At 36.6% G+C, this 72,089-nt stretch overlaps 1 protein-coding gene across 1 annotated transcript; it reads left to right on the top strand.

The window, feature by feature from the left end:
- The first annotated feature begins 43,992 nt into the window (after window positions 1–43,992).
- Window positions 43,993–62,120, top strand: LOC148939123 (uncharacterized). The gene is made up of 2 exons (XM_089106970.1): window positions 43,993–44,113; window positions 61,582–62,120. Exons 1-2 carry the CDS (start codon window positions 44,105–44,107, stop codon window positions 62,026–62,028), a joined length of 456 nt encoding a protein of 151 aa, XP_088963096.1. The 5' UTR covers window positions 43,993–44,104; the 3' UTR covers window positions 62,029–62,120.
- The last annotated feature ends 9,969 nt before the right edge of the window (window positions 62,121–72,089 follow it).

Genomic DNA, 72,089 nt, shown 5'->3' with positions numbered 1-72,089 from the left:
CTAGAGTGCTTCAAATATGCATACCTCATTGCAGCTCATAAGCCAGTATGAGACAATGTCAGTAAGACACTATTAGATGATTTGGAAGCTAATGGAGCTGGAGAGGGGGCAGAATTTCCTGAAGTAGATTTTAAATGTTTAAAGGGCAATATCCTGTGACACTTAAGAGGATAAAAATTTTTGAGAGGGCTAATAATATTTAAAGATTAGTGTTTCAGTTTTACAGTTCGATATAGAATTTGAAGAGGGGTAACGTATAGATAAAAAGGGTGTAACATACTCAGTGAGGGCTTCGTCCACTGAAGCAGTGAGGCACTGCGTATGGCTTCTATGCGAGCCTGCTGGTGAAGCTAATTCAATCGGACATTTCTTACTAACTACACATATTAGTCGGGTTGAAAGTCAAGGAAAAGGCTAAACTTCACATCATTATTGTCCAGTGTGTTTATCAGGTTTTCATACCGAATTGCAATTGAATCACCACTTGAAAATGGGTACCAGTCCGTCGAAACAGTTTCGGGTGACAGTGCCATCTTGTATAAAATTTTCGGGTGACAACACTATCTTAAGTTTTAAGAATTTTCAGAATTTGCTCTTGCAGAGTGACAAGATAGCCATGGACACAAAAGATAAACCCACGGATATGTATGATCCATTGAACTTGAATCTTGCTAAGGAACATGAAGCCCTTGCAATCTCTTTCGTCTATGCACAAAGAAATGCCGGTAACACCATGGTAGAAGTATTTGCGACATTGGCTGTGGAAAATTGTGAGGACGAGCTGGCTATTAAAAGTAAGGAAATGTGTTGAATTTACAAGGGGAAATTTGTTTAGGGTAGCGGGGAAACGCAAATCCGTGACCATGATTATTTAAGTAATCCAATTTTATGGGGGGGGTAACTTTCGTGAACTGGCACATAAATCTTGTAACTTAAATGTTAAGCAACAGTAATTTCTACTTGTTTACATGCACAATTCCAACTACGATTTAAATATATATTATCATTTTTGGCACGTATGCAAAAGGTTGAAGTTGTAGATGGCGCTAGTGTGGACTGCTATTTTTCTTATAAAATCATAATCAAATCATCTGAAAAGTGGTTGATCTTGGAATTCAAAAAGAAAACAATTGATAGTGGTAATGCGGGCTTGAATAAGATCCGTTTCTTAGGTTCTTAAATTTTTTCCCCAAATCAATTCAAGTTCAGAAATGTGACGATTTAAATAGTTTTTCCCTCTTTAAACAGCGCTTTCCAGAAGATGAAATATGTGATTTATTAAAGTTTAAGGGCATATACCCATATGAGTGGTACAGTTCTATCTTGAGGCTACATGAGGAATAATTGCCATCGAAGCGTCTTATGATTCACTTTACGACCGTCAATACAGCCCTGCGGACTATGAATTTGCTAAACGGTTGGGGCCAAGGGCGGGTGTAAAAATGGGGAGGATTATTGTAAAATGTACCTGGCAAGTGATCTATTGATGGTGTTAGAAATTGTATGTAAGAACACGAATCAAATATATGAGGAATTTGGGTTGGATTTTGGGTATCATTTTTCAACTACTCATTTGGTGATGGATTTAATTCTTAAAATAAGTAAAAAGAAAATAGCTCTGATTACCGATTTGGATCAGCACGTATTTGTAGAAAGATTCATGCTGGGAGGGTATGTTTTCCATGGAGATCGTATCCTGAAAACCAACCCGACTGGACAGCGCACAGTTGAAAAATTGGATGCGGTTTTTTTTATATGAACTTAATTTATCCATTAGCAATATCTCGCTATTCTTTGATGTGTGGGAATTATAAACTACAAGACAACCCTTGTGATCCAAGTTTTCCCGAAATTACCACTGTTGAGGAGAATGGACCGCGAGGATGGTCTTTTGAAATTGATGGTGAAATATCAGTTAAACTTCATGACTCGTTAAAGGACTTGGTTTTCCTAGGCATAAGCAGGCCGGTGTCTAGGGACTCAATGAGTCCACATAATATTTCTTTGGTGGAGGATGGGGGTATACATTGGACTCCTTCAAAACAAAAGCTTATTGCTTACCTTCATCCGAAACAGAATTTGTTTTACATCACTTTTTTTCTTGGCGGATTCTAACCTTCAATTTCAGGGTCATAAAGATTCATAGAGCCCTCCAATTTAACCAAACGCCTTACGTGAAAACTTTTATTGACACATTCGTCAGTAAATACTCTGAGGCGAAAAAGAAGGTTGAAAATGAGATCTTTAAGCTTATTTTTAATTCAGTAAGAAGTGGAAAAGTGTGTGCCATAGGGGTTACTGTGACGTTGTAACCAAATGGGTCGCTGTGACGTTGTGACGCTGTGACATTGGGACCCAAAGGAACATAATCGAATCATTGCCTATCCGAACCTTACGTCGTTCCCCATATGGACCTTTGGCATAGGAAAAAAGGCAACGTTGTTTTAAATAAAATATCGCCACTGGTAGTGCAATTTTAGAAATTTCCAAAAATTTAACGTTGGAATTTTATTACAAAATGAGCAAGCTCCAATGGCTGGGGATGGTTAAGTTCAAGTATATTATAGAGAAACTAATTCATGCCTGTTAAAAGTTAAAACAGAAAATCTGTTGGACGATTTGGAAAATGGTGAGCACATTAGCTCTCGAATGGACTATACCAACTGGGACGAGCCCATTTATCTGGAACTAGTGAAGCGCCAGGCCCAAAATAAGTTATCATTTTTAAAATCCAAGACGGGGAGTGACTTGATTTCTTATGGTGTGCTTGCAGGTCCGAAGGTGTACTGTGTGCATATGCACAATGAGGAAACCAAAAGTCTGCAGGAGGGTGCCTACACACTGTATGGAGAAAATCTTGACATGAGTGTTTACAGTAACTGTGTAGAAAATAATTTAATTCCAAGAGCGAAGGTCATGGCGGTTCGCTCTTTAAAATACAAAAATAAACAATTAGAGTCGAGAAAAATACCATGTCAGCCATATCAAACAAGATGTATGCCATATCAGACAGGTCAGCCATATCACTATCGCACGGTCAATATCTCACTTCAGACCGAGATGTATTTGTGCAATACAGACACCATCTTGGTCTGAAGAAATTCAATAGTTGGCGAGAGGAGGGTCCGTTTTTTCTCAGTCTTTAGCTCAGCAGTGTGTTTTGTAGTGGTATTTGTATGTTTTTGCTTAAGGTGGAATAGTTATTGTTTTAAAAAGTGTTTAATATTATATTATTATTTTTCACTATCACCGCCGGCTCAGCCTGTCTCTTGGCCACTGCGCCCTTCTGGTCGCACCCACTCGGCCGCCCGCAGCAACCGCCACGCTAGTGTTCAAGTGTTTTGAATATTCAAGTGACTATTGCATATTGATGATTATTGCTTATTTTAATATGTTGTCATAAAAAATTGTAGTGCATTTATTTACATTAAAGTAAACATGCATTTTATATTTGTGTTTTTGAACATAGGTATTTATTCAACAGATTGAGGTGAGGATGAGTTAGTTGCAATTTGACATCGAGAAGAGTAACATCTATCAATTTAAAAGTCCTTTCAGATCATTTCTTTACGGGCCAGCAATAGCTGGGAAAACGACAGTTAACAAAAATAATTCAAAATTGTGATAAAATGTATTTAGAAAAGCCGAAATTTATTTACTTTTGCTAAAAAGTATGGCAAGAGTCCTATGATAAAGTAAATACTTTTGCACCAGACATAAAATTTATACGGGCACTTGACTTGTTTAATAGTATTGAACCAAACTCTTGGTTGATTATTGATGGTTTTGCTGAATCCATTGATTAATTGTCGAAGGAGATGTTACAATTATTCACTTCACTATTAAAAAGTACCAAGTTAAGGCGTCTTAATATTAGTGCATCAACTGTTAGTATGCAAAAGGGTAGTGGACACTTCGCAATATATTTGCATTCAAAATGATTCAAATTTTGAAATGTGCTTCTAAGAATATTGGTGAAGCGGGAAGTTTAAAAACCCCACCACAATTGCTCGAGTCAGTGGACTTCAAAACAAGCTAGTGACAGAGCATATTCAGAGTGAGCAAAGTTACACTCTTCATCGAAATCATATAGCTCGTGGTTGTCATTTTCGAAAAACTAACGCCTTTTTTTCATTGCAAATATTTCAAGAAGATCTTTTGACTCTAGACGAGGTTCAAAGGCGTCATAATAGTCCATACAATTATATTTTAATTGCAATCAGTGTTTTTAGTCGCTGTGTATATTGCGTTCAATTGTGGTCAAAGAAAGGTGATGAGGTTGCCAAGGCCTTTGAATCCACTTTTGAACCAGATTCTTATAAGAAAATTCAAACAGATCGAGATAGTGAATTTGTTAATCCACATGTAAAAAAAAGTTTGATTGAAATACAATACAATGCTCTATCATAGTCATGGTCCAATAAAGGTGGCATTTTCTGAACGATAGATATAACTATTTGAATTTTAATCTCGAGATATTGTACATTGAAAAATACTGCCACTTTTATTTATGATTGAGATAAAATCATGTTGAATTATAGTCAATACCCTCATCGATCCCTGTCCAATTTTAGTCCCTGGAAGTTTATTACGACGGTACCATTGACATTTTTCTTAAACAATATTCCAAGGAAAGACAAGTGAAAAAGAAGAAATTCAATTTGTTGACACATTTCGAATCAATCGAACTAGAAATATCTTAGAAAAAGAGAATTACTTATGGTCCACTGAAATTCTTGAGGTGGCAAAGGTCTTAGACGCTAAACCTCTAACGTATCGTCTGCGTAATACGAAAGATTAAGAGATTCTTGGTGGTTTTTATGAGTAAGAATTACAAAAAGTTAAAAATAATGGAATGTATCAGATTGAAAAAGATGTTAAAGAGACAAACTTGCAAGGGGAAGAGACAGTATGCTTTGGCTAGGATACAACTCTGATTTTGATTCTCGGATTGTCACTGAAGACATTCACGAAGTCAAATGATTTCTCTGTGGCATTCATGTCTAATGTATTCGACCCCCTCTATGATAATTTGAACAAAACAAGCTATTTTTGGACAAAACTCTTCCCCACCATCAATTTCGATGAAAAGTACGAAATTGCTCTTGTTGATTGTATTTTCAGTACATATGATATCCTGAGAAAAGATCGTAAATATGACATAAAAATTAGACCAAACTATTGGCCAGTTTATGTTGAGGAAGAGAAATGGATAAAATTAATTAACTCTGATATATACCCTTATTTCACCTTAAAATAGAAAGAATTTGGTAGAATGAACGATTTGTGTCGTACAATCAATATAAAAATGTCTACTCGTATGAATGGTGCATTCAACTTTAATTTTTAAATGGAACATGGTAGGGTTTACATAAGCTCTCTCATCGAGAATGTAATTTTTCATCTCAACGATAATCGGAAAGATGTTCTTGATTTTAAACGGAATATAATCAATGGTAAAAGTGCTGGTACCATATGTGGGATGGAACGTGTTATTTTAGCACACTATCCACCCGGCTTCTCATCGGACAATTGTAAATTTCTTTATGTATCGTTTGTTGAGATATCAAGAGTCATTAATAGTACTGTCCCCCTCTTACGTGCTTTTGAACGAAAAATCACTCACGAACACATTCACCACTACAATATAAAGCACCTTTAATATATTCCTGTAAACACTCCATATTTGAAACGCTGTCAGTTAATTTTAAGAAGTGCATTAGGCGATCATTTAGCAATAACAAAAGGTTTGGCTGTGATTACATGTAATTTTCAATCCATTCAGTGAAATGGCTATTAGAAAAGTACTTTTGTTTGTCCTGATATTGATTTTAACTCTTAGACCACGACAATTAGGTAATGGAATGTACTCTTTAAAAGGTTGTTCGTCAATGTCGGATTATGGTCTTGGCAATTAGTTTGATAAGTTGTTTCACTCTGCACTACCCCTGGCTAAAAAAATATATTACCCCGGTCGCCACAGATTTTGCTTCCTCTACACTACACGATTGAGGCTATGGCAAGAATTTTAAAGAAAGTGTTTCACAAAATCGCAAGTCCAGCGCACGTTCCCTTGGTGAGTGGTTGGAATCACGACAAAGCAGAACATGTTTAAAAAGGACGATAAAAACATAATCACTCATCAGTCTCTACTCAGGTCAGAAGCAAAAGACATCAGTCTTGTCGAAGAAAAAAAAGAAACCAAGAGTAAAAAATTATTAGATCGAAAAAGGATTTCATTTCCTAGAAATGGTATATTTACTACAAAAAAAGTGTCTCATCCCTAAGTCACCTTATCATTGAATCTTTTCAATGCAGAAAATGTTGATGTGAAAGTAAAACATGGTTAGTATTAATTTTATCCGCAACAGCCACCCTCTGAAAACGTTCATTTTCAAATTTGTCCTAATGAAAACTATTTCATAGATTTGACTTCCAAATTAATAGGTCTGCATGTCATTGTCAAAAAATCTAAACATGAAAAGCCAAGCGCTGCCGAGAGTTTATTCTATGAAAATTGTGTACTACACAGTTTGTTAAGACAAATAAGTGTCTACATAAACAGAATGTTGGTGAGCACTCGCAACAATCTCCCAAACTATGCAAGTTACATAAAATTCATCTTAATGACTTCAGAGTCCTATAAGAAATTTAGGGGCTTTGCCATTAAATATGATGCTACCATTAAAAACGAAAACTGATGCTACCAATATACCTAGAGAGGCGACAACTAGTGATTTACACTTTGCTGGGAAAATAAATCATGAAATATTTAATATACCTGAATGGATGCCTCCCACTGTTAAGATTGATATATAGTTACAACTTGTCCCGTCCAATTTTATTTTGCGAAAGGAATATGCTACTGCAACTGATTCAACAGTCTCTCTCAGTTCGGCAATCATGTACGAAAACAAGATTGATATAAAGCTACAATTTTATTGATATAAAGCTAGGATTTATATAAAACTACAACTTACTCCGTCCAATTTTGCAAAAGGTACATGCTATTGCACCTGATTCAACAATCTCTCTCACTTCGTCAATACTTCATGGACAAAAACAACAACTTATGAGCTCTATTGCTTTGGCAATTCAAAAATCAAGAGCTAGGGCAATTAATTTCAAACTGCTCGCTCGTCATACAATCACAAATCTACGACATATTGCCACAGGTTCACGTACCTACGTTGATTCTTATTTTCTTAATGGTGAAATTCCTTCAAAACTCGCTTTTGCTTTTGTAAAAAGTGCTAGTGCAACTGGGTCATGGACAAATTCCCCATACACATATGAAATGTTTGGACTATCATCTCTTGTATGGAAAGTAAATGGAATTCCACTCTTCAATTTATACTTTGATAAATCATACAGGACCCTATATAAATTGACAATGTAATCCCTAGATCGAGACACAACTATTTGAAAATGGTATAACCGATACAATGTTTGCAAAAAGCCATGGTATCACTGTATTGTATTTGTCTGGTACTCTAGATATGAGTATTGTCCGAATAGGCACTGCATGTCGATTTTGTACCTTTGCCGAGGCACTGACGGAGAGTATAGTATTAATGCTGCTAAATCAATTTGAATCCTATTGGGAAAATACCCCCGCCGGCAGTGTTTTATTAGACTTGATACCATGAATACATGTCAAATAATCAATGTATTCAATTTGGCTCCATACAGGTCCAAATACAAAGCCAATTGTATACACTAGGATTTCCTCTAACTTATTCATAATGCTAGCGGCATCATTATCATTGTTAATAACAATCCGTCAACTGTAAAGACGTTTGATTGGCTATGCATCTTTCAAACAACAACAAATATTGAGTTTTTCGATCCTCTTGGCCTACTGTATGAATTCTATCCACCCCAAATCAAGAATTTCTTGAGCAAAATGGAAAATCTATTATCCAAAATTGGGTGCGAGCTACAAGATTAATCGACCAAAAGCTCAGGTTTTCATGCATTTATATAATTAATTTTTTGATGTCCTAGCTATACTTACAGTGAATTTATCTTTTTTTATGTATACAATCCCCGATTGAACGACTTTCTAGTTGAAAATAACTTTTCCTACCTTTATAATAAAGATTTCAGTCCTCTAAGAATAAAGTGCTTTAGAAATGTTTGTGAATTTGTTTGTAATTCAAAAATGTGTTTACAATATAAGTCTTAATTCCTTATATTTCCTCTTCCAAGCATAGGTAACCATCGGCAACGATAAGTGGTGGCAGCTCGTCAGGATTCAACTTATACTCATCTTGACATACAAAGTCGGGGTCACATTTTCTACAATACAATGTAACTTCACTTTTATTATTTCTCTTCGCAAAGTCGATAATACTATTCTGATTCCTGTTAAACATTTCAATTATTTCAATTTGCTTATTTGAAGCAATGTCATACATAATATTCTCATATTAATAATCACTTTCTGTAACAGCCAAATAAAAATCGATAGGCTTATAATCATAGTAGCCATTGTTTTCACAGCGACGGTGAAAAACCAGACTCTCTTATCATTCCAACAATTGAGGCGTAGACCAGGTTCTTCCTTTCAAAACAGTTTAAAATCACGACGATACCAGTCTCTTAAAAATAAGCAGAAATCATGTTTAAGGTTTTTCCAATCATATCAGGGTATTTTCCTATTGATCACATATATCACAATAACAACTGGAACATAGTAAACCTCTAGTGTGAGAATCACAAACATCTTCAACAAAGGAATTACAATCTTTAATATGCACTGCGTATTTTCTATGCAATTTGCATGAATTGCACATTCTATACTTTTCATCATAGCCATCAACAAAAGCACAATTCTCTCAGGATGACCGGCTGTCCAATGTATACAAACATAGCGGACATGTGTAGGATATTTCTCATTGTTGACTGTCTCTCTTCCAAAAAGAACCTGACTTACAGTCAATAAATTTAATTTTCCTTTTGTTTCTAGTAGGAGTAATCGAGTGACGCCACAAAACCCCTTTGATGAGGATTTTTTAACTTATTTTTTGTTTGGATAGGGTCTTAAAAGAATTTATAGGTAGTGTTCAAAAGCAAATCCACAATATCTTTTTGTTTTGTTGCAATTAGTATGTCAGTAAATTAAGTAAATGCATCTAGACCGTGACAAGAAATCCTCATACAATATTCCAAAGATGGAGAATCATTCTTCATGATATTGTCAATCATTCTTTTAGAGAATGTTTTCCTTTGAACAGATGATTCTTGGAAATGATCATTTAGGATCAAACATTTTTCACATCAAGTCACAAGATTCCATACTTTAATTGTTTCTCAAATCCAACCATTTTTAACCCTGATATTCTCACTGTCAAATATAAACTAACAAAGCCAAAGAATGAAGATTCTTTCTACCATCTCATCACTAGTATAATATCCAACTAGAAAAATATTTAAAAATGGAATGGTAAGAAACTCACTTTTTTTACGTATCGATTCTGATCATTGTCTTCAATATATTTCACTAATGCAATCAATCAATCTTGTAGTCTCTGTATACGCATTACATTCACTTTTTCTGCAAAACATAATTGTTCTTCCAACCTGAATTTAATCAATGATATCGCATATCTTGCAAAAATGTCGTCACATTCAAGGAATAGCTGACAACCCCTTGTAAGTCTACTGCGACATAAGATACTCTAGGTTTCATTTCACCATTGCAGGTACCCTCAACCTCCAATAGAGTAAAAGTTCCCATTAGTAAAGAAAATGCCAAGAACAAAATCAATATTCACAATATTGACACTTTGAAGTCTTTTCCAATAATGAGGTAAGTGGATCGTAAGCTCCAGCAAACAAGTGTCACTGACCTTCAAAACCTATTTTCACTGGATTATAAAGGTCCCCCGGAACCAAAACAAGTCATGCAAAACTACGTCATCTACATAACTAAAAGTTGGTCTATGATCAATTTTTCAAAACCGGAGGTTACCCACTTGACTAGCAGGCCCTGAGGGCTTTTTTATACACCTTTAGTTATTTCTAAGATTTAAATGATAATCCAAGAATTCTTGAAGAAAAAACATTCCCTATTACGTAATAAGTACCGGCGTCTTGAAAAAATTAAAAAAAGCGCCAGCCTCGGGATTCGAAGGGATGGGACCCCATTTAAATCCATAATGCCCCCCTACTGCGACCCGGCTCAATAGTTAGCGAAACTCTAAAAAACAGTATTTTAATACGAATAGGTATATCACAAAAATTGGATTAATATTCTGATTCCAAAAGTATATATTTCATTAGTTTTAGCCTTACCTATCAAAGGCTACGACCCTGAAAAAAGTTGCCTTATTTTTGAAAAAAGGATGAAATACCCCCTCCTTCCAAAAAGGAGTACATGAATCTCATTGAATATTACACCATCAGATCCAGCATATCAGAAAACCATACTGTAGAGTTTTCCAGCTCTTAGCTGGAAAAACGTTTAATTTCGTATTTTTTGGCCAGAATAGCCGTTTTTGTGTATGTTTTCCCAAGGGAAGGTCGTGTCGACCCAGTTGACCTATAACATCGGAAAATGGCTCATTCGAACGAAAATTAAAAGTTCTAGTTTCCTCTGTAGTCATAAAAATATTGAAGGGCAACTAGGCCCCCTTCCACGCCCTCTTTTTATCAAAATTGTCTGATCAAAATCACAAAATAGCCATTTTGTTCAACATTATTGAAAGGCCCAATATAATACTTTTTTTTGGAGGCAATCGACGACCGTGAATCGTGCAAATATGACAACTCCAATTGTGGTATTGCCAAAAGCAGCCACTTGGTACTCTAAATACCAGAAACCTCGTTAAACAAGGAAAAGTAGACTTACTTCTGAAAGATAAGCAGGTACACCTGAGACGTTATTGATTTATCAGGAACCCACTTCCCATTCACTGGTGAAGAGAATCATGGCGACACCGTCGTTATTCTCTCTGGACATAATAATGGGAAAACATTGGCAAGGAGTCGGTTCTCTTTTGTCCAGGAGTGCTTGAAAATCCCTGATTTTTACGACTCCCATATCTGAACCTCTTATTATGATCCGGCTGAAAGGATCACCTGTCAATATCACAGTAATCCAAGTTTATGCCAATAACTTAAGCAGAGACGATGAATAGTCTGAAAATTTTAATATCCAGCTTCAAAGTCTAGTTGATTCCGTTCCGAAGAAGTATGTACTGTTTGTCATTGGCGACTTTAATGCCATTGCTGGCAAGGACCACGCAAGCCATTAAGATGTGATGAGCAAATTTGGCCACGGGAAACTAAACAAAAGAGGGAAAAGCCTAATAAAATTCTGTCGACACAGCGCTTTAGTCATCACGAACACATTCTTCAAGCAAAGACCCGATGTGAAACCGCCTGGAACTCCCCTGATGCAAGACCTCGACATCTCAGTGACTACATCCTTGTGTCTAGACCCATGATTCCCAACGTGGGTGTCACGTCCCACCGGTGGGGCATAGGAATATGTTGGTGATTCATGGTCAAGACATACACCCTTTGGCTGACAAAACTATCAAGCCTTATTTCAAGAAAAAATTTTTTCACGTAAATGACGTCACATTCATATGGATTGAAAGAGCAAAAAAAATACATAATAGTATTCTAGTTACGTCATGCATTGTAAAAAAGATTTTGCATTGTATACAGACAAACATTTTCATTCCCATAAAATACACCTAGACGACAACTAAAAAAAAAATACTAAGTTACTGGCCTTTTAAGCTTCCTTCAGGTGAATTTGACTAAAAATTTTGAGTAACAAAATCTAAATATCACGAGGGGGGTAACAGGATTTTTGTCTAGTGTCTAGGTGTGGTATGGCCCAAAAGTGGTTGGGAACCACTGGTCTAGACGTTGGAAGTCGTTTGTCACTAATACGGTCACGCTAGCTCGTGGTGGTAATTTTGACCGTGACCACACCCTTGTAATGTCTAATTTCAGAATGAGACATAAAACAGCCTCAAAGTTGTCTAGGAAGCTCTCCAAATTTCGAGTAAATCTCCTCAATGACAAAACAGCTCGAGTAGTTTACATACCCACCCTATCTTACAAGCTCTATTCAAAGTAACCACAACCTCTGCATAAGAGTGACATTGACAACCTGGTGACTAGCACCACACAAAAGACCCGTGATGTTGCTCTCTCGACACTAAGTGTCCAGACAGATAACAAGAAGCCCTGGATCACAGATAAGATCATTCACCTCTGTGACGAAAAGCTCAAAGAAAAATTCTAAGGTTCTTTGTTAAAGAAAAATTTGAGCAGCTTGAAACGGCTTTTAAGACTTACACCTCATGTACAGAAGAGTTGGGGAATTGGCTGAAAAGAAGAACCCTAGGACTTGCTCCCTCCTTGACAAACAGGGTGATCGTATATAATCTACAAATGGAATCCAATCTAGATGGAAGGAACACTTTGGGAACAAACTGAATTCAACCATCCTCCCTGACCTAGATGTATTGTCCTATTTCACCATAATTGCTACCGACCCAAGTACACCCCGCCCCTCTCCACTGTAAAATTGAAGCAGCCATCAGAGATCTGAAGACCAGCAAAACTGCTTGTCCTGATAAAATACAGCCTGAACTTCTGGAAGCTAATTGCAAACCCCTTGTTGATCTTATCATACAATCAGCACTTCTGCCTGGGTAGTAGATCACTGCCCCACACAAAAGTTTGAATTCCACGATAGGCTCCATAAGAAAGGCTCAAAAGCAGTCTGTAAAAACTACCGACCCATTAGTCTGACCAACCATGCTGCTAGAATTATAACAAAAGTCATATTACGGTGCATCCAAGCAATGTCCTCAGCAGTTATCCCACAATACCGAGCGGACTTTAAACTAAATAGGTCAACAGTCGATCAGATTTACAGCCCGTTAGATCATAGAAAAATATCTTGAACAAAACTGCAGTATCTTTTAGCTCTTTCAAAGACCTCGTTTAGATAGAAGGCTTATGACACATTCTTCTTCTTCAGTTTGGAATTCCACCTAGTTTAGTCTTCCTCATAAGGGACATGTACCCGAAGTTCAGAAGCCCTGTTATGACTGAAGAAGGCCTTACCAAAAGCTTTGCAACATCAACTGATTTTCTACAAGGTTGCTTACTATCACCAGAGCTCTTCAATTCCTTTTTAACTACAGTCCTTTCAGTAACTGATAGCTCATCCGGTGCCCATATAGGAGGGGCAATGATAGACAAACTTGCTTATGCAGACAATATAGCCCTAATTTCCGAGTCCCTCCGTGATCTTCAATCCTGACTGACGTAATCCACAAGAGAAACAACTTCTTTGGGGTGATCATCAACACCTTTAAAACGATGGCCATGCACTGCTCACATACACCTGATTCTCTGATAAACCCCAGGCTTTAGCTTGAACATAATGATATAGATTGCGTCGATGAATTTACCCACCATGGTAGTTCACTCACCTCCAGCAATAACCACTCCAAACATATCTAGCACATCTGATACTTACGACTCCCAACCTTAAAAGTCTGATGCTCAAATGTAGGAACAAGAATATATCAACAACGATTAAAGTGAAGCTATTTAATTCACTTATCAGCCCTATTGCCATTTATGTCTGTGACTCCTGGACTCTAAGAACAAATGGTAAGTATCGTCTTGCTGCCTTCAAAACAAAATCACTGCAACGCATTACTGGTATAACATATCATGTTAGAATTTTCAACATCAAACTTCTCCGTAATCTCAATGTCAAACTCACCATCCTCGACAGAATAAAACTGCAGCAGCTCGGATGGCTAGGGTATAAAACGTATGGAAAACACATGTTTCCTGAAAATTGCCTTCAAAGGCCAAATACATGGTTCTTGACCTGGAGGGCACCCCCCAAGAGAGGAAAGGACAATTTCTTCTCGCTTAGCCTACTGCACCTTCACCGCCTCGCTGAAGATAGAGGTGGATACAAGAATTACTTCTATAGAATAGTGAAAGAAGAGGCCCCAAAACGACCTCCTAGGACGGATGACACTTCAGTCAAGTAAGTCAATTTGCCCATAGAGCATCATTTGAGCAAGAGCATCAAGAAAATCTGAATAATGCTTGCCAGAATTTCAACAGAAACATTGGATTAACTAAAACTTGCAACGGAGAGCAATTGAAGGGCAAAAATTGACTCACAGAGTTTGAAAAGTACCTTCCCTTTTGTACTATTGTCAAGAAGAAAAAAATCTAGAAAAATTACACAAAATTTTGTTTTCTATGAATCAGGGTGAGCAGGGTAAACATTTCCAAAGGGGGGAAGGGGTACACTGAGTATCGTTTTCATGTGTAAAATTCACTGCAACAAGGAAAGCTTGGTCTCCTAGGACCGTATATTAAATTAGATAACAATAGAAAAAGAGTATAAGTTCATACCACTTATGTGTGCATACACAATTTCCAAATGTGAGAAAAATATACATTATCATGTTGGAATTCCCTTTATCCTGCTTGCAGCACACATTCCGTACAGCATATACAGAGATAAGTGTTAATGAAAAGATAGATTTCCCACAAGTGGCACTAGCGTTGCGTGAAATGCAACTAATTTCACTGATAATTCTTAGTGCATTTATGTTCTTTTCTTGAAGGTGGTTAAAAGAATTATGTAGAAAAGCAAAAATAACAAAAAGCCAGTATGGTATTATAAATAAAGGCAGTTGTACATTTATGGGTTAGTATATTAATCCAAAAAGTAAAGAATAGGAGGTTATCAGCGGTTATTTGGCATTTCAATTACAAATAAGAGAATTTGGGCTTTCGATTAGATATTCAAAGTAAAAATTAGATTGAATTAAATAATTCATGAAGCACATCCCCCTAATCACTACCAACTTCCATGGTTTTACTGCAGCCAATTACAAAAGATTTTTTCCATTCCATTCCAGTCTGGATATGCAACAACATTTTTTTAGCTCAAAGACTGCCAGCACAGGTTCCTGCTGTTCTATAACATAAAACTATTAAAAGAGGTTCCGGGGGTTTTATAAGAATATAATGTGTTTTATTCTGAAAAATGATCACTACCAACTTCCATGATTTTACTGCAACCGATTAAAAAAGATTTTTTCCACAAAACAAGTTTTTAAAAAAGTAAGGAGGTCCATGAAACCCAAAATGAGCAAAAATAAAGCCAAATAATCTTCAAAGCGTGAAACTACCACAAATCATAATCAATAGATAAATGAAACCCAAAGATGAACAGAAATAAAAAAAAAAAATTAGTCAAACTCAAAACTAGCAAAAATTAGCATGACTAGAGCTGGCAACCCCCATGCCTGCTCAAGACCAGAATATAATATGCAATTTACTGAAAAAAAACTTTTTAAATATTTTCACTTGTTTGACTTTAATAAAAAAATATTGAAACTTTAAGTAATAGATATCAGTTGGCTATAGGTATATTAAACTTGCAATCCACGGTCATTTGTTTTTCTGTTTTGTTTTTCATTAATGTGCAAACAATGTTCTGGTCTTAAGAGGAGATGAGGGCTGTCAGCCTTTGAGGGATTAATAACATGTAATTTTAGTAGTATCTCTCGTCTGGATTCTATAGAAGCTATAGCAATTTGAAATATCATATGGAATTTGGGTGAAGCTATAGCAATTTGAAATATCATATGGAATTTGCTTGAAGCTATAGCAATTTGAAATATCATATGGAATTTGGGTGAAGCTATAGCAATTTGAAATATCACATGGAATTTGCCTGAAGCTATAGCAATTTGAAATATCATATGGAATTTGCTTGAAGCTATATACTTTGCGTACGCCCCCGTACCAAACACGTTGGGTATAATCTGTTTTGGTTCAAGTTTTTCTGACACAATTAACTGAATTTCTATTTCATGATATACAAGTTTTTTTTTAGGTTAAATCCGTTTCGGAAAAAACCGGTATGTCTTTTTAAGCTGCCAATATATTCAATTATTTTTTGTATATATTCATGTTTCAAATTAGATTCTTCAACAGTTTTGAATAGTTTATTCAATTTAACACTACTGACATTTTTTGTGAACATTTACATAGAAAATGGATAATTCTAAGCAATTTCTGGTGAGTAAAATTTTCTCATTATTATAATAAAAAGAAATTGTCTTGTCATTAATTTAAGGAAGAAATTCTTTCCTTACACTAGAACTAAGGGTACTTATGCACTTAGAAGCCTATTGTTTAGGAGGTGAAACCCCTACATAGTTCTCTTATAGGCCGAAATTACGGTGCGATTTTTATTAAGATCAGTGGACCTGTTTAGAGATGTTTTTGAAAAAAAAGTGATTAGCTTTCGATCGGTAATTTGGGATTCGAATAAAATGTTGATTCTTTTAATGTATCAATTGTTACAAAAGCTTCCTTTCTATAAATATCAGTGGCTTTTTTTAGGGATGTTTTTGAAAATACTTCCAGGCCAGTCTGCATTTCCGGTGCGATTTTTATCAATATCAGTGGGCCTTTTAGGGATTATTTTGAAAAAGTGCTTAGCTCTAGATCGGTAATTTGGGGTTAGAATAAAATGTTGATTCTTTTAATGTATTAATTGTTACAAAAGCTTCCTTTTTATCAAGATCAGTGGCTTTTTTTTATGTTTTTTTTTGAAAAAAAGTAAAGGCCAGTCTGCAATTCAGGTGAGATTTTTATAAATATCAGTGGGCCTTTTTTAAAATTTGTTACCTTATAACCCTATTTAATAAATAACATTGTTAGCTTAGCTATCCTTTTTATTTGACGGGCCTTATTATCTCATAGGGGATTGACTGAGCCATGTTAATTAACTTTTCAACTTCTTAAATTTATATTTATGTCTACATTTGATTGAAATCTTATAGTTTAAAGAGAAAAAAAAGGCTGTTATACACAAGATTTTAATAATTTCTTACCAAATTCGGGGGGGGGGGGTAGCTTCCCCCCTAGACCTGCAAATTTTAATTAAAAATTAATTAAAAATCAGATTGTTAGAAAACCAGTTTATAAAAGGCCCTCCATCACACTATCAAAACCCCTGATTTTGAAATCAAGATGTTTTTTACACTACTTTAGATGCCTAACATAAACTGAATTATTTTCCAAATCAAATGCATTTTTTTTCATGCTAAATTTTTGCCCTTTTTTTAAAGGAAGAAGATACGTGCTATAATGCTCCTCTGGAAAAGAAAGCGAGATGGAGCGAACCTGCTTTAATGCAAGCCACAAGGCCATCTATTATCGAATACGCTGGTAGAATAACACATGACCTGGACCGGCCAATGGCCGCGAATCTTTTAATGCCAGGGTCCTCTGACCCCAGTGTTAGCTCCACGCATATTGGAAGGAAGTTGAAAAGGGAATGGATTGCTTCATGTAATGCCTCAACCTCATCAGATCAAGATAGGGGGGATACTGCTCTTCAAGCCATACCAAAGACTTCTGATATGCAGCCATAAATTGTAAGCGTATATATTTTTTTCCTTATTTTTTCAAAAAAAAAAATAAGACAAAATTTTCTCAGGCGCATAACTTTTGATGAGTAAAACTTAAAATTTGTTTCTAAGAACTATTTCATTTTCTTTCATTAACCAAATTCGTGGTATATAAAGGAATGCTTATAACACTGAAATAGTTTATCACACATTTCTATAAAAAAAAACCTTACCTTTTAACTTATAACAAAGAAACATTATAATGCAATAATTCCAATATTCCTTTTAAACAAAAACTAACTATTTTAAAAAAGAAAAAAAAACAAAAACGATTTGCTATTTCACAGTTGGCAAGCACTCTTTAAACTGGTATTATTGCGCTAAGCTTTCGCACACACATCCGGGTTCTTATCAAATTACTCCATCGCTATTTAATCCGCTTTGAATTTTAAGTATGGTTGTAACAGGACGTCTTTTTGCGATAAGAAGCTCTTTTTAATAATCTCCAATTATGTCTTTCACAACGATGCGAAGAAACATTATTTTGGGCCAACTCAATTCAGGCAATTATTTTCGTCGAAAGATGCATTCGAGAAAAGAATTTGAGGATGTTCTATTTGGACAGTGTTGTGAATTCCGATACCCCAACTCGAAAGGTTATCGATCCTCCTACCTCGAAGGAAGCCCCCGGTTCCCAAGGGTCCTACCCAAGAGGGGTTAGGGGGGGGGGTAACTTTTTAGTTAAAAAAAAAAAATTGCTTGATAAAAAAAAAGAAAAGTGTGTTATAATTGTGATAAAATTTTCGTAAGAATTTTTTAAGTATAAATTAAAAACATCGCAAAAATTGTTTTCACAGTGCATTTCTATCTGACGTTGTTTTTCACAGCACGCTATAGACTAAGGGGTTAGCAACGCAATTTCAACCTGTAAGAATATTTCAGCGTGTGTGTGTGTGTGTGTGTGTGTTATTAACAAAATTTGTAATTTATTATACATTGTTTGATAAAAGAAAAAAAGAAAAGTGTGTTATAATTGTAATACAACTTTCGTCAAAAAAAAACTTAATCCATTAATTTTCTAGTTTCAGGGGGAAGCTGTGAAAACATCTGCCTTCCCTGGTCCAGGACTTCAAATTATTATGGGTAATTGCCCCCTCTCTCCAGAGGTTAGTGAAGGTACGTTATTTGATATCCCCCTGGATTTTCAATTTACAGCTGAAGAAATGGACAGTCTTATGCAAATTGTTGGGCCTAATTCTTCCGGGGACATTTTTAACGATAACTTTACTATTAGTGAATTGAGTCCTGAACAAACATGGACAGAACAGAAAAATAGTGAAATGTCCCTGGAATTGCCTGATTTTTAGTTGTTAGAATCTGCTCTAAGTCATTTGCAAACATACATGGCAGATTTTGCCCCCCCCGAGGAAAACGCGAGCATTATTCTAAATGGCCCTGTGAAAGTTTTCCATAGCTATATCGACTGAATTCAAGCAAAAATTGAGATTCAGATCCAGAATTAGGAAGGTCGAGAGGGAATTAAAACATCGGTGAATCAAAAAGTTTATTTACGAAAGGGGACATCTGGGGATATTTTTTATTTTCATTTTTCGACAGGCAACCAGACTTTCTACCCAGGTCTAAACGAATTTCAAGACAACTTTATCAACTGGGTGAATAAACTAATTTAAACTTTGGATATATTTAATGAGAGGGGGAGTGGGTCCACCATTTTATACATTGAACGCATGGATCTGAATCTCGGTAGATTTTAAAAAAACTTTATTTTAAGGGGAGCGGGGGCTGCTCGACGAATAAAATGCCACCCAGATTTGTCGGCTACCAAAGAGGTTCAGGGCTTCAGATTTGACACGGGACTGCAATGTTTTAAATATGCATTTTTAGCAGCAGCCCATAAGACATTAAAAAATGATTCATCAATGAAAAATCTTGTCAGACTTGCACGCAACGGTGGGAAAAATTTTCCTAAAGTAAATTTTGATTGTTTAGAGGGAAATTATCCGGTGACATTTAAATAAATAAGCATATACGAGAACCAAAAGTAAAATGTGGGGGGGGGGGGGGTTGTTCTCCAGTACGACACTGAATTTGTAGATGGGAAAAAAACCGGATAAAAAAGGAGTTTTGTATTCAGTGAGGACACCAATGGTGAAAAATGTTAAAAGTTTTTTATGGGTTATTTATGAACCTCCCAAAGATATTAATTCTTATGGTCATTTTTTCCCCGTTACAGCGATAAGTCGACTCTTATCTCAAGGCAAAAAATATGGGGAACGTTTCTATTGCCCCATGTGCCTTTCCTCATTTTAAATTGAAAGAACATTCTCAGACCACGTGGGGCATTGCAAGATTCATGAAAATCAGATAATAAAAATGCCGGCAGATGGCAAAGACACTTTACAATTTGAAATTGTCAAAAATTCCCTTCTACAGTTTGAAAAAATATCTTTGGACTGTGAAACCAGACTGTCTTAGGTATCGAGCTAATCCAGGCCAAATAAAGTCAAGGAACGCAAACTTGATGCGTGTTCCTCCGCGCATACCCGTCGCGACGCCAACAATAAAATGCAATTGGAAGAGTTTTTTTTACTATGGACGAGGATGGCACTATGGAAAAGCTATTGGTTTCTTTAATAAAAACGGCAAACAAGGCAATTTCACGATTACGTCATACCAATTATCCAATGACAATGTTGAATAAAGAGCAACTGGCGCTGGAAAAGGGGACAATTTGTTGGGTATGTAGGGGTGCCCTTGCCCCAAAAGACTCTGTCCAGGACCACAATCACCTTATTGACCCCAATTCAACGGGGAAAAGTAACTTTCGTGGGTGGGCTCACAATTCGTGTAATTTAAAAATTAAACGGCAACTTTTTCTACCGGTTTTTATACATAACTCTAACTATGATCTAAAGTATGTGCTACCTGCATTGGCACATCTTCAAAGAAATGGAACAGTAGATGATGATGATGCATGGGTGATAGACAGCTTTACGTACAAAATACCGTACTCATGCCTAAATCATCGAGAAAGTTGCTTGTTTTGGAATTTATTTAAAGATTTCTTGAAGCCGACGTTGAGCACACGAATAAAAGTTAATTTTTAGAGACATATGATTTTTTTCCTACATTATTTAGTAAATTAATTGAAGTGAAGAAAAACAATGACGGCTGCAATGCTTTCTCCCTTCACACGCATCAATCTTCAAATGAGTTATACTATTTGTTGGAGGTAAAGGGAATATATCCTTTTTATTATTATTGTTACATGTCGAGATTCTCCAAGGAGACTATTCCTTGTATTGAATCGTTTTACGACAGTCTTCACGATCGTAGTTGCACCCCAGAAGAATACAGTTTTGCTAAAAAAGTTTGGGCAGAGGGAGGGTGTAAAAAATGGTTTGAATACTGCAAGCTGTATTTTTGGAGTGACGTATTAACTTTGTTAGACATTATGTGTAAAAATACGGATAAAATCTATGAGGAGTTTAATCTTGATTTGGGTTATTATTTTTCTTCGCCTCATCTAGTGATGGACCTCATCCTGAAAATTAGTGGGGGAAAAATTGGGCTAATCACTGACATTAATCAGCATCTGTTCATCGAGAGGTCAATGAGGGGGGGTTTTGTTTTTCACGGAGACCGTGTCTTAGAAACTGATCCACCAGGGGATAAGACAGGGACAAAATCGAAGGTAGTTGTCCTCGATATGAATTTTCTCTACCCCTCGGCCATGTCCAATTATGTTCTACCTTACGGTGACTATAAATGGTTCAGTGACCCTCAAGCTCCCCATTTCCCCAACATTGGTAACAGTGTTGAGGAGAATAGACCGGTTGGATAGTTTTTTGAAATTGACGGAGAGATACCAGTCGAGCTTCACGATTCAGTAAAGGATTTTGTTTTCCCATGTATCAATAGACCTGTGACTAAGGACTCTTTGAGTCCTCGCAATAGGCGTTTAGTCGAGGTGGACGGATTGCATTCAACGCCTTCAAAACAAAAACTTATTGCTGACCTACTGCCGAAAAAAAACATAGTTGTACACCATGTAGCTTTAAAATAGATGCGTAACAATGGTTTCAACGTCGCAAAAGCTCAAAGAGCCATCGAGTTTACTCAAAAACCCTGTCTGAAAACATTTGTTGACACTTTTGTCGGCAAACGTTCTGCACCACAGACGAAAGCCGAAAAAGAAATTTATAAACTCATTTTGAATTCGGCTTTCGGCAAAATGTGTGAAAGTGTTCGCAATAGAAATCGTTGTGATGTCGTGACCAACCCAGAAGAATGTGCTTGAATTATTGCCGATCCGAATTTCACTTCCTTCACAATCCTTGGCCCGGACATGGTACTTTTGAATAGGAAAAAAAGACACATTGTCTTGAATAAAAATATTGCTGCAGGCAGTGCTATCTTGGAGATCTCAAAAAAGTTCATGTTGGAATTCTACTACAATGTGGCTAGGGTACAGTGGCCGGAAAAGGGGCAAGTAGAGGTCTGCTACGGTGACAATGATTCTCTACTGCTCAAAGTAAAAACACCAAATATAATTAATGATTTGGCGCACGGGGAAATTATCAGTTCACGGTTGGACTACACCAACTGGAGTAGGGGTCTGTATCCTGAGATAGTGAAACGTCGAGCGCCAAATCAGCTTGTATTTTTTAAATCTGAAACAGGAAGCGACTTGATTTCCCGTGATATGTTTGTAAGTCCGAAGGTGTACTTTATACAGACATACGACGAGGAAATCAAGAAACGTTGCAAAGGAGTACCCATGCGCTATGTGGACAAGAGTTTCGACATGAACAATTATAGGAATTGTATTGTTGAAAATACAATTCCACGAACCAAATTATCGGTAATTCGTTCATTGAACTACAGGAGCTATACTGTAAATGTAGAAAAAATATCCTTGAGTAACATTTCCGACAAGGTCTATGTTTGTCAAGATAGTCTGACCACCCTCCCCCTTGGTCACTAGTTAACTTCAGACCGGATCGAATGTATTGCCCACAGGGAAAGTCTCGGTTTAAATAAAGTCCTGTAAATTATTTCCGAAAAACCTTTGGGGGGGGGGCCTCACGGCCCGGGGGGGGGGGGCGGCCGCCGCCAGCGCGTGGGGTGCACCGCCACCAAAGTTATCTTTTTTTTTGGACTTAGAGCAGATTTTTTTTTTCAAGTGCTCTCTCTAATTTAATGGTTTTTTTTCTCTATAAATAAACAAAAAAAAGTGTTTTTTCTCTGTGTGTCCCTATGTAAATGTTGTATTTTTTTATTATAAATAAATTTAAAAAGGTGTATTTTTTTTCAATGTATTGTTACTTTTTATGTGTATATAATAAAAGAAAAATATGATTCTTTACTCGTGTTCGTCTTTTTGAAGAACAGAGTAGTAGTAGGGAAATTATTTAGTCATTAGACAATTAGGTTTTATAGGTAGTTGTCCAGGTGAAATGTTGAAAGGAACATGTATCAATTTGAAACACCATCCAGATCGTTTCTGTGTGGGTCCTCAATGTCGGGCAAAACAACACTCTTAACTAAAATAATTAAAAATTGTGATAAAATGTTTGCGGAAAAGCCGAAAAAAATCTACTATTGCTATAGTATATGGCAGGAGTCATACGCTAAAATAAAAGCAATTGCTGCTGTCATGGGATCGGTGCAGATACAGTACATACAGGAACTTGATGTTTTCAACATTATTGAACCAAACTCTTGGCTGGTCATTGACGATCTGGCTGAATCTATTGAATAATGGTCCCAGCAAATGCTGCAATTGTTCACTGTTCGCTCTCATCATGAACAGATTTCCGTTACTCTGGTTCTACACAATCTCTTTCATCAGAGCAAATGTATGCGAACACTTGCTTTGAACTGCACCTACTATATCGTCTACAGAGTTGTTTGTGATTCTAGCTCGCTAATAACCCTCAATAAACAAATCTATCCAGGTGCCCCCAAATTTCTGCTCTCAGCATACAATCAGGCAACTAATAAACCCCACGGCTATATCCTATTGGATCTTAATTAAAATACATCTGAGGATCTGCGTGTAGTCACAGATATTTTCGACAATGAAATTACAGTATATCTCCCTGTGAACACTAAAAAGACCTATTAGTCGCTATCATGACACTGAAGAAACTACATGAAAATAGACATTTGTTTTCAGTTCTAAGAACTTCAAAACCTCCGCTTTGAAAAGCAATACTCAAACATGGTATTGACAATGATTTCATTAATCTAATATCTGAACTTTGTTTAAATTTGACTAAGGGTAATGTTCAACTGCCAGAAGTAGTTAAGCAACAGGCAAAGCAACATCGTTCCATTTTACGTAAATTGGCCTATAAAAAGAAAGGAAAGATTTTTAAAAAGAAACGACTACTTCAGGCGGGTAGTAGCTTTTTTAAACTTTTACTGCCAATAATTGCAGGACTTGTAAACAGTTTTCTCTAGTGAGAATGGCAAAACCCTATAAATTGACTCCAATAGAACTCGCTCTCTCACTCGTCGAACACTTTGAGGACAATCTGAGTAAATTCCTCGACAGTGAAACTATTGATGATGATAAAAAACTGATTTTACTTCAAAATGCACTTCGCCGAGTGGACAAACACTATCGATCAAAGCCCACTGCTGCTGATCCCAAAAAAGAATAATCTTGTCAAGAGTCTACTGCTGCTGCTGTAAAGAAATTAATGATGTAGTATTTGGATAAATTTGTTTTGAAATTTGTAAATATATTCCCCCAATCATATGTTGAACAACGTAAACGACTCCTAACCTATCTCTTGGAAAGTGATCAAATTCAAGTTGAGAGCAATGGGGAAAGGATTATAATTCAGGGCAAGAGCTATAATCTACTTGATTTAATGTATGACATGGTTACAAATCATAAAGGACTATTATCATTTGACACTCGTCTATACAACTTTCTAAATACATTAAACTTCCCCAAAAGTCTTATTGGCAATAGACAAATTCTAAAAAAAATAAAATGAACGTGCATCATCATCATCATCATCAACATTAAAATATGAACTAGAAGAAGAAGAAGAAGATTTTAAATCAATTTTGGAAAATACTAGCACACCACTGATACCTAGACAAAAGCGAAGACGTATCAAGTCAACGTCCCCACCAGAAGACAGTATACACAAGGGTAGCGGACGTTACACAACGTGTTTACGTTCAAAATGGCTGAAGTTCTGAAAGGTGTTTATGAAAATATTGGCGAGGCAGGGAGTTTAAGTTCCCCCACAACTCTTTCCAAAGTCACGGGTGTTCGCACTAAAAGTGTACAAGACTATCTACAAAGTGAACCAAGTTACACTCTACATAGAAATCATAGACTTCGTGCCAATCCATATCGAAAAACTAAAGCCTTTTACCAATTGCATATAATAAAAGCAGATATATCGGTTCGTGCCTAGCTTGGACAATGCCAAAAGCTACCGTGAAAGTGCGTACTACTTCTAATTAGGGTTTTTAGTTAATAAGATCATGTGATTCCATAGCAATTCGAAAAAGGCGTTTAAGTTGCTCGAATCATTGAAAGTCTTCTCGAAAAGGATTCATATAAAAAAAATTCAAACGGATCATGGAAGTGAATTTGTTAATCCTCATGTTGCAAAAGTACTAGAGAAATATAGTACGCTGCTCTATCATATTCGTAGCCCTATAAAGGCTGCAATGGCCGAACGATTGATAAGAACTATTCGACTTTTAATTTCAAGATAGTGTACATTGAAAATATGCCAGCTTTTATTCATGATCTAGATAAAATCATGTTGATTTATAATCAACGACCTCATTGATCATTATCCAACTCTACACCAACGGAAGTTCATCATTCGGATCATGATACAATTGACACCTTTCTTAAACAATATTCCAATGAATCAAAAGCCAAGAAGAAGAAAAATAAATTTAATGTTGGTGATACTGTTCAAACTCATAGAACAACTAATTTTTTTGAGAAGGTGAATTTACTTGTTGTAAAGTGAAGTTTTTAAAGCTGTAATAATACAGGAAAACAAACTAAAATCTTATCACTTGCGTGATATCAAGGATGAAGATATTCTCGGATGTTTTTATGACTATGAACTGCACAAAATTAAAAATTCTAATGAAATCTATCAAATTGAAAAGATATTAAAGAGACGTACCCACGGGGGCCAGAAACAGTTACTTGTTCGGTGGCTAGGATACAACTCTGATTTTAATTCTTGGATCGGTGTTGAAGATATTGACAATGCCCAATGATTTCTATGTAACTTTCATGTCCAACGTTTCCGATCCTCTCCACAATGACTTGAATACGACAAGTGATTTCTGGACAAAACTCTCACCCGCCATCAAATTTGACGGTGCATATGAAGTGGCTCTTGTCGACTGTATTCTCAAAAATACCTTTGACATCCTGAGAAAGGATCGTAAATAGCAAATGAAAATTAGACCCTATGATTGGCCACCCCCGACATGGGATCAGGAACTAATTAGAATAACCCCTGGTATGGATTATACATATACTGAATTACCGAATTAAGACCTCACTTGCATGATTTATGTCTTTTGCACTATTAAACAAGGGATATACCTTTTAAAGAAATTAGCTTTTTATTTCAACTATTCAAAGAAGGAGGGCAAGATCTACATTAGTTCACCTATTGCCAATGAAAAGATTATTCTCAATGATAACTTAAAGGACGTTCTTGGCTTTAAGCTCAATATAATCAATGGTAGAAGTGCTGGAAACACTAATTTCATTTTTGCTGACTACCCACCTGCCTTCTCCAGAGACACTTGTATATTTCTCTACGCTTCATTTGTGGAAACATCTCGGGTTGGTAATTCAAATGTTCCCCTCCTACGAGTTCTTGAACGAAAAACCAATCAAGAACATGTTCATCATTACAATATAAAGCCTCTTAAGTATATTCCCGTAAGCACTTCCTATTTGGAACTCTGTCAGTTAACACTAAGAACTGAATTAGATGATTCTCTAGCAATTTCAAAAAGCTTAGCAGTGATTACATGTCATTTTCGACCCATTGTCGACGACGACGGTACAATCACCTAAAAAATTAACAATATAAGAATTCCATTTGTCTGTCCCGATATCGATTGTTATCTTGGTGCTTTGAGTCTACGTCAAATAGGCAATGGATTGGACTACTACAAGGGGCGTACTACAATGTCTGGCTTTGGTTTTTGTAGCTTGTTTGCTATTCTATTTCGTTCTGAAATACCCGGTGCCAGAAAATATGTTCCGCCTGCTGCATTAAATTTTGCTGCCTCCACAATACAGGACTGGGGGTCGGGCAAAAATTTGAAGGAGAGTGTTAAGGAAAATATTAGATCTTCAGCAAAAGCTGTTGGCGAGAAGCTGCAATACCAAGATTATGGGGAGTGGTTTAAAATGATATGTTTGTATCACTAAATCATGAGTATTTTCCAATGTAGAAACGAAAGAACAACAACCAGGCCTTTGAAGACTAAAACAGAGAGGGCCACTACGAACAAATGTAAAAAGATTGTCAGATCAAAGAAGGATCTCTTCTCTTAAGATGACTTATCTCCCCCACAAGGAATCATACCCATCAATCAGCTCCACATTAATTTTCTTTCATGCTGAAAATATTGATGTCAGTGTCAAGTATGTCTACTATGAACAATTTCACCCCAAACAGCCCCTCTAGGAATATGTACCCTTTCAGATATTTTCCAATGAAGACTATTTCATTGATTTGTCGTCAACATTTATTGATTTAAATGTTGTTGTGAAGATAAAGTCAGATAATACAACTCCAAATGCTGGTGATGGTCTGTCCTATGAAAGCTGTATTCTACAAAACCTATTCAAAAAAATTAATTTATTCATTAACGGAGCATTGTTGAGCACTAGCAATAATTAATCAAGCTATGCAAGTTACATACAGTTTATGATGATGACGCCAAAGGCTTACAAAGAGTTGAGAAGACAATCATTGGGCTATGAATATTGAACAGGTGTTGATACTGACGATGGGTTGACTACTGCAGTCACCCAGGAGTATCATCTGGTTGGAAAATTAAATCATGAGATATTCAATATATCCCAATGGCTACCCCCAAATGTCAAGATTGACATAAAGTTAAAGATGGCCCCATCGAATTTCATTTTGAGAAAAACACTTCCTGTAGCACCCGATGAAAATGTCATTATCACATCGGCAATTCTCCACGTCTGAATACAACAAGTTATGAGCTCTGTTGCATTGGCAGTTGAGAAGCTAAGAGCCAATTGTAACAACATTAAACTTCTTGTCTCCCATACGATGACCAATCAATGTCACATGGCCTCCGGCTCTCGTAGCTATAGCGATTCATCATTTATCAATGGAGAAATTCCATCAAAATTGGCTTTGGCCTTTGTGAGAGTGGCAGTGCCGTTGGATCCTGGACTGAATCCCCCCATGATTTTAATTTTTTCGATCTATCTAGCCTCGTGTGCAAAGTGAATGGTATTCCACTGTACACTCTATCATTTGACAAAAAATCCTATAGAACTCTGTACGAGTTGACCATGCAATCCCTAGATCATGACTCTCAACTATTTGAAAATGGAAGAACCGATTCAATATTTTCAAAAAATCATGGGGTTATTGTTTTGGATTTGTCAGGCATGCCAGATATGACCATAGTAAGAACAGGGACTGTACGTTTAGAGTGTACATTTGCCAATACTCTGACTGAGAGTATCACGCTAATATCACTGAGTCAATTTGAAAACCTATTGGGAAATCATGCCCGACGGCAGTGTTCTACCAGACCGAGCACCATGAACACAAACCAAATAATCAGCGTATTTAGTATGGATCCATACATGTCCCAGTAAAAGTCCTATTGCATGCCCTCGGACTTCATTGAAAAAATTCTAAATTTTAACAATACCATAATCATTGTTAATAGCAGTCCATCGACTTTGAAGACCGGTCATTGGCTATGCATCTTTCAAACAGCAAAGAATATTGAATTTTTTGATCCTCTTGGCCTATCGTATAAATTCTATGCTCCATACATCAGCAACTTTATTGAAAGCAGGGGGAAAACCATTATTCAAAATCAACGAAGAGTACAGGATTTAACGACTAAGACATGTGGATTTCATTCACTACTCTTTTTCATGTTCAGATGTCGTGGCTACACCTACAAGCAGTTTCTCAACATCTACGTTGACTTACCTCAATTGAACGACTTTCTAGTGGATAATATGCTTACATGTGTATTTAATATTGGTTTTAGTGTCCTGAGAAAAAAATGCCCTAAAGATGTATGTGAAATTGTTTATTAATAAAAAAATTTATATACATTATAAAATGACTTTTCTACTCTTTAGATTTCATCCACTACTAGGTATTTGTCGACAACAACTAGTGCAGGTAGATTATCTGAATTCACAGTGTACTGATCCTGATGTAGTGCAATGTCAGAGTCACATTTTCTACAATAGAGTGTGACTTCACTCTTGTCATATCTCTTTGTATAGTCAATGATACTATTCTCATTAATTTTATAGAATTCACATGTTTCAATTTGCCTATTTGAAGCAATTTCACAAACAGTGTCCTCAAGTGTCGAATCACATTCCGTCACAGCCAAATGAAAATCAGTGGGTTTATAATCATAACACCCAGTGTCTTCAAAACGATGACGTATAAACCATATTCTTTTGTTTTTCCAACAGTTTAATTGTTGACCGGGTTTCTCCACCCAGAACAATCTAAAACCACGACGATACCAATATCGTAGCAATAAACTAAAATCACGGTTAGGATTCTTTCCAATCATACCGGGATATGTAATCTCCCACTGATTATATTTATCATAATGACAATTGGAGCATAGGTGACCTCTAGGATGAGAGTCACACACCTCTTCAAGACAGGAATTACAACCTTTAATTTGTACAGCATATTCTCTATGCAATTTACACGGGTTGCATAATCTACACTTTTCATCATACTCCTCAATCATTGTGCAATTCTCACATGATGACCAGCTGCCCAGTGAGTACATACATAACGGACATGTATAGAACATTTTGTCATGTGTTGACGCTCTCACTGCCACAATGAAACTGAGCTAGCAACAAAAAAAATTGTCTGAGAGAGAGAGAGAGAGAGAGGAGTAAATCATCCTTGAGCACCATCTTTCTCATGAAAAAAAGTCCTAAATTTCTAAACTAATGTTTAAAAGCATATCCACACTATCATTTTGCCGTGTCGTGATCAATATATCAATAAATTGTATAAATTCATTTGGACCACGATGTCGAAGCTTCATACACTAGTCTAATGATGGGGACTCAGTTTTCATTATATCGACAAGCATTCCCCGAGAAAATATCTTCCCTTGAATAGACAACTCTAGAAATTCATCGTCTAGAATTAAACGTTTTTCCATAAGAACTAGATTCCTCATGATTCGATCTTTTTCGAATCTATCCATTTTTTTAGTCCTAACTCGCTCACGATCAACTTCAGACTAAACAGAATTTCTTTTTTCTACTCTAGAAAATATACGCTTGTCTACTATACAAAAAAAAATACCATTGATTTAGAAACAATTTTATTGAACATAATTACAATAATAATATTCACTGACGCATTTTGTTCTCATCAATATATTTCGATAGGACATCTAATGCTGACTGAAGTATATTTATATGGAGAATATTTACTTTTCCAGCAAAACATAGCTGCTCCTCCTGCTTAAATTTGCTTAATGATATCACGTATCTACCATACATAGTGTCCCATTCAAGACATATTCTACAACCAGCTGTTATTTCCACAGCTACATTAGGTACTCATATACCGTTGCTGCTGCTGTTGTCGGTTCTATCATTAATCTCCAATAATATAAATTCACCACTCATTTTTTCTCCACTAATATCTTCTCTAATAAAAAAAACTATTCTATTTGAATCCAGGTCTCTTACTAATATGAATTGTAAAGAAAACTATTCCTTTTATTCAAATCTCCATCACCAATCAAGTTATACTCGTTCCTCTTTGAAAGAGTGTAATGACCTGTAGAATAGGACTACCAGAAAAACCTGTTTGGTACGGGGGCGTACGCAAAGTATATAGCTTCAAGCAAATTCCATATGATATTTCAAATTACTATAGCTTCAAGCAAATTCCATATGATATTTCAAATTGCTATAGCTTCAAGCAAATTCCATATGATATTTCAAATTGCTATAGCTTCTATAGAATCCAGACGAGAGATACTACTAATTTTGTATGTGTATTTAATGAAGAATAAAACTTATCTTATCTTATCTATTAGCTCTACTCATGTTAATCATTGTTAGTTTTGAGGTTGGCTCAGTTATTTTTTGTACTTTCAGTTCGTTTTGGGTTTAATTTGTTTACTGATGGCGATTTGTGGTAGTTTTACGCTTGGAAAATTATTTGACTTTATTTCTGCTCACTATTGGTTTAATGGAGCTCTTCGCTTGTCTTTGAAAAACTTGTTTTGTAGAAGATGTTTTTTAAATTAATTTCTGTTCGTTTCTTATAGACATAACATAAATATTATTTTTTCGTGAAAAAAAATGATATTTTTATATCTTTTTTTCTATAAGGATCTACAGTTTGGCTTGCTATTTGAATGTTGGAGAAACTTATTCAACAATCTTTAATCCTGACACAAATAGTATTATTCAATTTAATTCTAGTTCTCCTCAAGTTGCCCTGAAAATAAACTTAATACCATTTCTAAGAAATTCTGCCTATGCTGTTTGACAGCCTTAATACACTTACACTCTTTAGATTGATTTAATTTGTAACAGCAGAAGTAGTAATAGTAGTTGTCCCGCAATTTTCAACTTAATACACCCAGTCGTACTGGATATTGCTGAGGTGTCTTATTGGCGACCTCAGCAATATTTTTAAGAAATAATAAGCCATTTGTATAATTTTTGGGGGTTGACATATCCGGTATCCCTAGAGACATATTTCCTGCAGCTGCACCATTATACTATACTGATCTAAATGGCTGTAACAAAATTTTGACTGGACGTGTTTGGAAAACGAATAGGCTTGGGAGGGAGCTGCTTGCCTTCCAATCTGTTTTGACTCTTAAAAAGGACACTAGAGCTTTTAATTTCCAACTGAATTAGCTCCTTTAAAAGTTTCAATGATAATTCTAGCTATTTTAGAGCGGCCCTGCCTATGATTTTGCTTATATATCCTTTTTGAAACCTGCATGCACATACACCTGCATGCATATAAACATATGTATATATTTTTTCGTTTAATTGAAACTTCTTCTAAACGTTCCCTAAAATTTGTCTTAATAGCCCTGGCACACTTAGTTACAGTAACTGTAATGGTAGCATTAATAGTATACACATAGTGCCTTCTTTCTAGTTCATTAATTAAAAAAAAAAAGTTTTTTAGAGAAAAGTAAAGGCCATTTTAAACTAAAGCTCAGCAGATGCAAATACCTATTAAAATTCAAACTCAAAATGACCAGAAATTACTATTAAAGAATAAATGAAACCCAAAACGAACAGAAATTAAATAAAAAATCATAGGAAAAAACAGACAACAAGTAATAATAAAAATGAATAAATAGATTTTAAAGCGAGTAACGATTAGATTGAATATGAAAATCAAGCTTAAAAAAAAAAAATATATTTTCCTATTGAAGTATAAATGAAACTTAAAACGAAGAGAAATTAAATAAACAATCAATGCAAACAAACATACAATATATATTACTTTAAATGAATAAATATATCTCAAAACGAGTGAAACTTAAATTGAATATGCATATCAAACTTGAAACGAACAAAAATCACTACAAACAAGAGTTTGGGTATCGCCTCCTTCTATTAATGTAAAAGTCTTTCTATTTTTAATTTTATATGTTGTTTGGCGATTGATTTCTTTTTTATGGTTGTTTGGATATATTGTATTTTCTTTTTTTTCTCATTTCCCCATGTATCCCTGGCCATGGAGCCTTTCGAGGGGGATTAGGAGTGTTGTGGTTGGATTGTATGTATTGATTGGATTATTCAATGTAGGCCTATTTTAATGTTTTTCTTTTGATTTAGTGTTTGATTTAAACGGTATGTATTCCCCCTCTATTGCAGGCCTAGGAGCTTTTGGGGGATTAGCACAATGTATTTTCTTGTATGATTAATTGATTATGAACAAAATAAATCTTATCTATCTTATATCTTATCTTATCTAAAACCTGCAGCGTCATTGGCGCTTTACTGAAAACCAATTTTATTACAAATATTTTCTTTTGTACTTAATATTGAAAATAAACATTACAATTATAGTAAAATTTTGAACTGATGAGCTTTCAACAATTAATATCATTATACATCAAATATTCAGTTTAATTTATTAGTTCTTTCTAAAATTGTTCAAGACGAATATAGTTTCACTACAAACAAGAGTTTGGATACTGCCCCCTTTCTTAACTGTAAATAAAAACTAAAAGCCTACTGCGTCATAGGCGCTTCACTGAAAACAATCTTTTCCAGTTCTTACAGCATTGAAAATAAAAATAAAATTAGAGTGAAATAAATTCTTGAACTGATTGATCTTTCAACAACTAGTATCATTATGTATCAAATGTTCAATTTGATATTGTGTTTACTTTCCACGACTGTTCAAGACGTATATAGTTTTCAGTAAAGTGCCAATGACGCAGTAGGTTTTAGACTTTTACAGTGAGAGAAGGAGGCAATAGCCAAACTCCTGTTTGTAGTGATTTTTGTTCGTTTCAAGATTGATTTGCATATTCAATTTAAGTTTCACTCGTTTTAAGATTTATTTATTCATTTACATTAATATCTATTGTATGTTTGTTTGCATTGATTGCTTATTTCACTTCTGATTGTTTTGAGTTTCATTTGTACTTCAATAGGAAAATATTTTTTTTCGTTTTAAGCTTGATTTTCATGTTTAATCTAAGCACTAGTCGCTTTAAGATCTATTTATTGATTTATATTATTACTTGTTGTATGTTTTTCCCTATGGTTGTTTATTTAATTTCTGTTCGTTTTGGGTTTCATTTATTCTTTAATAGTAATTTCTGGTCGTTTTGAGTTTGAATTTTTACAGGTATTTTTATCTTCTTATCTTAATTTTAAAATGGCCTTTACTTTTCTTTGAAAAATGTATTTTTCGGAAAGTTTTTTTTTAATTAATTATTGTTCATTTTTGATTGCAAAAAGTTTTTAGAAATTCCTTATTTCAAAATCAGTCTTTAGAAAAAAAAATCTTCATCAAAGTATACAAACTGGTATCAAAGTAAGAATATCAAAGTGAAAAAAGTTTGCCCCTTTGATATAAGCCCTATTTGAATTTTATACGATGACTCCTTCTATATGAAGTGCGTCTGGGAAAAAAATAAATGGAGTGTGGGGAGAGGATACCTGCCCTCCGATCACGTTTCACTCTTAAAAAGTGAATTACAACTTTCAGTTTACTCTATTAAGTTTATATGAGCATCCCTTCCATAACAAGCATATATGCCCCTAGGGCATAACTTACAATGCCTACCCTCGGGCCCTGGGAGGCTGTTTCGAGACCGGAGTTTTTTTTTTATCTGAACTTTGAACTGTTTGTAACAAGATGTATATATCAAAATTTTTATCTGATGCATTTAGGGCGGGGGGGGGGGGGTAGTTACCCTCCAATCTCTTTTGACTCTTAAAAAGTGACCGAAAACTTTCAATTTCCAATCCAATGAACCCTCTCCGAAGTTTATACAAGCTTCCTTTCTATAAAACTATATATGTCCCCAGAAAATTACTTGCAACGCCTGCCTATAGGCCATTGGGGGTTGCGTCGACACAGGGCATTTTCTTGTCTGATCTTTGAATTATTTTTAATCAAAAGGCTATTTTAAAATTTTATCGGATAGGCTTGGGGGAAAAAGCGTGTGTGTGCGGGGGGGGGGGGGGGGTTAGTTGCCCTCGGATATCTTTAGACTTTTAAAAAGTGAACTAGAACTTTCAATTTCAAAACAAATGAGCCCTCTCTTAAGTTTATACGAGCATCCCTTTCATAAGAACCATACACGCCCCCGGGACAACACTTACATCGCATACTCCCAGGGCCCTGGGGGGTTGTGTTGACACAGGAGTTTTTGTTATATAGTTTTTAAGCAATTTTTAGAAAACTGGCTATCTCAAAATTTGTAGCGGATGGGTTTGGGAAAAAAAGGGGGTTTGGGGGCTAGTTGCCCTTAAATCTCTTGACTCTAAAAAAGTGAATCAGAACTTTCAATTTCCAATCAAATGAGCCCCCTATTAAGTTTATACGAGCATCCCTTTCATAAGAACAATACATGCCCTAGAGCCATAACTTAGAACACCTTCTTCCGGGCCCTGGGGGGTTGTAGAGACACCGGAGTTTTTTTTTATTAAACCTTTGAACTATTCTTTTTAACAAAATGTCTACCTCAAAATTTTATCCGATGGTTTTAGAAAAAGAAGGTGTGGGGCTAGTTGCCCTCGGATCTCTTTTGACTTTTAAAAAGTAAACTCGAACTTTCAATTTCAAATGAGCCCTCTCTGAAGTTTATACGATTATCTCTTTCATAACAACCATGTATGCCCTGGGGCTGTTGTGTCAACACCCGAATTCTGTTATCTGACTTTTGAACAATTTGTAAATTAATAGCTGTCTCAAAAATTGAATCGGAGGAAGTCGGGAAAAAATGGGCGTGAGGGGGGGGGGCTAGTTGCCCCCAAATCCCTTTTGAATCTCAAAAAATGAACTAGAACTTTGAATTTCCAATCAAATTAGCCGTCTCTGAAGGGTTTACGAGCATCCCTTCCATAAGAACCATATATTCCTCCAGGACATAACTTACAACGCCTGCCTTCGGGCCCTAGAGGGCTGTGTCGACCACGGAGTTTTTGTTACATTGTCTTTGAACTATTAAAAAAAAAAAATGCTATTTCAAAGTTCTTATTAGATGGGTCAGAGAAAAAAAGAGTGTGGAGTGGGGGGCTAAGTGCCCTCCAACTCTTTTGACTCTTAAAAAGTGAACTAGAACTTTCATTTTCTAATCAAATGAGCCCTCTTTGAAGTTTATAAGAGCATCTCTTCCATAAGAACCATATAAGCCCCCATGGCATAATTTACCACGCCTGCCCCCAGTCCCTGGGGGGTTGTGTCGACACCTAATTTTTGTGTTATATGATCTTTGAACTATTTTTAACAAAATAGCTATCTCAAAATTTTTATTGGATACTTTTGGGAAAAAAAAGGCAAGGGGAGGGGGGCTGGTTACCCTCCAATATTTTTTGACACTTAAAAAGTGAACTAGAACTTAAAATTTCCAATCAAATGAGCCGTCTCTAAAATTTATACGAGCATTCCTTCCATAAGAACCATATATACCCCCAGGGCATAACTTATAACCCTTGCCCTTAAGACCTTTTGGGGAGTGTCTTGCTCAAAGATATAATTTCCAGAACTTTCAACAATGTTGAACAAAATGGCGATCTCAAATTTTGATTGGATGTGTTTGGGGAAATGGTGGGCGTGAAAGGGGTGTTATTTGCCTTCCAATCACTTTTGACTATTAAAAAAGGCACTAGCCATTTCAATTTCCAATCAAATGAGCCCTTTTTGAAGTTTCTAAGACAACGCTTTCTATAAAAATCTTATATGCCCTAAGGGCATAACTTACAACCCTTGCCCTGAGGGCTGTGGGAGGGTTATCATCTTGAAAGACCTAATTTCCAGAATTTTCCACCACGTTAAACAAAACGGCTATCTCGAAATGTTGATTGGATATGGTTGGAAAAAGGTGGGCGTGATAGAGAGTTAGTTGCCCTCCAATCTCTTCCGACTATTAAAAAGGGGAGTAGCCCTTCGAATTTCCAATCGAATGAGCCCTTTTTGAAATTTCTACGAAAAAGCTTTCTATAAAAAGCTTATATACCCCCAGGGCATAACTTGCAACCATTGCCCTGGGGGCTGTGGGGGAGTGTCCTCTTCAAAAACCTAATTTCTATTTGGAAATCAGCAACGTAGAACAAAATGGCTATCCCAAAATTTTGATTGGATATGTTTGGGGAAATGGTAGACATGGAAGGGGTGTTCATTGCCTTCCAATCACTTTTGACACTTAAAAAGGGCACTAAACTCTCGATTTCCAATCGAATTAACCCCTTTTGAAGTTTTTACGACGACCCCATCCATATAAAATGCCTCTGGAAAAAAATCTAATAAAACATATGAGCCGTATGGCCAATGCTATAGCGCTGCCTCTGATAAAAAGTGAGTTACAACTTTCAATTTCCAATCAAATGAGCCCTCTATGAAGTTTATACGAGCATCCCTTCCATAACAGCCATATATACCCCGGGGTAATAACTTACAAGCCTACCTCCGGGCCCTGGGGGGCTGTATAAACACCGGAGTTTTTGATTTCTGAACTTTGAACTATTTTTAACAAAATGGCAATCTCAAAATTTTTATCTGATGCATTTAAGGCGTGGAGAGGGGGCTAGTTGCCCTTTGATCTCTTTTGACTCTTAAAAAATGAGCGAAAACTCTCAATTTCCATTCAAATAAACCCTCTCCGAAGTTGATACGAGCATCCCTCCCATAAAAACCATATATGCCCAAAGAGTATTAACTTACAATGCTTGCGTCCGAGCCCTGGGGGTTTCGTCGACACAGGAGTTTTTCTTATCTGACCTTTGAACAATTTATAATGAAATGGCTATTTTAAAAATTGTATTTGATGGGCTTGGGGAAAAAGGGTGTGTGGGGAGAGGGGGCTGGTTGCCCTCGGATATCTTTTGACTCTTAAAAAGTGAACTAAAACTTTCAATTTTGAATCAAATGAGCCCCCTCTGAAGTTTATACGAGCATCCCTTTCATAAGAACCATATACGCCCCAAGGACAACCTTTGCAACGCCTACCCCCCAGGCCCTGGGGGGTTGTACTGACACCGGAGTTGCTGTTATCTAGTTTTTGAACAATTTTTAAAAAACTGGTTATTCCAAAATTTGTAATGGATGGGTTTTGGGGGAAAAGGACGGGGGGGGGGTAGTTGCTCTTAAATATCTTGACTCTGAAAAAATGAACTAGAACTCTCAATTTCCAATCAAATAAGCCCTCTATAAAATTTATACGAGCATCCCTTTCATAAGAACCATACATGCCTTTAGGGCATAGCTTAGAACGCCTTCCCCCGGGGTTGTATTGACACCGAAGTTTTTCTTATCGGACCTTTGAACTTTTTTTTTTTTTTAACAAAATGTCTATCTCAAAATTTTCATCAGATGGCTTTGGCAAAAGAAGGCATGTGAGAGGGGGATGGTTGCCCTCGGATCTCTTTTGACTATTAAAAAGTGAACTCGAACTTTTACTTTCCAATCAAATGAGCCCTCTCTGAAGTTAATACGAGCATCTCTTTCATAAGAACCATATATGTCCCAAGGCAAAACATATAACGTCTGCCCCCGGGCCCTGAGGGGTTGTATCAGCACCTGAGTTTTTGTTATCTGACTTTTAAACAAGTTTTAACTTAATGGCTATCTCATATTTTGTTTTGGATGCATTTGGGGAAAAGGGGTGTCGGGCGGTGGGGGGGGGGTTGGTTGTTGCCCTCCAATCTCTTTTGACTCTCAAAAACTGAACTAGAACTTTCAATTTCCAATCAAATGAGTCCTCTGAATTTCTTAAGAGCATCTCTTCCATTAGAACCATATATTCCCCCAAGGCATAACTTACAACGCCTGCCCTCAAGCCCTGAGTGGCTGTATCGACCCCGGAGTTTTCGTTATATGGTCTTTGAACAATTTTTAAATAAATGGCTATATCAAAGTTCTTATCAGATGGGTTTGAGGAAAAAAGGGCGTGGAGGGAGGGGGGCTAGGTGCCCTCCAATCTCTTTTGACTCTTAAAAATTGAACTAGAACTTTCAATTTCCAATCAAATGAGCCCTCTTGGAAGTTTCTACGAGCATTCTTTCCATAAGAACCATATATACCCCAGGGCATAACTTACAACACCTACCCCGGGCGCTGGGGGTTGTGTTGACACCGGAGTTTTGGCTGTGTTTGGAGAAATGGTGGGCGTGAAAGAGGGTGTCAGTTGCCTCCCAATGACTTTTGACTATTAAAAAAGGCACTAGCCATTTAAATTTCCAATCGAATTAGCCCTTATTGAAGTTTCTACGACAGCGCTTTCTATAACAAAAACTTACGTTCCCCGAGGGCATAACTAACAACCCTTGCCCTGAGGACTGTGGGGGGGGGGGGTTGTCATCCTAAGAGACCTAACTCCCTGAATTCTCAACTACGTTGAACAAAATGGCTATCTCAAAATTTTGATTGGATGTGTTTTAGGAAAAGGTGGGCGTGAGAGGGGGGTTAGTTGCCCTCAAATCACATTCGACGATAAAAAGGGCGCCAACCCTTTGAATTTCCAATCGAATGAGTCCTTTTTGAATTTTTTACAACAAAGCTTTCTATAAAAACCTTATCTACCTCCAGGGTATAACTTACAACCCTTGCCCTGAGGGCTGTGGGGGAGTGTCCTCCTAAAAAACATAATTTCTATCTGGAAATCTGGAAACTACGCTGAACAAAATGGCTATCTCATAATTTTTATTGGATGTGTTTGGGGAACTGGTGGCCGTGGAAGGGGTATTAGTTGCCTTCCAATCACTTTTGACCCTTGAAAAGGCACTAGAACTCTCAATTTCCAATTGAATGAGTCCCCTTTGAAGTTTCTACGACGACCCCTTCAATATGAAGTGCCTCTGGGAAAAAAGAAAATAAATAATAAAACATTGGAGCCGTGTTGCCTTTACTATAGGCAGCGCTATAGCGTTGCCTCTGAAAATCGATCACAACTTACCTTTAAAGGTCAATTTTTGATAGTGTAACCCGTTTTGGGGATATTGATTCGTCGCCTTTTCAAATTCTCCATGCAATCAATCAATCAATCAATCCATTTATTAATACTATAATAAAAACAATTACGAAACGTAAAGTAATTGCTCATAGTTTATTTTGATTTAGTTCAACATCCGCCTCAATATTTCTTGAAACCCTTCCTTAATACTCCTACCCTGCGTAGTAGCAATAGTTGTAGCAGAATTAGTAGTAGTATGCGCATAACACCTTTGGTTTTTTCAATATCCCCTTCAACACATGCTGAAAGTTTCAACTTAACCCTATCAACCGTTTCTGGAGCATATCTGATACTTTCTTTTGACAACCTGTGTTGGCATATTGTGTTTCAATTTAGTTCCATACAGTGTCAATATTTACAAAATTTTTCACTTTTTTACCCTTACTTTTAGTAGCAGCAGTAGTAGTATCAGCAGTAATAGTAGCAATAGGAGAATTAATAGTAGCAGACTTAGCTTTAGTGGCAGCAGTGGCGATACTACTACTACTACTAACAACTCAACGCAGTACCCAGCCGACTGAGGCCAACACAGCTACGCACGCTCCTCCTCCACCCCAATCTACTCAAAGCCTCCCTTTTTACACCCGCCCATGAAGTTCCCGTTTCCTTTAAATCTTTCTTTATGACGTCCTCCCACCCCAGACGGGGACGACCTGGTTTCCGTTTAGCCCTAGATGGGTGGTCGAAAAGAACAATCTTTGGCAATCTGTCATCCTTCATCCGCACAACGTGCCCTAGCCACCTCAACCTTTCTTTCATTATAGCCCTAGAGAGTGGTATTGGACCACATTTTTCGTAAAGCCTATTGTTTGAAATACGGTCAGTCAGCCGGGTACCCAGAACAATCCTTAAGCAATTTCTCTAGAAAATATCTAGCAAATTTTCATCCGCTTTTCGAAGCGCCCATGTTTCAGAGCCATATTTGACCACTGTCATCACTGTAGCTTCTAATATTCTAATTTTGGTTTGCAGACTTATCTTCCTATTCTTCCAGACTTTTTTTTAACTGTGAAAAAACACCCTGAGCCTTGGCTATTCTATATTTAACATTTTCACTGCTCCTACCATCTTTACTAATAATACCTAATAATACTACCAAGGTAAGTGAAGCTGCCCACCTGATCAATCTTTTCATTACCCAACGTCGCCTTTTCATCTTCACTTATTCCTAGCCTTAATGACTTAGTCTTCCTAACATTAATTTTCAAGCCAATTCTAGCACCCTGAACTCGCATAACCTCTTAAACTTCATTCATTTTGCTCACACTTTCATCTAGGATGCTTAAATCATCAGCATAATCCAAGTCCAGGAGACTTTTTCCTCCCCATTTGATTCCGAGGTCTCCCATTGCCTTTCCTGTGCTCCTTAAAACAAAGTCCATTAAAATAATCCATACAAAGGGGGATAGAGCACAACCCTGCTTAACTCCTGATTTAATACAAAACCAGCTGCTAACCTCATTTCCTACCTTAGCCGCAGCAGTGTTATTCTCCCACATAACACTAATTACTTTAATGTATTTGTCTGGTATACCATACAAGGATAAAACCTTTACTAAAGCTCTTCTATCAACATAATCGAACGCTTGCTCATAATCTATAAAACTGAGGACCAAAGGTGTTTGAAAACTCGGGCACTTCTCAATTATTAGCCTAAGAGTGAATATTTGGTCGACACATCCTCTACCTTTTCTAAAACCGCACTGCTCTTCTCTTAAAACTTTGTCTACGGCATCTCTCAGTCTAAAAATATCATATTACTAAGTAATTTACTACCTACAGAGACCGGACTAATGCCTCGATAATTAACACACTCACTCTTATCACCTTTCTTATGAAGTGGCTTAATTAAAATTTTCCTAAAATCGTTAGGTACTTCCTCTTTCCCAAAAATCACATTCATGATCTTCAGTAGCATAATTCCAACCTCAGAGCCACCATGTTTAAAAAACTAATTTACCACCCTATCAGCACCTGGAGCCTTATTATTCTTTAATCTTTTTAGTACTGTTACTAATTCCTCCTCACAAAACAAATCTTCCTTCTCATCCAAGGTATCACAAACTTTTTCATTTTCCTCTATATTTTTTTCCTGCAACTCTATCTCGGTAAGCAAATTCTCAATATGTTCGGCCCATCTCTCTTTAGTTTTTTCCTTATCGCTAATTGCGACCTCATTCCTATCTTTAACTGGGCCAAGTCCGGATTGACTACTCCCTCTCAATTTGTTAACGTGCCAGTACAATATTTTACTATTATGCCGTCTAGCTGCATCTTCCAGATCCTCGGCAATTTTATCCATGGCCTCCACTTCACACCTCCTTAGTTCATATTTTAAAGCTTTCTCTACTTTCTTTATATTCCTTTTGTTTTCATATGATCTATCGCTCAGATAATACTTGTACAAGTCCTTTCTCCTTTCTATTAAACATAAAGCTTTTTCACAAGTATTCTTAGCTGCAGTTCTAGCTTTCTTCCCTAATACACCTTCAGCAACTTCACAAATTATTTTTCTAAAATTATTCCCAGCATCTTCCACATTATCAAATTTTAAACTGTCAAGTTTAGCATTCGACTGTTCCTGGAAAGTTTCTCTCAAATTCTCATCCTGGAGTCTACCAACATCATAACTTCCCGGGAGGTAGCTACCCTTCCGATATTTCAGCTTTAAATTAACCCTTGACACTACTAGATGGTGATCTTTGCTTTTAACATCAATAACAGCACTCCTATATGCCCTAGTATCTTGTATTGATCCTGCCAGTCTTCGGTTTACTATAACATAATCAATAAGGTTTGCTGTCTTACCATCACGTGAATAACATGTTAACTTGTGAGCTATTTTATGACCGAACACCGTATTGGTTATAACTAGATTGTTATACCTACAAAATTGCAAAATTCTGTATCCATTACTGTTTTCTTTTCCTACACCAAATTTACCTAGGCTGGGATACCATCTATCCCTATTTCTACCAACCTGGGCGTTAAAATTTCCCAGTATTAACATCATATTTCTACCTGAGACCCTGTCTATTTGCTCCTGTAACTGTACGTAAAATTCATCTGAGTCACTAGTATCTCCGTCAGTTGGTTCTAAAGGGGCATATACTACTATGACTGATACCCTGCACTTTTTAGTCGCAAAATGATCGATTATTATTCTATTATTAATACCTTTCCAGCCTAAACAAGACTTAGCAGCTTCCTTATTCATCATGAGCCCTACTCCCTGTCTATGTACCCCAACTTTCCTGCCTGGGTCAACAAATTCTATATCACCTAATTTCATGCTTCCTACCCCTGGGATATGAGTGTCTGAAACTCCTAATAAATCCAGTTCGAATCATCTAAATTCGTCATTCAAAATGTCGATAGTAGCAGTAGTAGTAGTATTATGAATAGAAGCAGTAGCACTGGGATGGAAATATATTCTTTTGGCGGGATCAACATCCCCCAAAGCAAGCCCTGGTTAATTTTAACTTTATAGTCAGTAGTCGATACTTTCTTACAGCTCCTTACTTACAGCTCCTTACTTACCAGCTAAGGAAAGCCGAAAGCTTTTTCCCGTGTCTGTAATATTGCTTGAATACGGATGTTCTCTCTTTACTGATTTTCTTAATGCCCAATTTTCTTAGTACGTCTTTCATTTAACATTTAACATATTTTGTTTATTGCCAAAAAACGCCATACATTGATGAAAAACATCGCATAATTAGCTTTACGAGGCAAATTAAAATGGTCTTTCTTATGCAAAGTAAGGAGAAAGCTGTATTCCTCCTAGTATTTTAAGATAAGATTATCGTCAACTCAATAAAGAACTAACCACAACTATAGCAAGCAAGAATTAAAAACAAAATATTAAAAAAAAGTGTTCAGTGGGAATAAATTGCCCTTTTAAACTATTAATTATTATTTCGATAGCTCTCAATAGTACTATGTTACTTCGGAAACAAATCATCATGATTTTTGAAAAAAGAACGCAAAGCCTTCGAAACAGGCATTATATCGAAACAAAAAGAAATTGCCACTGTCAAAAATCTCATATGTAAGACTTAAACCACCCCAAACACCTTGAAAAACAAGGACTTTTTTACACTGATATATCCTTTTTTCTTGCTTTTATTTCTTTACTGCTAGCGTTGCACTGAAACATTATAGAGAGCTGTTTAAAAACCCATTTGAAAGGAAACGGTTTGATCTAGTGCCTTTGGTAAGGATTAGAAACATAGTATTAGAACAAAAGGAAATTGTTGACAAAATAGCATAAAGAACAGAGGGCTGGGGTGGTTGAACTCCCATTCACAAAAGGAGTAGTTTCTTTTTACTTTCTGGTTTAACACTACTCTTTATACAGCTTTTTTTTTAGCAATTTGAAATCAAACTATTTGGCCCCTTTGATTTTGTTTGGCTCTAATTTATGCTGGAAAAAAAAAAAAAAATTAAAAACTGTAAATATGATAAGACAAAAGTATTTTGGGTTTACGATTCAAATCATCTGTGAAACCCCAAAACCACACCCAAGATCAGTTCAGCATCCTCAATTAATTGACGCAATTCCAGTCATTTAATCGGATTTTTATTTGTATATAAAGTGATTTTTTGCTGTTTAATTCAGTTGTTTTTAACTCTTTGAATTGCCTTCGTTGAATAAAGAAGCAGCAATGAAATTTGTAAGTACGTATATTTTCGCTTTTTGATTAAACAAACACTTCATACTTGAATAATTAATAAGTCAAATATTTTACTGCATGGTCTTAATTATATTTTACTTGCTTCTTACTTCCTAATGTTCTTGTTTACGTTAATAAGTATCAAAGAACAGAAAAGTGAACTAAAAGTCTCAAACATAGTTACTAATTTTGAAAGAAAGGCTAAAAAAAACTAGAGCTATTCCAAAGAGGCTCTTTCTGTGACCGAGCTATTCCTGTAAGATCAAAATCAGTTTTTCGGTAGCCAAGTCTGGTCTCTATAGCCCCGGGGTTAGCAGCACCAGCTGGTTCTTTTGGTATTCAAGAATAAAAATATTGCGAAACGGAAAAAACAAGGATGCTTCAAGCCAGTGAAAAAACAAAGATGTGTTTTGTAGATATTAAAAAAAACTAGTTTTTTCAACTGAAAGTAAAGAGCAGCATTAAAACTAAAAACGAACAGGAATCGTTACGTATATGAGGGGAGTCACCCCCTCCTCAATACCTTGCAGTGTACGCTAAAGTTTGATTTTTTGTTCCAATTATTTAAGAATGACTACTGAATCAAATTAAATAAAAAAAACAAGTTTTTTAAACTGAAAGTAAGGAGCGACAATAAAACTTAAAACGAACAGAAATTATTCCGTATATGAAAAGGGCTGTCCCCTCCTCAACGCCTCGCTCTTTACGCTAAAGTTTTTTATTGTTTTAAAAAATAAAGTTGTGAGACAGAGTCAAACTTTAGCGTAAAGAGCGAGGCGTTGAGGAGGGGACAGCCTCTTTCATATACGGAATAATTTCTGTTCGTTTTAAGTTTTATTGTCGCTCCTTACTTTCAGTTTAAAAAACTTGTTTTTTTTATTTAATTTTTGAACGTTTTTGAATAAATACAGGTTTTAATCTTGGCTCACCGTACATGAATAATTAAAACAAAATTTTCATATTAATTTACTTTTATTTAGTTAAATGGCTTTCTCGAAACTTGTTTAATGATATTTACGAACGTTTTTATTAGTAATAAATATACGTAACTTACGAATTAACTTACGTAACGAACTTCTATATTCATATATTTTTAATTTTTTTATTAGGGGGTTCGTCCCCTAGTCAATACCTTGCTCTTTAAGCGAAAGTTCGAATTTTGTTCCAATTCTTTAAAAATGACCGCTTAATCACAAAGGCAGTTAATTAGAATAAATAGCTCTTATTAAAGTACTAAGAAATCTTTGGCTTAATGAGCGAGGTATTGACTACGGGGTGAACCCAATCATATATGTAATATTTTCTGTTCGTTTGAAGTTTCGATGTTGCTGCTATTGCAGTTGAAATAGTTGTTTTTTTATATTAAATTCCTGATCTTGGTTTAAATAATGCTGGGAAGTCCGGCGTCCCCTTCATAGCAATGTCCCTTCCCCCATGAAAACTTCCTTCATGGAAAGATCCTCCCACATAACCCCCGACCCCCCCCCCACCACGACCATGAAAAATCTCCCCTGAAAACGTCTGTATACTTCCAAATAACCAATACTATATGTTAACATTGGGTAAAGTTCATAACTTTCAGCCCTCCGCCCGGAAATTTCGGGGGATTAAGTCATCCTAAAAGACATACTTATTATATTTTCGAGCATGCTGAACAAAATGGCTATCTCAAAATTTTGATCAGGTGACTTTGGGAAAAAAATGAGTGTGGGAGGGGGCCTAGTTGCCCTCAATTTTTTTTGGTAACTTAAAAAGGGAACTAGAACTTTTAATGTCTATTCCATTGAGCCCTCCCACGATATTCTAGGACAACTGGGTCAATACGATCACCCCTGGGGAAAAAAAAAAACAAAAAAAACAACAAATAAACACGCACCCGTGATCTTTCTTCTGGCAAAAAATGCAAAATTCCACATTTTGGTAGATGGGAGCTTGAAACCTCTACAGTAGGGTTCTCTGATACGCTGAATCTGATTGTGCGATTTTCATTTAGGTTCTATAAATTTTAGGGGGTCATTCCTCCTTTTTTCGAAAATCAGCCAAATTTTCTCAGCGCCTAACTTTTAATGGGCACAATTAAACTTAATAAAACTTATATATTTTAAATCAGAATTAAAATATGATTTTTTTGATGTAACTATTTGTATCAAAATACCGTTTTTTAGAGTTTCGGTTACCATTGAGCCGGGTCGCTCCTTACATACAGTTCGTTACCACGGACTGTTTGATAGGTCAATTCATTAGAATAATAAGCTCTAAAGCTCTTTTAAAAGCCTTAAAAAAAAACTTTAGTGTAAAATGCAAGATATTGACGAGGGGCTGACGCTCCCCCTCATATACCTAATAATTTATGTTCGCTTTAAGTTTTATGGCTGCTCCTTACTTTCAGTTGAAAAAATTTGTTTTTTTACTTAATTCGTGATCGTTTTTCAAAATAATACTGCGAAACCCAGCTCCCTCTCTATGGAAAATTCCCTACCCCACAAAAATTCCTCCAGGGGAAGATCTTCTTGCGTAACCCTACCGTTACGCAAGAAGAATTTTTCTGACCCTTCACCAGAAAAATTCCCCCGGAAAACGTTTGTATACTTCGCAATAAACAATGACATATCTAAGCAATGGGCAAAGTTCATAGCTTGCAGCCCTTCCCCCAGGGACTGGGGGGTCAAGTCATCCTTAAAGACATATTTATTAGATTTTTTGGTATTGTGAAACAAATGGCAATCTCAAACTTTTGATTGGGTGACTTTGGGGGAAAATTGAGTGTGGGAGGGCTGCTAGCTGCCGTCCAATATGTTTGGTTACTTAAAAGGGAATTAAAACTTTTGATTTACGATCAAATGAGCCCTTTCCCGATCTTCTACGATCACTGGTTCAATAAGATCACACCTGGGGAAAACAAACAAAGAAAAAAAAAGAATTAAAACGCACCCGTGATCTTTCTTGTGGCAAAAAAATGCAGAATTTCACATTTTTGTACATGGAACCTTAAAACCTCTAGAGTGTGGTTCTCTGGTATGCTTAATTTGATGATGGGGTTTTTATTAATATCACTTGATATTTTGGAGGTGTGTCTTTTTCGAAAATTGAGCAAATTTTCTCAGGGTCGTAGCTTTTGAAGGGTAATATGAAATTTGGTGAACTTTACATATTTGGAATAAGCATCAAATCCCATTCATTTGATGTATCTATTGATATCAAGACTCTGTTTCTTAGAGTTTTGGTTATTATTGAGCCACATTACTCCTGACTTACAGTTCGTTACCAAGAACTGTTTGATTACGGTCTAGACCTCCGTTTGACTGTCCTGAGTTAACAAATGTCAATGAACGTACAGAATATACAAATAGTTCCCAGGGACCAGAAAAAAATTGATAAAAAAATTGATAAAAAAAAACAAAAAAACTCCGTATTCAATTTTGTGGACCAAGGAATTTTGAACAGAGATACAGACAGAAATATCTGCATATTTTTATTCCTTTTTTTCACTGCATGGAAAGATCCTCGTAGCAGGATATTTGTAAGAGAATAGAAGGAGAAGCAGTAATGGAAAAAAGAAGAAGGATAAATATGCAGACTTTTTGGTCTGCCCCTCCCTCGGTCGTCCTCAGTGCACGAAAGTAAATAAAAGTAAAATATATATGGATAAAAATCCTTGGGACGAAATGAAAGCCAAATGAGCCTTAAAAAACTGTTTATCTAATTTTGTGCACTGAGGCCCGTCGACTGAAGGTATAGACCAGAATATTTCCATTTTTGTTCTTTTTTTTTTATCTATTACTGCTTATTTTCGTTGCAGTGCCAAGCCCCCTGAGGCGAACACAGCTAAGCATGCTCCTCTTCCATTCCAGTCTGGATATGCAACAACATTTTTTTAGCTCAAACACTGCCAGCACAGGTGCCTGCTATTCTATAACATAAAACTATCAAAAGAGGTTCCAGGTTTTATAAGAATATAATGTATTTCATTCTGAAATTTGATTATACCAAATATAAATGGTTTCTTCCCCGTGAGTTTTTAGCTTCTGGAAGTTGTTGGAACTTTTTATTATATTTTCACAGTCTCGTGTTGAGGATTATCTCTGGTGTTCCTATCTGGTGTTCAGATCTGGTGCAAATATTAAAACTCCTGTTGATATTATTGGCATTATTCCTATATTTTGGTCTTTGCTGCAACTCTATATTATTGTATTCAAATAATTAAGGACGTACCTCAAAAAGAGATTATCATTTTCAATTACCTTACACTTAACTTTGTTAATTCGTTCAAAATCCATTACTGTTAATTATGGGCAGTGGGATATTGCTGCTTAAGTAAAGATTGAAGTACATACGATTTATTACGTTTTGTTTTTACCAAGGAACGATTTCTGGAATGATATATTGTAGAAGTTTTGAAAGCGGCACATTTGATTGCATATTCAGAACTCTAGTGCCCTTTTCAAGAGTTGAAAGTCATTGGAGAGCAACCAGCCCTCTTGTCACTTATCCTTTTCCCCAAAGTCTTGTCATCCCTTACACCTCTTCCCACAATCTTTGGGGCGAGGGCTGTATGATATTGACATAGGCAGAGTGGAAGGGTGGCAGGGGTGCAGCTGTCTTTAATAGAACTACGAATGTATACTAGATATTAAGACTTTTCAGCTTAACTTACACCAGATATTATCACTTCCTTACCCAACCTCAACTAGATTTTATGACTTCTCAACCCAATTTACACTAGGCTTTTTGACTTTTCGGCTCAACTTCCACTGGATATTATTATTATTCTTTGTGTAAAGTATATTGGGTAAAAATAACTTTTGCCCCTATTTTGAAAAAAAGTCACCTATAGCTGAAGCGAATTTTGAAATGTCTCATAGTGACAATACTGTTACACAAATTGCAGGAAGACTCTGAAATTCAGTGTCTCATGTTATAAAAATTTTCATATTATCAAAGCGAGAAACATATTTTGAACATCTAACCACTACTAGTTCAAACTTATTCAACTGCCTTGGGCTGAGTTCAGTGAAACAAGGCTTAATTTAGACTACCTTGGTAGATACTTGGTGACAAAAGGTTTAAAGGATCACAGCTGCTCCTCGAACTTCAGATAAACACCACCCTATCTGAATTGATCTGAGTTATGTCAAAGCCACATTATAGTTATACTTGTTGATAAAACAAAATTTACGTACAAATACAATGCCAATAATATACCTCGTTCATGATTGATTAGTTATTGATCCTTGTCGATAAAACCAAATTTACGTAAAAAGACAGTGCCGATAATATATATCGTTCATAATTGATTAGTTATTGATCCTTATCAATAAAACCAAACTTACATACAAATACAGTGACGATGATATATCTCGTTCTTAATTAATTAGTTATTGATCCTTATCGATAAAACTAAATTTATGTACAAATAAAGCGCCGATTATACATCTCGTTCATACGATTATGACGTCATTGATCAATCTTTAACATTAAATATGCCGTTTTTCGTAAATAAGTTGATTCTATTTTAAAAATAATTTGTTTAATTAGAAAAGGTTTTTAAAACCATTAATTTCCTTTAAAATAAACCATTGGAAAACTCTTTACGATATTCCAGTGCCAAACTATCTGTAGAAGAAAAAAAAGATGCCGTTTAGGCAGAATGCTGTAGCAACTGCCAGTTTTTTTGATTTTCATGCCAATACATTCCTCTTGCTGTTTAACCCAAGGGACAGAAAATGTCTTATATAGGGGTTCCAAACAAGGCAGTTCTAGTGTACTTTTTGTTTTCATCTGACTCTTTTCTTAGGAGTTATGGGTTTTTACATTTCTTAACATTGGACGTGATCGTCTCTTACTAGGTTGCTAGCTACCGCTGCAAGCCGGAAATGGGTGAGTTACATAAGGGTGAGGTCAACATAGTTTTGATTTAAACAGGTTTCAGTTGAACGGGAGTTTAGTTGAATGAGTTTGAGTTGTACTCAGTCAAACAAGGATTCAGTTAAATAGGGTTGGATTGTACGGGACCCAGTTCAACGTTTTTTAGTTACACAAGAGTTCAGTCAAATAGGGTTGAGTTGTGCAGGGGTCTAGTTGCACAAGGGCCCAGTTAAATAACGTTGAGTTGCACTTGAATCCTGTTCAGTGGGGGTTCAGTTGCACGAGGATTCAGCTAATTGAGGTTGAGTTGCACGGAAGCTCAGTTGCATGGGTTCAGTTACACCCACACCCCTTTTGTACAATGTATAACGTCATTGCAACACTACCATGTTTTTTTGTACTCTATAAATGCGTTTGAATTTGACACCATTCACATGAAAACTTTTTTTTAATAAAGGCTCTAAAGCAAAGTCAGCCTCAAGGTGGATGTCCTGCCAATGACCCACCAAAATATTGCAATGCCCGAACGGTGGGGCATGTGCCCCACGTCGGGAATGACGGCTCTAGAGGGACAAAAAACTAGAGGAAGGTGCTTCCACACACTCCAAACGTCAATTCAGCACGCTTCAAAGGGTCAGGGTCTGGCTCAGAAGTGAAATGATGGAGATTAGATTGTTAGGTAATTAGAATAAAAAAAAGTTCCTTTCACAGAAGAACATTTTCTTTTGTTTTTAATCTAAACCAGACCCTGGATAGGATCTTCTATTAAGAGCAAATTGTCCTGATAAAAACTTTTTTTGTATGTGAACATCAGAAGCCAAAAACATAGCTGAATTTGTGTTTCAATTCAATAGTGAATTTCTGTTGCGAGTCAAAAGAGTAATACAAGTCAAAATGTTTGAGAATGTGAGAAACAATCAGAAATAGTGATAAGCTATTAACATTGGATTGTGTAAAAGAAACTGGATCAAAAGATCCGACTCAAAACTTGAAACAGGCACAAATTCTAAAATGGAGGTTTACCGGAGCTGTCAGAATTCAACTGGATTTCTTATTGGTAGGGGGAATGTTCCGCCGAGGGGGGTTTCAAGCCCTTTTCGCAAAAATAGTCAAAAAATCCATTTAAAAATAATTTTTTTAAAACTGTAAGTTAAGAGCAACTGCTCGCTTGTTACACTAAAGTATTTTAATTCTGCAAAAAAATTTCTTATTCCAATACACCGTTTCATCAGTTATTCTTAAACAATTTGGAAAAAAATCAAGCTTTTTGTTCACATAATGAGTGTAAATGCGACATAATAAATGACAAACAAGCAACAATATTCCATAGCATCCTGGAAAGATTTAGCTCTAATCCAAGAAGTTTAAAGCTGTAGTTAATTAATGATTTAACCAATACAGAATATAGGAGGCAACGCTGTAGCGTTACCTATAGTAAAGGCTATACGGCTCCAATGTTTTATTAATTTTTTTTTCCGAGAGACAATTCATATGAAAGGGATCGTCGTAGAAACTTCAAAGGGGGCTCATTCGATTGGAAATTGAGAGTTCTAGTGTCTTTTTTAATAGTCAAAAATGATTGGAGGGCAAATAGCCTCCCACGCCCATCATTACCCCAAAAACATCCATTCAAAATTTTGAGATAGCCATTTTGTTCAGCGTAGTTGATTTCCAGATAGAAAATATGTTTTTGAGGACAATCCCCACAGCCTCTAGGGCAAGGCTGTAAGTTACGCGTTATTTTTGAGCAGGACGCTCCCCAAAAATTCTCAGGGCAAGAGTTTTAAGTTATGCCCTGGGGGGCATATAAGGTTTTTATAGAAGGCGTTGTCGTAGAAACTTTAAAACAGGCTCAGTCGATTGGAAATTCAAAGGGCTAGTGCCCTTTTTAATAGTCGAAAGTGATTGGAGGGCAACTCGCCCCCCCTCAGGCCCATTATTTCCCCAAACACGTCCATTCAAAATTTTGAGATAGCTATTTTGTTCAGCGTAGTCGATTTCCAGATAAAAAAATATGTTTTTGAGGAGGACACTCCCCCACAACCCTCAGGGCAAGGGTTTTCAGTTATGCCTTGGGGGCATATAAGGTTTTTATAGAAAGGTTTGTCGTAGAAACTTCAAAAAAGGCTCATTCGATTGGAAAGCGAGAGTTCTAATGCACGTTTTAATAGTCAAAAATGATTGGAGGGCAACTAGCTCCCCCCTCACCCATCATTCCCCCAAACACATCCAATCAAAATTTTGAGATAGCCATTTTCTTCAGCGTAGTTAATTTCCAGATAGAAAATATATTTTTGAGGAGGACACTCCCCCACAATCCTCAGGACAAAGGTTTTAAGTTATGCCCTGGGGGCATATAAGGTTTTTATAGAAAGCGTTGTCTTAGAAACTTCAAAACAGGCTCATTTGATTGGAAATTCAAAGGTTTAGTGCTCTTTTCAATAGTCAAAAGTGATTGGAGGGCAACTAGCCCCCCCTCCCTTACGCCCATCATTTCCCCAAACAAATCCAATCAAAATTTTGAGATAGCCATTTTGTTCAGCGTAGTTGTTTCCAGATAGAAAATATGTTTTTGAGGAGGAATAAACAAACACACAATATATATTAATGTAAATGAATAAATAAATCCTAAAACGAGTGAAACTTAAATTGAATATGCAAATCAAGTTTAAATCGAATAAAAATAACTACAAACAAGAGTTTGGGTATCGCTTCACTGCAGAAGCAGTGAAGGAACAGGAGATTAGGTCTTTAAGGATAAAAACCCTCCCCCCACAGCGCTCAGGGCAAGGGTTGTAAGTTATGCCCTGGGGGCATATAAAGCTTTTATTGAAGGCGTTGTCGTTGAAACTTCAAAAGGGCTCATTCAATTGGAAATGGAAAGGGCTAGTGGCTTTTTTAATAGTTAAAAGTGATTGGATAGCGACAAATTCCCCTCTCACACCCACCATTTTCCCGATCACATCCAATCAAAATTTTGAGATATCATTTTTGTTGAACGTAGTTGAAAGTTCTGGAAATTAGGTCTTTTATGATGATAACCCACTCAGAGCCCTCAGTGCAAGGGTTGTAAGTTATGCCCTGGGGGCATATAAGGTTTATATAGAAAGTTGTTGTATATAATTTATAGAATAGATTTTAGTCTTCCTCAAATCCAATATTTATTGACAAGATATTCTACCTAGTCATAAGGTAGAAACTTTGCGAGTTGCTGGCTGGATGCTGGTCTTCTTCATTATTCATCAAGAGAAGTAGAGATTTGGTAAAAACGATAGGGCTGTGGCATTTCAGAACCCTTGCAGAATAGTTGAAATATCTAAGAGCTATGTTTTTCTAGCAGAATTAATAATCAAAATTCGTAGAAATCGTAATAACATCATTTATCTTTGAATATTAATGCGTCGAAAAAAAAATCCTTCAGGCAAACTTCAGAAGTATATTAGAACTGCGGGATGTGGCTATAGTTATCGTGAATGAAAATCAACTTATCCACTCTATGTGGACTGAGGCCATTTCTTTTCTAAGTCAATATCATAGTCACTATCAGGCCTACCACCAAAAATAGTCTTTCTGCGGTCACACTAGTCACAGGAACAGACAATAACTTGCTGGCAAGTGGAGTTGTCGTTGAAATTTCGAAAAGGGCTCATTCGATTGGAAATTGGATGGGCTAGTGCCCTTTTTAATAGTCCAAAGTGATTGGAGGGCAACTAGCCCCCCTCCACGCCCATCATTCCCCCAAAGACATCCAATCGAAATTTTGAGATAGCGATTTTGTTCAGCGTAGTTGATTTCCAGATAGAAAATATCCTTCTGAGGAGGACACTCCCCCACAATCCTCAGGGCAAGGGTTTTAAGTTATACCCTGGGGGCATATAAGGTTTTTATAGAAAGTGTTGTCGTGAAAACTTCAAAACAGGCTCATTAGATTGGAAATTCAAACGGCTAGTGCCCTTTTTTATAGTCGAAAGCGATTTGAGGGCAACTAACCCCTCCTCCACGCCCATCATTCCCCCAAACACATCCAATCAAAATTTTGAGATAGCCATTTTGTTCAGCGTAATGGATTTCCACATAGAAAATATCTTTTTGAGGTGGATACTCCCCCATAGGCCTCAGGGCAAAGATTTTAAGTTATGCCCTGGGTGCATATAAGGTTTTTAAAGAAGGCGTTGTCGAAAAAACTTCAAAAAAGGCTCATTCGATTGGAAATTAGAAGGGCTAGTTCCCTTTTTAATAGTATAAAGTGATTGGAGGGCAACTAGCCCCCCTCCAACGCCCATCATTCCCCCAAGCACATCCAATAAAAATTTTGAGATAGCCATTTTGTTCAGCGTAGTTGATTTCCAGATATAAAATATTTTTGAGGAGGAAACTCCCCCACAACCCTCAGGGCAAGGATTAGAAGTTTTACCCTGGGGGCATATAAGGTTTTTATTGAAATCTTTGTCTTAGAAACTTGAAAAAGGGCTCATTCAATTTGAAATTCAAAGGGCTAGTACCCTTTTTAATAGTCGAAAGTGATTTGAGGGCAACTAATCCTATCTCACGCCCACCTTTTCCCTAAACACATCCAATCAAAGTTTTTAGATAGCCATTTTATTCAACGTACTTGAAAGTTTTGGAAATTAGGTCTATAAGCATGACAACCCCTCCCCCCAGAGCCCTCAGGGCAAGGGCTTTAAGTTATGCCCCGGGGGCATATAAAGTTTTTCTTGAAAGCGTTGTCGTAGAAACTTCAAAAGGGCTCATTCAATTGGAAATTGAAAGGGCTATTGGCTTTTTTAATAGTTCAAAGTGATTGGATAGTGATTAACGCCCCTCTCCCGCCCACCATTTTCCAAAACACATCCAATAAAAATTTTAAGATATCCATTTTGTTCAACTTAATTGAAAGTTCTGGGAATTCGGCATCTGAGGATGATAACCCCCTCAGAGCCCTCAGTACAGGGGTTGAAATTAATGCCCTGGGGACTAAATTGGTTTATGTAGAAAGTTGTTGTATAAATCAAAGGCAGCACGGTTCCGCAGCCTAAGTACAGAATAAGGACAATCGAGAATGAGACAAGAAACGGGGTCTAAGTAAAGAGGAGGATACTCCCCCACAACCCCAGGGCAAAGGTTTTAAGTTATGCCCTGGAGGCCTATAAGAACGATGTTGAGACAATTTATTATATATTAATTTTTTCCTTTAGAGAAGGGCACTTCGTATCGAAGAAGTTGTCGTAGAAATTTCGAAAAGGGCTCATTCAATTGGAAGATGGAGTGGCTTTTGCCGTTTTTAATAGTCGAAAATAATTAGAAGAGGACTAAAAACCCTCCCCGCCCACCATTTCTAGAAAAACGTCCAATCAAAATTTTGAGATAGCCGTTTTGTTCAGCGTAGTTGATTTCCCAATAAAAATTATGTTTTTGAGGACAGTCCCCAACAGTCCTTAGGGAATGGGCTGTAAGTTATACCTTGGGGTATATAAGTTTTTTTTATAGAAGGCGCTGTCGTAGAAACTTCAAAAAAGGCTCATTCGATTGGAAATTCAAGGGGCTAGTGCCCTTTTTAATATTCGAAAGAGATTAGAGGCCAACTAACCCGCCTCTCACGCCCACCTTTTCTCCAAACACATCTAATCAAAACTTTGAGATAGCCATTTTATTCAACGTAGTTTGAAATTCTGGAGATTAGGTCTTTGAGGATTACAACCCCCCTCCCCCCCAAAGCCCTCAGGGAAAGGGCTGCAAATTAAGCCCAGGGGGCATATAAGGTTTTAATATAACGCTTTGTCGTAGAAACTTCAAAAAGGGCTCATTCGATTGGAAATATAAATGGCTAGTGCCCTTTTTCATAATCGAAAGTAATTGGAAAGCAACTAACACACCTTCCACACCCACCATTTACCCAAACACATCCAATAAAGATTTTGAGATAGCCATTTTGTTCCACGCAGTTCTAAGTTCAGGAAATTATACCTTTGAGCAGGACCCTCCCCCCCCCCCTCGGTCGTGAGGGCAAGGGTTATAAGTTATGCCCTGGGGGCATATAAGGTTTTTATTGAAATCTTTGTCGTAGAATCTTGAAAAAGGGCTCATTCGATTTGAAATTCAAAGGGCTAGTTCCCTTTTTAATAGTCGAAAGCGATTTGAGGGCCACTAGCCCCCCTCTCACGCCCATCTTTTCTCCAAACGCATCCAATCAATATTTTAGATAGCCATTTTACTCAACGTAGTTGAAAGTTTTGGAAATTAGATATTTAAGGAAGACACTCCCCCCCCCCCCACATCCCTCAGGAAAACGGTTGTAAGTTATGCCCTGGGGGCATGTAAGGTTTTTATTGAAAGCGTAGAAACTTCAAAAGGGCTCATTCAATTCGAAATTTAAATGGCTAGTGCATTTTTTAATAGTTGAAAGTGATTGGAGAGCGACTAAGGCCCCTCTCACGCCTACCATTTTTCCAAACACATCTAATCAAAATTTTGAGATATGCATTTTGTTCAACGTGGTCGAAAGTTCTTGAAATTAGGTCTTTTAGGTTGATAACCCCCTCAGAGCCCTCAGTGCAAGGGTTGTCAGTTATGCCCTGGGGACATATGAAGTTTATATAGAAAGTTGTTATAGAAATTTCAAAAAGGGCTTATTTGATTGGAAATTAAAATTGCCCTTTTTAATAGTTGAAAGTGAGTGGAGAATGATTAACCCCCCACTTAAACCCACCATTTCCCCAAAAATATTCAATCATAGTTTTGAGATAGCCATTTTGTTCAATGTAGTTGAAAATTCTGGAAATTATGTATTTAAGGATGCTAAACCCCCCAGAGCCCCAAGGGCAAAGGTTGTAAGTTCTGCCCTGGAAAATATAAGGTTTTTATAGATAGAGTTGTCGTAAAACTTCAAAAGGGGCTCATTCAATTTGAAATTGAGAATTGTAATAGTCAAAAGTGAATTGGAGGATAACTAGCCTCCTTTTCACGCCTGCCACTCCTCCAAAGATTTCGAATTAATATTTCCTGACACCAATTTTGTTTAACATAATTGAAGTTGCTATAAACAAGGTATTTGAAAATGACACCCTCCCCCAGTCCTCAGAACAAGGGTTGTAAGTTACTCCCTGGGGGCAAAAAAGATTTTTATTGAAAGGTTGGCCGTATGGACCTCAAAAGGGCTTATTTGATTAGAAATTGAAAAGGGTAGGGCCATTTTTAATAGTTGAAAATGATTGGAGAGTGACTACCGCCCCTCTCACGCCCACCATTTCTCCAAACACATCCAATCAAAATTTTGAGATAGCCATTTTGTTTAACGTTGTTGAAACTTTTGAAAATTTGGCCTTAGAGGATGACAACCACCCTAACAGACCTTAGGGTAAGGGTTGTAATTTATGCCCAAGGCCAGAACAAAACTTGCACTTTACTGAAGAAATACAAATGAATGTGCATTGTTAGTTCAATATGCAAATACTGATATTTAGTAATTGAAATGTTAATATTACTTGATTTATTAAAGTTATGAAAGTACAAACATTTTATATTTTTTTCAGTAAAGTGCAAATTTTGTTCTGGCCTTTGGAAGACATAAGGGTTTTGCGCCAAACTTATGTTAATTTCTGCTCGTTTTGAGTTTGGCTCGGTTATTTATTGTAATTTCTGTTTGTTTTGGGTTTCATTTATTTATCGATGCTGATTTGTGGTAGTTTCACCCATGGTAGATTATTAAATTTTATTTTTGTTAATTTTTTGTTTAATGGAGCTCTTTACTTTTCTTTGAAAAACTTATTTTGTGGAAATGTTTTTTTAATTAGTTGCTATGATAAAGCGAACCAGCTTTTCAGGAATACCATAGAAGATCAGGATCCTCCATAGTGTTGGGCTGTCTATTGAGTCGAACGCTTTTTCAAAGTCGACGAACAATAGATATAGGCGTTGTCTTCCCTCGTTTGATTCTTCTGGCTTGGTGCCCAGTGTGAATATAAGATCGGCGCAAGATCTTTTTGGTCATGTTGCTCCTTGCATAAAAACGGGTCTAAGGCAGCTTGAAGTCTTGTCAGGATGATTATGCAGAAGAGTCTCTTCGGGTATCGAGAGGAGGTTGATGCCTCTGTAAATGCCACAGACTATAAAGTCTCTTTTTTTGAACAATTCAATAATGGTTCCTGCTCTCCAGTCTTTGGGGACATTTTCTTTTTGCCAGAAGGGGAAAAGAAGACTAGCCACACCAAAATGGACCTGCAGATCGATGACTTGTCCATTTCTCCAGATATATAGGCACTAACCGGAGATTTTCCATTTTTCATGTTATTCGAGGTGAAAGGATCTCATCTGCCGTTGGATCGTCTGCATGAATGAGGAGATCCGAAAATGGGCTGTCCAGAATATCTGGTGGAACAGAGGGGGACGGGTGTCTGAGAAGGTTTTCGAAGTAATCCACCCATCTATTTTTCCGGTCATCTGGATCAGTTAGCAGTCTCCCATTTCCCTCTTTTACTGGTCCATCTTGTACGTTGGTCTTCCCAACGATTTCTTTAGTTAGGTGGTACACAGCTCTCGTGTCACCACATCGGGCTGCTTCTTCTGCCATTCTTGCTTTCTCATTGAGGTGCTGTCGCTTACCTGATCAAGTACTTTTCTTCACTTCTCTGTCCACTTCCTTATACGCTATGTCTTTCATAACATCAGTAGAGGGCTCATTACTGAGCGTGCTCTGTTTTGTTTTCTTGCGGTCTTCGATCAAGACCCAGTTTCTTACAACAAGTGTCTTCTGGGATATCCGTTGTTCATTTATTGACTTTTTAAAGCCAAGAACTTCTTCAGTAGTTTCTGTGCAGTTTTGTTGAATAGTCGTCCAAGCCTCTTCCACGTATCGTGGTATATCAGCAAGTACCTCGAATCTCTTCAAAAGTTTATTGCTGAATTGTCTCCTAACATCCTTGTCTCTCAACTTCTCCACGTTGAAATTTCTTGGTAGTTTTGTTGGTTGTCGAGATCTCTTGGAGCAGAGTTTTTACTTGAGTGTTGCTATGAGAAGTTCATGGTCTGACCCGACGTTCGCACTTCTGTAACTCCTCATGTCGTTCAGACTAGTTCTCCACCGTCGTCGGATCACAAAGTAGTCAATCTGGTTTTTGGAGTTTTGTCTGGAGATGTCCATGTATACTTATGGATATCTTTGTGCTCGAATATTGTACCTCCTATCAACAAGTCGTTGGACATGACAAAGCTGACTAGCCTTGCACAATTTTTTGTTGATTGTTCCAAGCCCGTGATGTCCCAAAACCTCGGGGCAATAAGATCTGTCCTGACCAACTTTCGCATTTAGGTCGCCTGACAAGCAAGCGACGTCATGGGGGGGGGGGATGGAGTCTAGGACGGACTGGAGGGTTGTATAAAAATCGTCTTTCAAGGCTTCAACGGCATCATTTGTTGGTGTATAGCAGATGACTAGCGACAGCTTTGCATGTTTAGATGCAAATCTTGTATACAGGACTATCTCGTTAATCGGCTTCCACGAGCAGAGAGATATTGCTACAGTTGAGTTCAATATAGCTGCGACTCCAGCTGCATGGCAGTTCACTTTTCCGCTGTACAGTACTGTATAAGTCGTGTTGCTGTTTACTGCTTTGAGCTTCTTTTTTCCGCTTCTTTTCTCTGCAGCCTTTCCATCGTGCATCGGTCACTGAGAGGATGTCTAGCCAAAGATTTTCGCACTCTTGTAGAACTTGTTCAGTTTTGAAAGAGCCGACATGGTCCTTACGTTCCAAAATTCGATTTGTATTGGTTTATTCGCGTTCAGAAATCTGTTCGAAGGGCATGCATGGGTCGTCATTATATTAGGATTTGATCCGAGGCTTTTTACTGACGTTTCTTTAACATATTCTTTTTCTACGGGAGCGACTTGCTAGGCTACTGCCCAACCGGTTTCTTCGGCTCGGCTAGGGGCAGGGACACTAATGCCTTACCGGAACCCCCGGTGCCTACCCAACTTGCAGAGGCCGTTGTCCAAGTCTGGATCTTCCGCCCTTTCGCAGTTGTCCTCCAGGAGAGGATCCTCCCACGATGGTATCCTGCAGTACCATACAATTTAACCCATTGCTGGAATAAGATTCGTAACTAGTGGGACGTGTTCACACGCCGGTGGGCCCTGCTCAGTGTGCGTCAGAGGGGCCTTCTTCCTCCTCCACCTGTATTTATGGCCCCAGGGTGAGGATACCCCAGTTTCAATTATGGATTCCCAGGGGCTAGGTCCGCTCTTGGTCCACGCCTCTATTTATGGAGGTACTTTACATATCTGTAGGACGTTCCCCTATCTGCCACCTGGGGATCCGCTGAGTGGCCTGGAGAGGGCCCATACTAAGATGATTAAATCGTGATTTGGGCCCCTAGTCACGATTTTCATTCAAGACCAGTAAAAAAGACTTTGTGTGCTAAAAAGGAACCGAAATTAATTAAAAAAAAAAGTTTTTCCACCAAAGAATCTTTAAAGAGGAAAGTAAATAGGTACATTAATCCAAAGGTTAGCAGATACAAATTCAAATAGTTTATTAGTGAAAAACTACCATAAATCACCCGTAAATAAATAAACAGTATCCAAAATGACCAAAAAACTACAATAAATAACCCATTGAAACTAAAAACGAGCAACCACTAACGAAAGTAGGGCTAATATTCCGTTTATCTTCTAGAGAGAACATCAGTGTTTGCACTTTACTTGAAACAAAACAAATTTTGAACATTTCCTTTTTTGACCATTATAAATTCAAAATTATTAGGACTTTTAGTTATGAATAACAGTTTACATATTAAACAACCAATCGGAATTTATTTGTTTTTCAGTAATCTTGGTGATACATTTAAATAAGGCCAAATAAGGAATATTTAAAGTAAAGTGCAAATTTTATTCTTTTCCTTAGAAAACAAGAAGAGGCTAGAAGAGGTTGGAGAGGTTGGTCCTACTCTTTTTAGTTTCTACTCATTATGAATTTAACTATGTTTTTAATTGTAATATCTAGTCATTTTTGGTCTCATTTATTTATTTATTGGTGATAAAGAAAGTTTGACGTTTAAAAAAAAAATTGACTGTTTCATCAAATCTTTTGTTTAATATAGCTCTTAAAATTTGCTTGTTAACCTTCCTTTGTGGAATTTGTTTTTAAATTAATTTACAAAGCATCCATGTTTGTACTGTCATCTACATTAATTTATGGTTGCAATTAACTGAATAACATTTTACTTAATACAGATTTACAAAAAAAATTATTAATTTTAATAAATAATTTGCATGCTTCTGCATTTAAATCACAGTAGAGAACAATAGAAGCAACTTTAGTAAAACACGCTGAAATTAATTTTACAACAACTATAAAGACTTTTACAACTATCAAAATAGACTTTCTTTAAAATTGTGTATTGTTTATGCGGTGTGAATTAATTTTAATTGAATTTTTGATTACAATGGCCTTTGAGCTATTAAAACAACAAGAACTGTTGTTACTATTGTAATTCTTACTTAATTCACTACTATATATGTAAATTTAGGAAAACTATAAATAAATTTGCCATTTACAAGTTCTAAGCAAATTTTACAGTGAACTATTTTATAGCTATTCATTTCTTTTTAGGTACTTCTTATTGTTCTTGGTGTCACTGCTGTACTAGCTGAAAAATCAGCTCCAAAAGACCTGGTAATTGAATCTCAAGATTCAAAAGCTCCAATTGAAGAGGGTTTAGAAAATTCAGAAAGCAGATATGGCTATTATGGCTACTATCCATCATACGGATATGGTTATCACCACCCATTATCTTATAGCTACATAAATCAATCGTTCGGATATCCTCACGGCTACAGAGGCAAAAGAGACACATCTGAGGAGAAAGCTTTTGTTGAAGAAGAACTAGATAGTGCTCAAAGCAGACATGGCTATTATGGTCATTATCCATCATATGGCTATTATGGTCACTATCCATCATACGGGTATGGCTACCATACCCCTTCTTCTTACAGCTACAATTATCAATCTATCGGACACAGGCCTTACAGATATGGCTATGGAATACATTCCTGGTAAAAGGCAGTGACATATCATAAATATTCAATTATACTTATTTCTATTTATTATTTATTAAACGGCTTATTCTAAATAGGATCGTCTGTTTTCACTGATAGAAATTTAGTAAACTAACCTTGTATTTTTCTTATTTATTTTGTTTATTGTTTTTTGGAATATTAATGTATGTATGTATGTATATGTATGTATAAATCTATTGCCCATCACAAATGTAAAATACAACACTGATGGAGTATAAAGAAAGAAAATGGAAAGAAACAAATAAAATCTGACAAATACAAACAGAATCAAAACAAAGAAGAACAGACAAGAAAAAAAAAATTTAAATAAGGGCAATTATACGTAAGAACAAAACATATTATCAACGACGGACAATTTCAGAGGTGTTTTCACCAATAATCTGCCTCCAATATCTCTCATTTCTTTTCTTCACCGCGGACACTGGACTTGCAACTCAATACCACGAGGATAGTGTTATTAGTGTTGTAGCTGTTATTAGTCCAGAGAGGCAGCCTTAGCAAATATTTCGCATACTTGTAGAAACACTTCCGTATATCCCTAATATCTGAAGCAGTAAGAAGAGACCAAAATGGTGCAAGGGCAAGTATATGCAAAACAGCAAATGCATTATAAACGCTAGCTAAGATACGGCGTTAAATTTAAAATTTAACGTAACTAGTAAACCATACGCATTCCTAGCATTTCAAGCAAAAAAAAAAAAAAATCATTCAAAAGCTGACGCGTGGCGCGAAGATTTGACCCAATCGGTACACCAAGATACGTCAGTGTATCTTGTGCTATAATAACATGTTCACCTAACTGAACATTTGTTGGGCAATCTGAACGGTGATTGGACACCAGGAACTCAATCTTACTCTCATTAAATCGAAGACCAATACGTTTATACTCCCTATCGAGAATTCCAAATTTTTCCTCAATTCCAAAGGCTGTTCTGCTAATATCAAGGATGTCATCAGCATAGTTAGCTAGCGAAACATCAATACCATTAAATATACATGTGTTTAGAACGTTCTGTTGTGGCACAATGACAGTATTATTAAACAGGGGGGAAAAAGAAATGTGCTGTAAAAGGGAAAAACTAGTACAACTACCCAATTTGCTTTCACTAGCTCCTTGTCCAGTAAAAAAAATTTGTTTTCTCTTTACTGACTACGGGCTCTTTACGGGCTGAAATTCGGTCCTAGGCTGTTAGGTCTAAGAAGTTGTAGGACTAAATCTTTCAATAAGATTTAACTTTTTAAAATTTCATTTTATTAATGATACAGATACAAAAAAAAGACAAGAAATTAAAATAATACTAACGAGGTCCTTTTATTTATGTTACTTTTCCGGTTGTAACAATTATAGTACCCAGACATCATTAATTGATCCAGTTTATTTTGAATGCTCTACAAATGCTCCAAATTTGATTTGCCTAAAATTTGGTGATTTAGGTTATTCCTAAAATCCAGTTAATATGTTCGTTCATCTTCAGTACATTTTGAAGAGACAAGATGTCAAATTTAGTTTTGTTTATATTTAATCAAAAACAGCAGAATTGTACTGTCAAAGTAAAGAGCAAAATTGACGCAATTAATATTATTTCTTTTCACCAAAGCACTTCGTATTAGGGCCTGAATGATATATCAGTCGGTAGATATTACCCGGCCAATATGAGGTTCAGTGTCTTTGTCGGACATCGGGGAAAATATTGGATGTCGGCCAATTCTCTTTTTGGAGCAGCTTATCCCGAAGATGGCGCTAGATTTCCTTTGTTCATTTTTACTTTTCCAGTCCTTGGGAACGGAGGCACCAGCCACGTCTGACCATGGTAGAAAGAGCAGTAAAGGTGAGTCAAATGAAGTCAAAGTATATTTGTTGTCAATACAAACCTGGTGCAGCAATGTTCTAATGTATGGTGAGTTCATAACAAAACAACTGAAAAGAATACAATTAACCATATGAATTTTCTCTTATGTAGGTGAAAGAAACAATATTTAATTGATTAAAACTATGATAATATCCAGTCAAAAGCCGAGTTAGGGGGGGGGTTGTTAGGTGGGGAGGGGGAGGGGTTTCAAGGTGTCTTCGCCACTTGCCAAAACCTTGGAAAACTTACCTATTTGCCTTGGAAATTTAGCTTATGTATCCACATTTGTTGGCATACGGGATGATTTTGTCGACCTGTTCTTTAAATCCCTCCTCGAAACAAAAAACCCTAGCAGCACCCCCTTACCTATTGTGCCTAGAAGGGATTCGTTAGTAAGAGACCAAATAATACGAATGTAGAGTAACATTTTCACACTAATATGTGACTGATTAAAACACAAAATCCCTCTATTGAAATTTGGGTTTCGAATAATCAATTTCAATAAGTATGTTACACCTCTTTCAATTAGAATTTTACGTATTTGTGTTTATGTACCTAACCCGGCTTAAATTAGTTTTACTGTCTAGACTAGAACTTTATTTGGTTTAACTGTTTTTCTAAATATTTTCTAAATGAATACTTTTTCCATTACTTTGAATCAACAGTAAATTACCGAGGCTGTTCTTTAGTTTCTTAATAGACCAGGGTGAAATATTTGAGTATGAATATGGACAAAGAATGCAGGGTTTAAATTTTAGGTAAGGTTTTTTTTCCAGAGGGGTATTTATTGGCAAATTATATCAGTATCGTATTGGTACGATACCAATATATCGGTATCAGTATTGAACCCCTAGATCCATATCGGTCAGGCCCTACTTCGTACGGAAGGGGTTCATGTTCAATTTCTTAATATATCCATAAAAAAATGTATCCACAAAACTATCAAATCAATAACCCACACGGAGAATAATTCGTATGTGGGTTTACATACTCAACAATAAATAAATAATACTATCTTCAGATACTGGAATAAACAGATTGTTCTTCAACTCTCCGTATGGTAACAACAAACAAAATCCGGATAAAGTAAAAATAACCAAATAAATAAAGTGAAATGAGGAGCATCCACCCCAGAAAATTAATCAAATTAATAATTACTGATTAAGTGATTCATTAATATAATTTTATTATTAACCAACGATTTATTCAAATCTACAAAACTATAAAATTTATTCCAATTATATATAATACTATGCCTTGGTGAAAAACGGGACCTTTCAGATTTTATTAAAGCCTGATAGACTACAGAACTGCCACGGGTCCAATATGCATGCAAAACCTGATTATCATCCTGAAAAAAATTATTATGCCAATAAAAATACTCAGGCAAAAGAACTTGAACGTGTTTAATCATATAAAGAACAGAATGGAAAGAAGAGAAAAGGTCCAGTGGAAGGATATTTAAAATTTGAAACATACTTTTTGTTGACGATTCACCAGGGTAAGAAAACGGGCTAGGCAGGCAATTTTTCAATAGACGCAGAGCTTTATTTTGTTGCCCCTGAAGAGGAAGAATATGAGTTTTAAAAGTATTCAAAAAATAATGGAACATTAATTTATATGTGAATGCACTAGAGAATGATAAAGAGATTTCAGGGCTAAAAACGACAGAACAAATTTCAGATGATTCATCATTCCAATATTACTTTCTAGTTTCATTCGAAGATAAATTGAATGGCCTTTACATGACAAATTTGAATCCATTATCATCCCGAAATATTTAAGAATCTAAACTCAATGGGCGCGTTTTGAATATTCACCCTCCTGAAATACATAGTGCTTTTCTCAGTATAAAAAAAGACTATGAGTTTTGTTTTATCAAAGTTAATGTAAAGTTTTTTTTTCGAAAACAATAAGATGACCCTCTTCGGTGTTCACTCTAATCTAAGCTTCAAATATCTAGAGTCAGGGCTGCTGACATGCATACCGTATCATCGGCGAATAATGTGTTAAGGCCAATATCTTTGATGCTATTACTGATATCATTAACATAGATAAGAAAAAGGAGTGGACCCAGAATAGAGCCTTGAGGGACTCCAACTGACTGAGTTTAAGATTCTGATGAGGAAGAAGTATCGCCTCCGTCTACATACGGATTTCAGTTTTTTAGGTATGATATTACTAAGTCATTAACTGGGCCTCTTATGGCGCAGTTATCAAATTTAGTATGCAATATTTTTACGGGAAATCTTATCAAACGCCTTTTTAACGTCAATAAAAATTGTAGCTGGAATGTCACCTTTGTCGAGGGCGTCATGAAAAAACTGAATCATTGCCATAATAGCATGCTCAGTAGAGTGAAACTTCCGGAACCCAAGTTGTATCGGACTGAAAAATTTAAATTTCATTAAAAAGCTGACTATCCGGTTATGTAGGCACTTTTCGAGCAACTTCCCAAATATAGACAGGATTGAAATCGGCCGATAGTTTGTTGGGTTCTTCGGGTCTTCTCCTTTATACAAAAAGACGATTCCTACAGAATTGAAACAAGAAGGAAGTCTTCCGGTTTTAAAACAGAGGTTGAACACATGCGAAAGTGGGATTACAATATTTGGTGCTATGCACTTAATCAGATTAGTAGATGACCCATCAATCCCATCCGAAGATCCATTCTTTAAAACGTGTGTTGTAAGTAAAAGTTCATCTGGGGTTGCAGGAGTAAGAAGAATGGAGCAATTGTGAGACAGGGGTAGATATGATTAAAAGTCCTCTCCAGTTTCATTATGCAGATGACGGGCCAGGTTGTTTCCAGTAGTTGACGCGGTTTACTCGCCAATTTTTGCAAAGTGTATATTTAATGCGTTGACAACTTCTACTTTCTCTGTGGCAAGTTTAGTTCCATCTTCAGCTATTAATTCATCAGAAAGATCATGGGTCTTATGCTTTTCTAAGCACTTATTAATTATTTCCCATGTCTTCTTAGGGGACCCTTCTGCTTGAACAAATGCTTCGGCGACGTAATGACTTTTTTGTTAAATAATTTTTGTTAAATAATTTTTGTATCTGCAAAATTCAGCTAATTTAACTTCAGATGGATGCATTAAGTATGCCTTATATAACAGATTCTTATTTTTTATTGATACCAGCAATCCAGGAGATTTCCAAGGCTTAATCGGCTTTATACTATTTCTTCTTGATATTTGGCGGAGAGGGAAAGCATTATTGAAACAATGTTTAAACTGATTCACAAAAATTCAGCAGCAAAATCAGGGTCCGAAGACTCTAAACAAGAAGAAAAATCACTTGAAGAAAGCAGTACTTTAAGTTTACTTAAGGAGTTTCTATTAGTCATCCTCATTTTTCTTTTAGTAGGCTAATTAAAATCTGTAATCAAGTGAAGGTCGGTCACAAGCATCAAATGGTCTGAAAAATATTCGATAACCACATCACTAGGCTTTAGTTCCAGATTCTTAAACAAATTATCAATAAGGGAAGCAGAATCTTTGGTTATTCTTGTTGGGACTCCATAAGCTGGTAAGAGACCACCGGACAGGCAAACTGATAACAAGTCAGCCCTGTCAGAAGAGATTCCGTGGAAATTACCACTTGAATTATTAGAATTATATAAATCAATATTAAAGTCACCCATGATAACTATTTTTGGACACAAATTCGAAGCAATAAGCACAAAATCATCAAGAAGTTCCATGAATTTTGAAGCAGGAGAGCTTGGAGGCTGGTAAAAAACACAACACAAAATTTTCATACCATTTACATCTATTTTAACTGCCAAAAACTCAAAGGCCATTTCAAGATATAGGTGATCAAATTCACTCACCAGATCTGACTGAATTGTTGATTTAATGAAAAAACCTACCCCTCCCTGTTTTTTATTAGTCCGATTCTTATGAAAAAAAAAGTATAATCATGTTTATTAATAAATGTCTTTGTCGAATCATTTAAAAATGTTTCACAAGAGGCGAAGACATCTATATTATGATGAGAAATAAACAGGGATATTCGATCAAAATATTTAGTAACCCGCGATAGTTCAAAAATACCATTCTAAAATTAGTGCCTTTATTTAAAACTTGGGTGGGGAGTAGATACTTATTTTTTGGGATAGAGTGAACCATCATATCAAAAACATCGTCATCTTTGCATAAATTCTCAAATATTTTACCTAAATCTAGGGAGAGCTCCTCGAAATTACGAAGTCTGTCATCCTCGATGCTGGGTATACTTATTGACAAAAAGTGACTTACCAACCATACGGAGAGTCAAAGGAGACATAATTATAAACAGAACCTCATCTGAAAGAGACAAACATAAACAAAAAACTAGAACTTTATAACATGAGAACCTTATATAAGAAGAATCGGGAATAGTTTGGCACAAAGTAAGAGAATTAAATATAACAGTTTTGGTAACAAAAAAAAACAAAGAAAGAAAAAGCCACATAATACTCATTATGATACTTTTGCGAACGGGAGTCCAAACATAAGATAATAATAATCCTCAAAAAATCATAAATTATCAAATAACTTAACAACTTGAGCGCTAAACACAAAATAAACAAAATACTCCACAATATCTTATAAATATAAACTAAGATTACTGCTATCCTATTTACTTATTGATCAGTTCTCTCTCATATCACCGGACCATTTTTTTTTATATCAAGCCATACATGGGTTCCTTTATTTTTAACCCGAGAAGCAATAATCATTCCAGACTCCTTCATCTCTTTTGCTTTAGTGAAGAATCCTGTGCATAAAGCGTTAAGTGCTGGAGGAAGGTGCAAATTTTTATTCCAGATCCCTTAAGCTTGGATACGTTTTGCATAACTAGATAAGCTTCAGCTTCATTCCTGTGCCTAATTAGCACTGGATTAATTGCCGGTTTACGCGACTGACTTTGATTACGGCGTCTATTCGTTATATTGACAGTTTATCCTCCTAAGCGGTAACATTTGATAATTGACACAGATGACGCAATTATTAAGGTATTCTTAAGTAGATCTTTCACGTGAGCTTCAAGGGATTGATTCGGATTAATATCTGTCGGTAAGCCATGTAAGAGTTATCGAAGAAACATTGGAAGGGGGTCACAAACCTGAGAGTTGAAAGTTCTAGTGCCCCTTTTATGAGTCAAAAGGGATTTCAGGGTAACAAGCCTTCCTCCTACGCACCTTACATCCTAACAAAACTTTGAGACAGTTATCATGTTTAGTATAGTTAGAAAGTCCGATAACTGTCAGTTTTTTGGGCAAGGGCTGTAAGTTATACAATTCACCCATTATGTATATAGTGTTTGTTAACAGGGAAGGGGACATGTTTGATATTTGGTTTAAAAGACAAAGGCAGTCAGGTAACACTTACAGGGAATCTTGAGGGGAGTATCAAGGGCACCGGCAAAACATTTTCCAGGGAGGAGGGGGCCAGACGCCAAATAAGCAGTGGTGGTTGGGTGACAGGGACATATCTCAGGGTATTTTTTAGTAGGAATAAGTTTATTTTTAAATACTTTTAGGGAAAAAGCTCTCAAACAAAAAGAGCAATTAAATTGCATGCAAAATGAAACAAAATACAGTAAATTTTAAACGACAGGGATTCCTGGCAGAGGGATCAATTGGGTCTAGGAGATTTCTCCCTGGTAATTTCCCCCCGTAGAAGATCCCCCCCCAGAAATTTCCCCCCGTAGGAGATTTCTCCCCTGGACATTTCACCCCTAGAAGATCCCCCCCTGGAAATTTCCCCCGTAGGAGATTCCGACCCTCCTAGCTCCACAAGGTCCGTGAGACCTTCTGTCTCACGGACACGAACAAATTGAAATCTCTTAATTTAAACTCTTAATCTTATCATTTCCCATAATTAATATGTCATAACAGTTAACCGCCCTAGATTATTCTATTCGCAAGCTAAGGAGATTCCGACCCTCCTAGCTCCACAAGGTCCTTGAGACCTTGAGACTGAAATTGAAATCTCTTACTTTAATCTCTTGATCTGCTTAATTAAATCCCATAATTAATATATCATAACAGTTAACCACCCCAGATTATTCCATTCAGAGCTATTTAGGCTCCCAAGCTGTGCCATACTGGGTCAGTTCATTTTTTTCGTGTCACATCAGAAGTACATAAAGTTTAGTAAAATAGTGGAGCATTTCAAATCAACGCGTGGAGTGGACAAGATTGCCTTCGAAGTGTTCGTTTAAACGAAACAGAAAGACTTAGCAGCTGGAGAGGTCAGTTTCAAATGTGAGTTGAGACAACAGACGAAGGAAAGGCAAGCCAAAGATCAAGATGAAGGATGGTGCTTTGGTTGGGTGTTTGAACAAACATTCACATGCTCCCTGCCAGTGTAACTTTCAAGCACAGGAACTCCGTAACCAGATGAAGAGGAAAGCAGCCGAGGCACTTGAAACTCCGCAGCAGATTCTAACCCAGTCTTTGGTTAACATATCTGAAGGTAAGTGTCTTACGATTTCTTCCAATTATTTCTGCAACATATTCAGAGCTTGGGGCAGGTACACACTCGGTCTTATTTTGACATCTTTTCAACCTTTCTTCTGGAGACAATCTGAAATCTGGATCATCCTGATTCTGATCTAGGCCAAGTAACGACAGTTTTCCAAAACAGTGCCCGAGTTATTCTACCAGCTATATATTGTGCACTGCCTGTAAGAGGATTCGGTGATTCCATGCGTTTACGCACTGCTGCCTAACAAGTCAGAGGACACGTATACGAAAGTTCTTACCGAACTAAAGTCTCATTTGACGAATGGAGGTCCAACAGCTTTATTGTCTGATTTCGAGTTTTGTGTGCAGAATTCCTTAAGGAAAGGCTTTCCAGCCACTGAAGTGATGGGCTGTTTTTTCTACTTAAACCAGAGTATCTACAAGAAAGTACAAAATCTTGGCCTTCAGACGAGGTATAGAGACGATGATGTATTGGCAGTCTCCGTTCAAATGCTAGCTGCTCTTGCATTCGTGCCCATTCAGGAAGTACATTCTGTATTCACAGCTATTGTAGCAAAACTTACGGACAATGTGTTTGGGCCAGTCATCACCTACTTTGAAGATAACTACATCGGTAGAATGCGTGGAAGTAGAAGAGTACCTTGCAACTTTCCACCCCGTGTCTGGAATATGTTCGACAGAGCGAAAGTCTGTCGAACTTTTTAGTTCCAGAAGAACCAATGAAGAACCATACGAATCCAGTGAACCAATTAAGAAAAAGTATGTGGATTTAAATGCCAGAATTCTACGACAGAAGGGAAACTACGAGAACGTCGGGACGCTGGAGTACCTGAGGCTTATTGCAAGAAATATTAGTTTTGAAGTGTAGCGTTTTAACCATGTGTGTATTACCGTGTATAACCAACTATTTACTTGACAATTTTAAAAGTGTACTCCACTCGCTTTTATATTTTAGGCCACCGAGAAAGAGAAGAATTTTGCAACAATTTTCGAGCCATGGGTGACATCCCATGCAAAAAAGTCTGAGGCAAGGGTAGTCTCCGGTGGCAATTATCTCCTAGAGGGGGGAGGGGAGAATTTTCAGCGGTGGGACATCTCCTGGGGGTGGGGAAATCTCCTAGGGGGGAAATCAGTGGGAGGAGAATCTCCTACGGGGGGACATTTCCGGGGGGAAAATATCCTACAGGGGAAATTTCCGGGGGAAATGTCCGGGGGGAATTTACTTGGGGGGAAATCACCGGAACCAGGATCAATTTAATAAATCAATAATATATTTAATTATTATGCATTTAATCTTAAGAGAAAATCAAACTCAAACCAAAATTACAGAAAGATTTATTGCTTCCGTAGGTTATAACAGATGTAGACTTGTTTTTCCTACGCCTGCGCAATTTCCTACGCCTTAGAATAGTTTACAGAAAGAGTAGAGATACTAAGAAATCATCATGCCTGCATAGATATCACTTTTTGATTTTATACGGGCGATGTAAGATATTCGTCTATCATAACAGGGCTATTCTCCCCCTCGAACTTAAATCCCTTATATATTCAGACATTAAAAAAAAAAAAAAAGAATAGCGAAAGAAAAATAAAATTTAAGCTTACTATCCAGCTGTCAAATTGACCCTCAATCGTCTATTGTCCTATTCGACTAAATAAAATGAACAGGTTCAAAAAAAAAAATTCGTCTTAAAAGAATTTTATCAAGTA

The sequence above is a fragment of the Artemia sp. Qi Xiang Cuo genome, chromosome 21 (assembly GCF_049724085.1).
Source record: "Artemia sp. Qi Xiang Cuo chromosome 21, ASM4972408v1, whole genome shotgun sequence".
Taxonomy (NCBI): domain Eukaryota; kingdom Metazoa; phylum Arthropoda; class Branchiopoda; order Anostraca; family Artemiidae; genus Artemia; species Artemia sp. Qi Xiang Cuo.
This window is presented reverse-complemented; position numbering and strand designations above follow the sequence as displayed.